Below are 72,089 nucleotides of genomic sequence, written 5' to 3'. Positions count from 1 at the left end.
TCGTGGACCACTGTGGGCTTTTAGTGGTAGCCCCCATTTACCCTTGCAATTATTAGTCACTGTAAAATAACTTATATACAAATACATTATCCCTCATATTATTTTAGCAAGTATTTTTAAATTACAAAATGAAAAAATTATGCATAACTTGATTTGCGGATATAAATGATTTTTTTTTCGAATGGTTGTGTATTTCTGTTGTTGTAAACAGAAAGAGAGAAGACTTATAGGTTCAATATCAAACAAATTTATGTAGTACAATCCTAAGCTAGGTAATTACAGCAGAAAATTTACAAGTGATAGAAATTCAATACAGATTAAATGTATAAGAAAATCCCTTTGAAGAAATTTTTATTTTAGATTTAGCTTACCACCATTAAATTTAGATTGAATTAAATAGAAAAAATCTATTTTATCATTAAGTAGTTTATTCTGCATAAATTGTTAATTTTATTACTTTCAAAAATGATCTATCAAACTACTGTTCAGAGTATGGATTTTTGAGAATCAATTTCTTAAATTAAGATCAGATTCCGTAAAACTTCTCATTTTTGCTCACAATTCTAATTGTTGTATTTTGCAAGCAAAAAGGAAAAGAAATTCTAGAGGCTTTAGATGCTAATTCTTCTAATTTTTAAAAATAATTTTATTATTATTTTATAGAAATATTTTTTTATATTCTAAATAATATTTAGAATATAAAGACATATTTCTAGGCTTGAATAAGTTCAAAATACAATGAGTATTAAAGTAAGTCATCTATTTTCTTTGTCATTCAAATAAAGATACTTCACAATCAAAAGTTCTTAATCGTGCACTTTTGTTGAATTTACTAAGACAATCTGGTACTAGTTTTACTATAAACACTATTTTTCATGAAAACAAAATCTCCTCAGGGCTACTACTGACTTCAGCAATTAAAATAATTGCTTCTAGTAGTCTATGATATAAAAGCCTTCAAAATAGTTGCCAGATGCAGAAATAAATAGATGCGGAAAATAATTTCTGAAAAAGTCATCAGATGTAGAAAATAATTTCGAAATAGAAAACAAATTTAAATGTTCAATAATCGATAAAGAAACAGTCTTTTTTAAATACATTGAAAGTTATAATTTGTGCACAGTACGAAATTAATTTAGACTGTCAAAGTAATTTTAATGTAAAGGAAAATATTCAGATGTTAAATTTAAAACTTGTTGTTTTTAATTCATAATTCTTGTGACCATATGCATCAGCCTTACAATTACAAACTCGTTTAAAATTGACAATAACCAGGTAAAAAAAATTAATATGAACTAGAAATGTATATATATATATATATATATATATATATATATATATATATATATATATATATATATATATATATATATATATATATGTCAATTCATTACTAATTAACATTAAATATAAAATATGCAGATTTGAAAAAAGGAAAATACTTGGCACTCTGCAACAAAGAGAGGGCAAATTTACTAAAAATCTCATTGTTGTAGGTTAAGCAGGTCTTTAAGAAAGTAACATTAAGGTAAAAACCTGTTTCTTATTTTAAACACTATACCCTTCTTAAAATTAAAAAAAAAAAAAAAAAAAAAAAAAAACTAGTGCTCTTTTTTATTAAAAATATTTTCCAAGTACCAAAACTGAACTTATATAATGATAACTCCAAAAGAGATAAAAATTCTTACAACAGAAATCTAAATAGAATTTAAGAGAAGAAAAATGTGCCTTTTAATCCTCCTTAATTTTGTTTATCTATCTGTGATATAATTTGGTTGTAACCAAAGAAACATTTGCAATTTCTTAACTTAATTATATTAAACAGACATATTTTTCATATAATTTAAAATACTGCATATTCTTTCAACCTAAATATGTTTTTTCTTTTAAAATTTAACTACATAGCAAACTTAGAAACAATTAAGTTCCCCTATGTTACTTTGTTGTCTCCTGTGTTACCAAGATCAAGGTAACACAGGGGACAAAATGGTATTAAAAATTCCCCTTGTATTAATGGAAACAATGCAAATGTTTTTTTTTTCCTTTAAACTCAACCTGAAAGTTTTAACATGGGTTAAACAATAAAATAATTAAACCTTTCTATAATTTAATAATAACACAGGGGACAAATAAAAAAGACACCTATGTCTAAAGTTCTTTTTTCCTCACCTGGAACTCTTAAAAATAGCACATGCGGAAAAAATGGCTACTTTACATTAATAACTTGTAGAAGTACATAGCTATCGTTGACAATATTTAAGTAACACATTCTTATTATAATAATTAAAGAAGTAAGGAGGCAGTATCACAGGAGACAAATATCAGGAGACAAAAGATTTTCTTCCATAAAATAAATTCGAAATTTTATTTTAAAAACGTGTTAGTATAATATGTTAATGAGTTGAAAAGAAAAAGAAACATATTTTAAAAAATTAATAACATGAAAAAAAGAAAAAAAAAGGTTTAAAAATAAATAAAGTGCTGTTGGGACATGGTTGTTTTATAGGACACAATTTCAATAACCCCATTCAAAAAGTAAAAAATGTACTTAATTTTAGTAATGTATCAATGAAAAATATGTCAGACCTATCATTTTTAATGTTTACATTTAACTTTGGAGTAAAATTTGGGAAAAGGTTATAGGGCAGTTCTCAAAAGGTGGGAGCAAGCACAGACCTCGACTTTGAAGCTTCAACACAAAATAACTTTCATTTTAATTGACTCAAAAATGTTTCGAGTTAAATAATAATACTGTTTAGAGGCAAGAATTATGGAAAAATAAAATTATGGAATATTAATGATAAATGGAAATAATTGTTAAGTATATTAAAAATTATGGAAAAAATGCTCCTCAAATACCCTTAAAAATTTATTTTCTTTGCTAAAAGGCACAATTTTGGACTTTCAAAACGTTAACTGGGCAAATGTACCATCAAAAAAAATTTTTTTTTAATTATTTCCAACCGTTTCAAAACAAAATTAAGGGTATGAATCTCAAACTGAATATTTTTTTTATAATATTTTCTACAAATTAAAAATTTAAGGACAGATTATTTATTGTGTAAAAATTTTTAAAAAAAGAAGGAAGTTGGAAGTTTCATGTATGTCTAAAAGTTACAATCTTGACAATGCTATTATTTGAGTAATAAATATATGATTTATATGTTTTAAAGGTATTTTTCGATCCTTAAAATCAATTGTTAATCATTTTAAAGTTTTTTCATATGTTTTTATGCAGTATCTTTGAAGCAAAATCACTTTTCTTAAACATATATGTGAGATATCCAAATTGCGTTACGATCTAGACGCCGATAATTCTGTCCATTTATTCAATATTATAATATGCTCTTCTATCTTGTAACCTTACTAACTAAAGGCTATTATAATGTTAATTTCTTTAATCCTTTGCTATTTTGCACAATTAATACGTTATGCATTAAACGTTACATAAATAACAGAAACTCAAGTTATGATGTAACGAATAGTTAACAAAGGCGGCAAAAATCGCCAAGCAAACCCCGATTGGCGACAACTCACAGCGTACGATATGCAAAGGGTTACCAGAGAGGAATTCAGGTTTTCGCCAACAGCGTCGGTTTTGGCGACTTGATCACCTGCGCTGGCAAAATGGATGTTTTTTTTTTTCTTTTCGGATTCTACAAAACCATAACAAAATTTTATTATTTTAAGACTAGTATATAAGGTCACTCATGTACTTCATAAATCCTCTATTTTTCATTGCAGAATTTAAAAATAGATAAAATTTTCACTGGAAAAGTTCAAAAATTGAAACTTTCATTATGATGATGTCCAAAATCTGTTACCTACCGGACAACTGTTTGTCCAAAATCTGTTACCTACAGACCTATCATTAAATTTGCTATTTATTAAATTGCATAAATACCTGCTGTCTTTTTATGTTTGTGTATGATGTTCTAGGTATACATGCTATGCAATAAAAGCAAAATTGATTTCAAATTCCAAAATTTTAAAAATGGCTCAAAAGCAACGTTTTTGTTCCCACCTTTTGAGAACTACTCTACAACTTAAAGTCTTGGACATTACATGTTGCATTAACTTTAGAATGACCCAAATCATGTATCAGGAAAGAAATTATCAATTTAGATGTGTTGTTTCAGCTTAATAATTTTTCTAAACATAGATAAATTTACTATGTTACATGGAAATGCTTTAACATTTCCAAAAACAGATAAATGTTTACTATTTTAAAAAATTAGAAAGCTGTTTTAATTTATTATTGCCAACCAAGAAGTAAATTTGCAAAAAAATGTCAGCACAGATTCTGCTATAAGTGAAATTGTATCCAAAAACCAAAAAAAAAGTAAAGACTACACATTTTTCTCAATATTAGACAAGAGTATTTTTTAACAATATGTGTACATTTTAGCCATTGCTCTAATTTTATGTTTTCACAATTGGAAAGTTTTTATCACTGGTCCGAAAGAAAATTTAAAAAATCACGGTAAAAAAACTTTTTAGGTATAATTGCCTTTATTATTGAGCAAACTTACCAAATCATAGATCAGTGAAGTGGACTAAAGAGTTGCGGGTTCAAAGCCAGACGGTCGAAGATGCTCTGTTGTGTGGACAAACAGGTATCATTCATCTCTAGAGCCTGAGAGAGGATTCCCTGCTGAAAAGATCAAGAGGTCATACAAGCGGCACAACTTGAACCTAAGGCAGGGAAAATTACATAGATATTAAAACAGGCAGTTTAATTAAACAAACCTAAATAATAAACATTACTATTATGTTTCAAGTATGCATTTTATTTTTTACCAAATTACAGTGCATTCTACCCTAGTTCCAAAAATAAATTTGAAAAATATCATATATAGATATACCTATATCAGCGAACCACGGCAACATACAACTGAAAGTCTTGTACAACTATTTAAACTTTTATTAAAGTTAAGTTCCTAACCTTGAACTATAATTCTTAAGACAAAATTAAAAATTATGTAATCGAAAAAGTCAATTTTTTTAACAGATGCAAACAAATCAAATTACTGAAAGATATTAATGAGAAGTTTAGATTAAACTCATATTTGCCATAATATCAAAATATTCTTTATAATTATAAATTATCTTTTTCACATTTAGATATAAAATAGAAAATATTAAAACATTTCAAATTTTGTTTTTGAAAATAAGAAAATATAACAACATACACTATAATATGCTATTATAGGGATTTCGTTAGTTGAAGAGATTTCTTTTTTTCCTCAAATCTATGTAGTTAGTTGAGCATTTTTCTATGCATCAAAATCTTGAAGGCATATATGCTTTTTATTTAAAATACTAACAAGCAATTACTACTCCAGCAAGTAGGATGATATAATAAGTAACCTTTCAGATTATGTAATCTTTTGTGGCTATGATAATTTTTACAGATACAATTTTAAGCAATTATTATATAATTAAGTATCTTTTCACTTCCAGCCATTATATTGCAATTATCTCAAATAACTTGGATAAGCACAAATCACAAATATATCTAATTGCAAATAAATATTTAATATTACATACAACTTTGAACAATTTCGTATACAACCGCTGGAATCGCAATACAGAGAAAATACACAGCACAACAGAGATAAAGACACTATTTATGCTTACTTTAATAACTCAGTACCTTTACTTTCTTAAACTGATGTCAAGTGCCAACTACTGTTAAGTGCACCAGGAAAAAAAAAAAAAACCAGCGTCAGAGAGCATAAACTTACTACAACCCTCTTTTGCTACGGTACCTATCCATTTCCTGAGTTTGGATTTTCCTGAAAAGTAATATGTTATATGCACTTGAATTCATGAAATTATTTTCATCAAAACATCACTGTTTAAAAAAAAAAAAAATTGTAAAGAATCAAAGTTTCCATCTTTTTTCCTCGAAGCCTCAAAATGTTCAGAAATTGTACATATCTGATTCAAAACTGAATTGTTCAATATATTATCTGGTTGTTGACATAAATTAAATATTTATATTCCCGCCTCACAAATAAGCGTTATACTTGACAGTAAATGACAATTATTCTAACTATATTCTAACTTATTTTTTCAAGAGCACGGGAAGAATTTTCAAGGGAAAAAAAAGAATATTTTATATGTTTTTATCTTGCTCGATGCCTGAAAACAGCTAAAATGCTATTTCCCTGTACTATATGAAATCTCTGCAAGATAAGAAAATATAAAACAAAGCAAAATAGCTGTAACATATAGAACTAAACAGTTCGGCGTCTTTTTTTTTTTTTTTTTTTTTTTTGTAAGTGTTAGCGATAACGTTAATATAGCTCGATTCTCCAAACGTGAAAAGGAACGATTTATAATAAAGGATAGCACATGCTAAAAAGTTTTAATTGAAATGCCTCCCCCCCCCACGCTATTGACATCATAAAACAATCACAAACACAGCACAAGCAAATTTGGAAGGTTTTCCGGGTATTCAGAACATTATGTGTATTGAACAAAGAGTGAATGCAAAAAGTATAACACATTTCAAATTCTAGTTTAAAAAAATTTGCAATTCTATTCAATATACAAAACGATTTCAAACTTACCCACAGAACAAGTTAATGAAGCTAATAACAACAGCAATGGCGTCCTTCGACGGAGCGGAGCGAGAGAACTCCCGGCTCTGCGCATGCGTCATCAGAGAGCGCTGGATGTACAGCACAATATCGAATGGAATTGGCTAATGTCGGCAAAAGCGAAACTCCATACATTTCTTTATCGGAGGACAATAGATTCCTAAATTATTTCAGAATAATTTTTCTCAATTTTATCCACTTATTAGAAGCAGCAAACATCCAATAGGAAAACTATTTTGTAGGTAATTCTCTAATTCAGAATACCAATACAGCACAGTATCGGATGCGATCGGCTAATGTCGGCAGAAGATAAAAACGCCGTACATTTCAGTATCGTGTAAAATTATTGTAAAATGACTTTTTTTTATCGTACCTACGTATTAAAATTCAAAATGTCTTGCAAAAAGTCTGTTTTAAAAGTAATTTTCTAATTCAGAATGTCAATACAGCATAGTATTGGATGCGATCGGCCAATGTCGACAGAAGTGGAACGCCGTACATTGTATCATGGATTATATAAGTCGATAAATTATTGTAAAATGACTTTTTTGATTGAACCTACACATTAAAATTCAGAATGCTTTTCAACAAATATGTTTTAAAAGAAATTTTCTAATTCAGACTGTCAATACAGCACAGTATCGGATGCGATCGGCTAATGTCGGCAGAAGATAAACGCTGTACATTTCGGTATCGTGTATTATAGATCGATAAATTATTGTAAAATGACTTTTTTTTCATTGTACCTACGTATAAAAATCTATAATGTCTTGAAAAAATTCTGTTTTAAAAGTAATTTTCTAATTCAGAATGCCAATACAGCGCAGCATCGGATGCGAACGGCCAATATGTCGGCAGAACCGAACCTCCATACGTTTCGTTTTTGCGGATAATAGATTCCTAAATTATTTCAGTCTAATTTTTCCCAGTATTATCAACACATTACAGAACAAAATATTCACTAAAAAACTATTTTAAAAGTAATATTTTAATTCAGAATGCCAATACTGCATAGAATCGGATAAGATCGGTAAATGTTGGATGAAGCGGAAAACTGTAGCTTACTTTATCGTGGATGATAGGTTCCGAAGTTATTGGAAAATAACTTCTCCCAATTGTACCCACGCATTAAATTTCAAAATGCTTTGCAAGAAAACTGTTTTGGATGCACTTTAATAATTGAGATGGCCAATGTTGCTGAGTATCGGACAGCATTGGACATTAGACAGGAAGCGTAAATTTCCAAGTATATTTTTGCAGTGCTAAATTTCGTCAAAAGGTCTGTTATTCATGTTATTCTTTTGGGAGGAAATTGCGAAATGTTCTGAAAAGTAACCGTTGATTAAGTTTTTCTGATTTGACCAGTATCAGTTGGCCAAGCCTATACAGTATTGGACTAGATCGGCCAATAGCGAGGTCTGTCAGTTTCTTTAATCAGGAGTTTCAAATACCAAATCTACTGGAAAAAGTCTTAGAACAGTTCTACCTTTATGTTAAACACAAAGTTTCTTTTTAAGAAACGTTTTATAAAGCCTTTTCACTTTTTCAGTATCGGGATGCCAATACTGCTCAGTATTGGCCAAAATCGGGTAAAATCGTCCGACATACGACGACGCATGCCAGGTTTGGCCAATACTCGACCGATATTGGCCAAAATTGTTGTGCTACTGGGGAAATAAAAAACAAGTTTAAATTGTGAAAGTATTTAAATTAATCAATTTTTTCTAAAAACTTCTCAGAAAATTTTTAAAAACCCCAAAAGTGGGCTAAATGATGGGTTTTTTTAAATGTTTTTTTTTTTTTTTTAAACCCATTGGGTCCAATCCAGCCAACCCTGGTCCACATTCAAAAATTTTCTTCTCTCAAAAACAGAAAGAAAGTTTTTATTTTTTTCCTTTTCTTCTCATTTTTCCATTTATTCTTTTATTCACTCATTCATTTGATAAAAAATACCTTAAATACAGTCGGACCTCCATATAAGGTCACCTCTCGGGACTTCACGAAACTGACCTTATGAGCGGGTTGACCTTATAACCGATTCATATATATTCATTGATAAATAAACATTCAATTCATTAAATCACTTCAAAATTTAATGCGTTCAAAACTATCAGTTAATAAGGTTATTATAGTTAAATCGATTTGAACCAATTTATATTTTTGGAATCAATAAGAAATTTTGAAATTATTTTTTAAAACTTTCATTTCCAGTAAAGCTGCATTCAAATATCCCCAAGCAAACAACTGATGTGCAACTTACCTTACTTAAAATTAATTAATTTAAACAAAATGGTTTCTAATTATTTTCTGAATTTCTTCAGCTTCTCATGACTGGTAAAAGAGTGCAATATGTACACGCTGAGTGCCCGCATTACTGCTTCATATTTGAGTATCACTGTCGTAATGCTCACTCGCTACTGCATTCTGTGCACTGCCTGCTACGTTAATAGGAAAAACGACTTTTCACTTTTTAAGGATCGTATATCGCGGTGAATTCTTGGAAGTGAATCTGTTAGGCACTGAAATCATTCAAAGAAATCTGAAAAAAGTGACCTTATAAACGATTAATGTATTATGACCTGACCATATATCCAATAATACATGTCATAGAATCAGGGTTGGCAAAAACCCGGGTTTTTTGAAAAAAAGCCCATGGACCCAGGGTTTTTTGGGTTTTTTAAATAAAACCCAAAAAAACCCAACTAAAGCTGGTTTTTTTTTAAAGAAATGTTTTTTTTTGTCTCTTTTTAGGGAAAATGTGGGGTACATGTAGCATATTGTAGTGTAAGCATATAGACAAAGGTCAAAAATTGTCTTTAGATAAAAAAAAAGCTGGAAAACTAGTTAAAATTCAGCGTTTTCTGAAGAAAAGTATAAAAGACGAAGAAACCCAAGAGTGGTGAAGATTCAGATTTTTTTGGTTTCCATGATTACCAACAGTTAGGCAAAGTTATTTCTTGAGTGATAAAATCTACTATTCGTTTATCATCATCATCATTATTATTATTTTTGCATTTTACTTTATTGTATTTCATTTTGTTATGCAAAACTACTGTAGAACCTCAAGTAGTTTAAATCCTTTTTTTTATTGAATTCCAGCTTAATCAAGACATTTCTTTGAATTTTATAATGCCTGTTTTTCTATTTCTGTGTACAGAGTAGCAAATGTTAAATTTTTTCGTAAGATAATGAAAATACTGTACATCCTATTCTGTTTTCTGTCAGACCGTTTGTAAACCTGTTAATTTCTAAAAAATATACCTTGTTTATTCGAGATTTGTGACGTGTTGGTTTGCAGAAAATAATTCACATGAAAGCCTTTTAGCTAGAGTAGTTTCCTCTGTACAATCTACAAATACTGCGAAAATCACACGTGACAGGACTTAGTCAAGATAATTTGAGTTATTTATTGACCAGGGAAAGAAAAAAGTTAAATATATTTATTCAAAATCTTTAAAGTATTTTTTAATGCCGTTGAAGTTCAAAATTCATTTTTTATGTCCATTGTCTGTGGTGAAGACCAAAAAAAAAAAAGAAGTATAAATTGTAAAAGTATTTAAATAATTTAATTTGTTTAAAAAAAATATCAGAAAATTTAAAAAAACCCAAAAGTGGGCAAAATAATGGGTTTTTTAAATGGTTTTTTTTCAAAAAAAAAACCCATTGGGTCCAACCCAATTGGGTCCAACCCAATTGGGTCCAATCCGGCCAACCCTGCATAGAATTCCTATTCAATGAGCCGGGACTTTAGAAAAGTGACCTTATATGCGGGGTGACCTTATAAGCGGGTGACCCTATATCGAGGTCTGATTGTAATCAAATAAAAAATATTTCATTTGAAAAAAAAATTATTTTTTACTTTGCCCCATGAAAAAAACCTTTCCATCTTTTTTTTTTTTTGGAAGTACAATGTTGCTGCCAAAAATAATGTTTCAGTGCAAGTTTTATTATAAAACTAGAAAATTGCCCATCAAGATATGACGGGTAAAATTGCTTCTTCGATGAATGAAGCCATTGCTGGTGATATTTTGATAATTGAAATGTTAACCCTAACTCCAGTGGATTAACCCTAAACTCCAGTAGGTAGCGTTCATTGTTGACCATTCTATCGTTTCTTCATTCCCCCTGAAATGACGTAGTCTTACCAGTAAAACAGTTAAGTGACCGGATCTAGTTCAGCCTCGTCTCGATAAAGCCTTTCCCGGCATGTCAAACATTACCAAAAATATACTGTCCAACCATCGATTACATAGAAAGGCTAATATCCGGTTTATAGGAGGAAATGGACGTATCTATTAGTTTATAGGGATGTTAGCTGGTTTGTTTCAGATGAGCACTTTTGCATCTCTATTATTTAGTCTTAGTTTTGTAAAAATGAAGATTTGCTCACAGCAACATTTTTTAAATCTCAAGTATATTCGATCTATATTTTCACGGCAAAAGTTGATTTATTTATTCACAACAAAGTTTTGAGCTTACCATTTTGCTTTTACATTCCTACAACGAAATGAAATTTCCATAGTAACTACTTTTGTTTTCCCTTATTTTATTTCTGAGAATGCAATAAATGAATAAGGCACTAGTGACATTATAAAACGCATGTATCAATGTCCCATCACTATTTTCCCATCTTCCCTACTAGATTCATTCAGATGGAATCGTCTTTACTTGGCAGATTGCCAGATTACATACAATCCATGGTCAAACAGTAATCATGTCCTGGCCCGAGTTTCATCGTTAAAACACGCGGGTTACTCGATCATCGGCTATTCTTTACATGAGGATAACGTATCTTATTCTTGACATTTAAATACTTTTCGTGACATTTTTTAACACACCAAGTAAAGTTTTATTTATTTACGAGTGGTACCCACACGGCTTTGCCCGTGGAAAAACGCCGATAGAGGGCGCTACTGTTGCTGGGGTGATATTTTGCTGCTCCTTAGATAAGTGATTTTTTACTGTAATTGCTTATTTTACTGCTTTAATTTCAGTATTTTTATTGTATTTTATCATATAATTAAGTATTTTTGTGCTTTTAAGTATTTTTGATTTACTTGCTTTCTTAAAGTGTTTTTCTATTCTTTGTAGCTAAGCCTAAAATGTGCTGATTTCATGTTGTTAAGCCTGAGTGCTCTGTTAAGTGTGTAACTTTTTTATTTTAATTTACTGCTTGTCTTAGGATTTTGTAGTTTTTGTACCTTTTTCTTCCAATGCTTTCTAATTCTAATAATTAGTTTTATTTCTTCAATTTTGCATTTTTATATTGACTTTTAAGTGTATCATTTTGAGCTAGAATGGGGGTTATATGCATAATGAAGGAGGTTAAAAGTGGTAAAGGGGACAAGTGGATTTCTTGTGACCTATGTCAGATGTTCTGCTTGTTTAAGGGGAAGGATGAGTCTGAGAAGGATTTCATTTGCACTAACTGTGTTGAACTCTCAGAAATCAGAGTTAGGATGCTTACTTTGGAGGGTGAATTAGCATTAGGCTGTAGGAGTGTAGATGGGGTAAACACTCCAGAGGGAAAGGGGGAAGTTAGCAAAAAGGAGGTGGGCATTAGCTGTGTGTTAGATAGTGGGAATATTCCAGAGGTAAAGGAGGAAGTTAGTAAAAAGGAGGTGGGCATTAGCTGTGTGTTAGATAGTGGGAAAATTCCAGAGGTAAAGGTTAAAGCTATTGCTGAGGTGACAGACTGGGAAACTAAGGGTATAATTTTGGGAGATTCAATGGTGCGTGAGGTGGGAAACTCAATAGGCAGAGTTAGACGTAAGGTGGCTAGATGTTGTTTGTCAGGGGCTCGGGTGAGAGATGTAAATAGGGTTGCTGAAAAGAAGGGGGTATTTAATAAAGAGGATGAAATTACTTTGTGGGTGGGAACTAACGATGTAGGCCATAGTAACAACGATGAGTTTACAAAGGAATGGGATTCCCTGTTGGACAAAGCAACCAACTGTTCGGCAAATGTCCAAGTGGTTGGTTTGCTTCCCAGGTATGGAGTGCATAAGAGTTGGTTAAACCAACAGGCTAGGTGTATGAACCTGATACTCAAGGATATTTGCGTTAAGCGTAGTATCAGGTTTATTGATGTGTGGAGTAAATGTAAACGCGATTGGATTGCTAGGAATGGCCTGCATCTGAGCTCTACAGGGGTCAAAATGGTTAGTGGTTTGGTTTTAGAGGCTTCAGAATCAAAAAACTAAGTTGGAATGGGGGGCATGGTTTTAGGAGCAGAATTCGAAAGGGTATTAACTATTTGGATTTTAGTAGAAACGGAAATAGGGTGGCTAATAAGAGAAAAGATTTTAACAGTTGGGATTCAAATAATCGTGCAGCATTAAATAAAAGTAAGATGGGCTTACTTAAGGTTTTTTATACAAATGCTCGTAGTATTAGGAACAAGATGGAAGAATTGAAAAGCATAATTATAGATGAGAGGTTGGATATTATTGGAGTTACTGAGACATGGGCTACCAAAAGTGATGATGATTTATTATCTATTGCTGGGTATAATTTGTTTAGACAAGATAGAGTAGGTAAAAGAGGTGGTGGGGTTTTATTTTATGTCAGAGACACTTTAACTTGCAATGAATTGGTAATTAATGATAAACCTAATGAGATTGATATGATTTGGCTGGAGTTGATGAGCAATAAGGGAAATAAACTACGTTTAGGGAACATTTATAGGCCACCCAACTTAAGCCAGGGTCAAGATGAACAGATGTTTAGTATTATTAGTGACATTTCAAGCAAGGGGTCAGTCATTATAATGAGAGATTTTAATTTTCCAGGAATTGATTGGAATAATTTTTACCATAGTAATAGCAGAGAAGAGGAATTTTTGAAAGTAATTGGTGACTGTTTTTTAGATCAAATTGTAACTCAGGGTACTCGACAGGACGTGATTTTGGATCTAGTTTTCTGTGATATGGAAGGTTCTGTTCAGGGGTTATGTGTAGGGGAACACATTGGAGACAGTGACCACAACAGTATTAGGTTTGGGATTAAATTCGATACGCACAAAGTAGAGAATTTTAGGTTTGTGCCCAATTTCAGAAATACTGATTTTGTGGCACTTAGACAGAGTTTGAAAGCAGTTTTTTCTTCTGGATTGGACAATAGCGATGTGATGGCAGTCACATCGCTATTGTCCAATCCAGATCTTCAGTGGGCAGAGTTTAAGGAAAAGCTAGCGAAAACGGTTGGGGATCATGTTCCTTTTAGGAGAAAGGGTGTCAACACTAAAATTTGGCCAATGTGGTTCTCCAGGGAAACTAAAGACGCTCTAAATTACAAGCAAGCTGCTTTTCATAGGTTTAGAGAAACTGGTCACAGTGCAGATAGGCTCCAATATTGTAAGGCAAGGCGTAAATTTAAGTATTTGGTACGGATTCAGAAAAGAGAGTCGGAGCAAAGACTGGCAGATAACATAAACAGGAATCCCAAGAGGTTTTTTGCATACGCTAATTCGGGGAAAGTTCGAAATAGTCATATTGGGCCACTGGTTGATGAGCACGGAATTTTAATTCAGGACGATAGTGATATTGCTAATGTTCTTAATAACTTTTTTTCGAGTGTTTTTAACGATAACTGTATCTCAACAGTTGACACCAACAAGACACAAGCTATAGTACAGCTTGAGGACTTTGTATTTTCCAGGGATGACGTTTTACTTCATTTGAAAAAAATTAAAAGAGACTAAGGCTCCGGGACCTGATAATATTTATCCAAAAATTTTAGTTGAATGTGCGGAGGAATTAGCAGATGTAATCGTAAATATTTTCAATGCTTCTTACAACTCGGGGACAGTGCCAGAGGACTGGAAGCTGGCTAACGTTACACCGCTCTTCAAGAAAGGGTCTAAAGGGAGTGTGGGAAATTATAGACCTGTGAGTCTAACTTCGGTGGTATGCAAAATTTTTGAAACATTGATAAAAATTAAGATAGTAAATTTTCTAGAGACTAATAATCTATTGACTAGTTTTCAGTACGGTTTCAGGAAAGGTAAATCATGTGCAACTAATTTATTACATTTCTATGACAAAGTTACCATGGCTTTGGACAATAAGAAGCCTGTAGATGTTGCTTACATTGATTTTCAATAAGCTTTCGATAAGGTACCGCATGTTGCTCTACTTAGCAAATTAGCTGATATAGGAATAGGAGGGAAAACTTTCATTTGGGTAAAAAACTGGCTGACCGGAAGGAAACAAAGGGTAGTTGTAAGGGGAAATTACTCTAATTGGAGTGAGGTGTTAAGCGGGGTTCCTCAAGGATCAGTGTTAGGGCCTGTTTTGTTCATTGTTTTTATGAACGATATTCACAAAAATATTTCTGGGAACATGAATTGTTTTGCTGATGATGTCAAAGTTATGGGGACTGTAGATAATGAAGAACAAGCAAAACAGCTGCAAGAGGATCTAGATCATATTACGGAGTGGGCTGATAAATGGGGTATGGCTGTTAATGTTGGGAAATGTCAAGTGCTACATTTAGGGCATGGAAATGAGTGTACAAGTTATTATTTGTAAGGTTCAGTCATTAGTCAGGCAGACAAAGTTACTGATCTGGGGGTCTTAATAAGTCAGGATTTAAAGTTTAGCCAACAGTGCAGCATTGCTAGTAACAAGGCCAATAAGATGCTTGGGTTTATCAATAGATCTATTTCAAACAAATCTAAAGAAGTTCTTCTGCCCTTATATAGAAGTTTGGTAAGACCTCATTTGGAGTATGCTGTTCAGTTTTGGTCTCCTTATCTTAAGAAAGACATTAATGTATTGGAAAGGGTTCAAAGGCGAGCTACAAGGCTAATAAATGGACTTTCTCACTTAGACTATGATTCCAGGCTTAGAAGGTTAAAAATGTACAGTCTTGAGCAAAGAAGAGACCGAGGGGACATGATTCAGTTGTTTAAATTTATTAAAATGAAAGATGTTACGGGGCTGAAGTTAAGCACTGAAAACAGGACAAGGGGTCATTGTTTTAAGCTATTTAAATCTCAGGCTAACATGGATATTAGGAAAAATTATTATTTTAGCAGGGTAGTGGAACCTTGGAACAGCTTACCGGAAGAGGTGGTAATGAGCAAGGGAGTAGACAGTTTTAAGAGGGCCATTGATCTTCACTAGGGATTGTAAATTGACTAGGACCAGTCTAGCTGGGACCAGAGCCTGTTGCTGGTCGTCGCTTTTGTATTTGTATTTGTAATAGAAAAATTAAAAGGTCTTTTGGTTCGCCTGTATACTTACGAATAATGGTGAATTTTCTCGCCAATTGGCTTGTACCCATGTTACGTTTCCGCGTTATGATAATTTCGTATCTCGCCAATGGGCTTGTGCCCAGGTTACGGTTCCACGTTATGATAATTTCGTAATTTACTCGTCCATCTTATGATAATTTTGTTATTAAAATTGGAATAGAAAAAGAACCACGTCGAATTAAAGTCGGTTCGAGGTGCACACCCCAATGCTACAAACTAACTCTGTGCCAAATTTCATAAAAATCGGCCAAACGGTCTAGGCGTTATACGCGTCACAGAGATCCAGACATCCTCCGGACAGACTTTCAGCTTTATTATTAGTAAAGATTTTTAAATTCATTTATTATTATGGTAATATTTTATAAAAAAGGAATTGAAAAAACCTACTCGTTCTTAAATTTGTTTTTCGAAAGTATTTATTACTGAACGATTACACTTTTTTTCCGAAAAAGAACGTCACTGGTCCGCGATTTTTTAAAAACGGTGTTTCGGCACCAGTGATGTTCTCATCAATCTTTCTGAGTGTATACTCCCAGTAACCAACTATGCATAATATATGTATGCAATTGTATACATATACATATATATTGTATGCATATATATTGTATACAGTAGAAGACCGTTATAACGCCGACCTATGTAACGCAATTCTCTATAAAACGCACAACTTTTCAGAAGTAAACAATAGGTTTTGAAGCTTAAAAAATCCCTCTGTTTTGCCTTGCAAGCACTAAAATTGTAAGGAAAATCAAATTTTGAAATAGTTTCTCATATTTCTATCTTAATTCAAAGCTTTTAAGGGAAAATTAGTACTTACAGTAAATAGGAAATACCAGATGGCTCTTGAAAATGCAGCTGTTATGCAAACCATAAAGCTAGCAGAAGTGCAGGATAATGCACTTTCTTTCGATTGTGAAACATATTTAATTGTTAACAACTAATTGTAATAGATGCTTTAATACTCATTGCAGATAAAACTCATTCTGAAGTGCTAATATATAGATATTTTTTGAATATTAGTTTCAAAATTTGTGAAATGATCTGTATAACGCAAAAACCTGTATAACGCAAAAGCTCTAGTCCCAAGGTGTGCGTTATAACGGTCTTCTACTGTATGTCATTATGAAAATCTTTTGGAGCTTGAGGGCTATACGCTATACATCTAAAAAAAACTTTGAGAGTATACAGAGTATAACAAATTACTGCTGGTCCACTGGTCCCAGACTAGTGAAACTTGCCTCGGACCATCATAAAAATATAATCAGTGGTCCGTGGGACCACCAACCCCTAGCTGTTTCTGATCACAATTAATTTTAGTTGTCAATTTTAAGGGTTGCCTTATGAAATTGGTTTTCAAACTGTACACTTCACTATTCAGTAAATTACCACCCATTAGCCAGGGCTAAAGCAGAAATACGTGAAATACACTACCAGCTCAGTCATTTCCAGCCAAGCTGTAATAAGCACGAAACTGCAGTTCTCGGCTGGAAATGACTGAGCTGGCGGTGTATTTCACGTATTTCTTCTTTAGCCCTGGCTAATGGGCGGTAATTTACTGAATATACCTTGCCTCGCGTTCAATCTTCGAGTTGAACCGAACCATTGCTTTGGTCGCTCGTCTGGTCTGCTAGTTCTATATTAGCTACCAGTTTGTTCCGCACTCTTGGCTTCCTTAAGAGGTTTTCCATCTCCAGCTCAGTCACTTTCCTATGCCGGGCTGCTGAGTGCTAATAAGCACGAAACTGCAGTCCTCGGCTGGAAATGACTGAGCTGGCGGTGTATTTCATGTACACTTCACTGTTTAAAACACCAGATTTAAATGTTTTACTGCCAAACTTTGCCAAACAAAAAATTTTAAATTTTGAAACATTAAGTATTTTTAAAAAATCCTCATCAGTAGAAGAATGTTTAACTCTTATTTATTTTGCATTGTTAGTTTATCATTTTGAGCTTCATTTGCAATACAGTAATTTTGCACTTTCAAGATTCATACTTATGTCCGTACTAATAGTCACAATTTAGTGCTTTGTTTAATGTTCAATAAATTATTTGAAAATGAGCAATTATATTTAAATTAATAAATCTTTATACATAAAGGGCTAATCTCTGTCCGGATGTCCGGGGTAAACTTCAAAACTACTTGTGGGATTTTAACCATTTTTTCACCATAGATAGCTACATAATCGGGGAACAACTTAGGCTATAATTTATTGCTAAAAAACTTAGTTTAAGAACGTCGTGATCGAAAACAGTAAATGTCATGTAATTTCCACATCAAATGATTAAAGATTAAACCCATTGTTTCGAAAATTCGTTGCCTAACAACAGCAACATTAAAAGTAATCATAATGTAAATTTTGAATCAAGGCTTCTCCGGAGCAAACATGAGTCTAAAGTCATTTAAACATTTGGAAACTCACTTTTTGCACACTTAGGTAAACATAGCAGAGAGCATTTTTTCTTTTCTTTTTTTTTTTTTGTGTGTGTGTGTACTATTTAAGTAAATAAAGCGCACAGTTTTTTTTAGTGATCTTTGTTTTTGTTAGATATATTTTGGAAATTCTTCAAATTTTTATATGCTTCACTTTGTGCTTTCGTTTCTAAATGAATACTCTTTCGTTCTTTATACTTATTGCTTTTTTACTTTTATGGGTAAGGATGAAGCTCAATTTTTAATGACGTCAAAGCGGTGTGTTTTGAGTTCTTTCAGTTAAAATAGAAAACAAAAGAAAGTAGCGATTGTTTCTCACAATTATTACTGACCCAGGCAACGCCGGGTATTTTTGCTAGTGTAATCATAAAGTGCAAATTAGTTTAGGAGCAAGCATATTACTTTTAAATTTAAAATGGGCCCGTGATGTTGTCTGCGGACCAGTATACATTTCTTTTGACTGATCCAAAGGACCAGTAGGAATTTTTCTTGATTTCTAACGCTGTGAGGATAAAGGGTTTTTTTTTATCTCTTCAATGTACACTAATTCTTTGATTTATTTTCAGCAATACCCAAGACTGGATGCCGCTGGAGAATAAGAAATATTACGTCCTAACTTAAGCTCTGCATTAGTATTCACCACCATATGCTTATTCATTGAAGGAATTTCATTTAAGAAGCTAGCCCCAAGTGATTTTCTCTTAACTGCCAATCATGTTGTCAAACATTGCCGGGTGAACAAGCCCACACTTGTGCTTAAAGACATTCGTTTAAATGTTGTTAAAACACAGTTGATCAGTGCGCTCTTTCGTGAAATATTTATGAGCAGCGTCAACTGAAGAAAATACAGCAAATCTGCATTTTCGTAAAGAACCAACGGAATTCTTTTTTCTCGTCAATTATATCTTTCAATATGATTGAGATTGAATATTTTTTTTAGACAAAAGGTATAATATCAGAAGTTATCAACTGTTCCAAATCTTAAAATTCTGTTATGTGCTTACGTAAAATCAGGTTTATGTGAACATGCATACCACTGCTAATCAAGAGATCTTTGTGCATTTCATAACTGATCACTGCTAATCAAGAGATCTTTATGCATTTCATGACTGATCACTGCTAATCAAAAGATCTTTATGCATTTCATGACTGATCACTGCTAATCAAGAGATCTTTATGCATTTCATGACTGATCACTGCTAATCAGTTAGAATCAAAATTTCTGCACTTGAAAAGTAAACTTTTCATTGGTTATCCAATCATCAGTTTTAAACTCTTGTGTTAAAAGTTTCTTATTACTTTTTCCTGTTTGAAATCCTGTAGCAACGTTAAACCGACTGAACATTTTCTTAAGTTAATTTGAACGTACGGCAAATATTTGCTTATTTCACAGATGGGAGCATTAATAGTCAAGTTTGAAGTCTCCATGTGGACTGGATATACCAAGGAAATCGCTGTTGAACATTTACTTTTTAAACCACGATTCTGAAGAAAGCATTTTTTTGTGTGTCAGTTTGTTTTGGTTATTGGAGTGAGGTGTTGCAACTGCTTGCAAACAAATAGTCTTTCTATATCTTTCTTCTAATATCTCTCTTCTCGCAGTTTGGTAAAGTCATGAGTGAATAATTGTTTCTGTTGATGATTCAAGGTCTGTTTTATAAATAATTGCTAGCTGAGAGAATATTGGACAGTTCAATTTTGCGAAGATTTATAGCTTTGGGAATTTTTTGCTACCAAGTTTTTATTGTTCAACAATGGCATGTGATTTAAAAAACCAATGTAGGGACTGTTGTTCAAAGCCTTTTTCTGGTGATTCACAGTTAAAGCAACACGTAAGAGACCACATTGACGAAAAGCCATTTTTACGTGAATGTTGTTCAGACACATTTTCTGATGATTCGCAGTTACAGCATCACAAAAGTGTCCACACTGCGGAAAAGACGTATCCATGCGAGATCTGTTCGGAAGGATTTTCTGATGACTCACAGCTGAAGCATCGCATTCAAAGCCACACTGATGAAAAGACGTATCCATGCGAGATCTGTTCTGAAGGATTTTCTGATGAATCACAGCTGAAGCATCACATTCAAAGCCATACTGGTGAAAAGCTCCATCCATGCGAGATCTCTTCGGAGGGATTTTCTGATGACTCACAGCTGAAGCATCACATGCAAAGCCACACTGGGGAAAAGACGTATCCATGTGAGTTCTGTTCGGAGGGATTTTCTGATGACTCACAGCTGAAGCATCACATGCAAAGCCACACTGGTGAAAAGTCGTATGCATGCGAGCTCTGTGTGGAGGGATTTTCTGATGCTTCACAGCTAAAACATCACATTCAAAGCCACACCGTTAAAAAGCTGTATCCACGTGGATGTCGTTCGGAGGGATTTTCTGATGCTTCACAGTTGAAGCATCACAAAAAAGCTCATACTGGCAAAAAGAATTACGTATGTAAATTTTGCTCACACCCGTTTACTCACGCTTCGAATTTATCGGCGCACATAAGGTCCCATACGGGCGAAAGGCCATATTTGTGTAAATACTGCTCAAAAACATTCGCCCAGCGCACCAATTTAATGTGCCACATCAGGAGGCTCCACACAAGAAAGACGTCGCATTCGTGCGAGTTTTGCTCTAAGACTTTCGCCACCGTTTCGAACCTCGCGGCCCACAGGAGATACCACACGGGAGAGAAACCGTACGCGTGCGAATACTGCTCGAAGGCCTTTTCCCAAATTTCGAATCTAAAGTCTCACATAAGGACCCACACCGGCGAGAAGTGTTATTCCTGTGAGTACTGTTCAAAGGCGTTCTCCACGTCCACCCTCCTCAAGCGGCATGTGAGGACCCACTCTACGGAGAAAGTGTACTCCTGCGAGTACTGTGCGAAGGCGTTTTCGAACCCCGCGAAGTTCCACAGGCACATGAGGGTCCATTCCGGCGAGAAGCGGTTCCCGTGCGAGTACTGCCCCAAGGCGTTTACCAGGGCTTGTTATTTGAGGAGGCATGTAAGGATCCACGTCGTCGACAAGCCCCATGCCTGCGGGTACTGCCCGATGACGTTCGCGCTGCCTGCGAACCTGAAGGCACACGAGAGGGTACACACGAGCGAGAAGCTGTTCAGCTGCGGGTACTGCTCGAAGGCGTTCCGCACGGCCGGGAGCCTGAAGACCCACTTGCGGGTGCACACGGGGGAGAAGCCCTACGCTTGCGAGCACTGCCCCAAGGCCTTCTCGCACGCCGCGTCCTTGAAGACGCACGTGAGGGTGCACACGGGGGAGAAGCCATTCACGTGCGTGCATTGCCTGAAAGCCTTCTCCGACCATTCGTACTGGTTGAGGCACATGAGGAGCCATCCCGAAGACAAAGCAGTGGCTCAAGGTTAGCCATTTCGGATCGGATTTTTCATTGTTGCGCTGCTAGGGTTACCACAGCAAAGTTTTGAGTTTCACCAAATTTGCCGAACGTAATATTTTACTCAATAAACAATTCACGTGCCGCTAATAATCGCTCGCAGTGAACAATCACCAAACGCGATAACTCGCCAGGAAAGACAACCACTCTATCACGCGCTCCGATCCAAAATGGCTGATCTTAAGCCGATGCGTCGGCTCGTATATATGGGGGCCTTAGTTCTCGGTATCTGTTTTCTGATGTTTGATTCTAGTCATATTTATTAAGAAATGCAATCCTGGCAGAAAATTGTGATATTTTGAATTTTGTAAAGTAGCATCTTCCCTGTGGTTTACATTCACCAAAATTTTTATGACTAATTTGTTCATTTATCTTCTCTACTAATTGGGAAGAAGAAAGTTTTTATGTATGTATGTCTGTGACTTTTCTACAGCCAAGAACGTTTGATCGATTTTCATGCAATTTCGGTTAATATTGCTTTGGAACATGGGCTGTGCACTTTGATTTTTTTTAAATGTGGTTTTGTTCTTTTTTTTTTTCTTAAATCCAATTTTAAACCGAAAAGTGGCGCAAAATTGCTTTTCTGTTCCGAGTATTTACTGCGTCATTTTTTAAATTGCTATCATTAGAAAGCTCTTAAAAAAACTACCCCGAAAGAATTTCGCTCTGTGTCAAAAATTGGCACACGAGAAGCTGTTCAGCTGCGGTTACTGCTCGAAGGCGTTCCGCACGGCCGGGAGCCTGAAGACCCACTTGAGTGGGTCTTCAGGCACACGGGGGAGAAACCCTACGCTTGCGAGCACTGCCCCAAGGCCTTCTCGCACGCCGCGTTCTTGAAGACGCACGTGAGGGTGCACACGGGGGAGAAGCCGTTTACGTGCGTGCGTTGCCTGAAAGCCTTCTCCGACCATTCGTACTGGTTGAGGCACATGAAGAGTCATCCTGAAGACAAAGCGGCAGCAGCAGGGTTGCCACGCCACAGGGAAAACACAGGGAATTCAAAAATCAACAAAAAAACAGAGAAAATCCAGGGAATTTCGAAAATTTCCTCAAAAACCTGGAAAATGCAGGGAATTTTTTTTCCTTCTTAAATTAAAGTTACAAAAATCAATTCCCAAATATATAAACTACCAAAAATTAAGTAAATAGTAATAATTATAATGAGAATATTAATAAAGTTCAGAAATAAAGTAAAATAAAAAATGGTAATTTTGCTTGGAAGTTTTTTTTAAAAGTAAATATTAAAATATTTATCATAAAAATAGAATCTTGAATTTCATGATAATTTAGAGTGTATGAAATGAGTCGTCAATAATCATTGTTCTGGGTCACTTATACACTTTTAGGTCCATGGCTAAGAGAAGTTTTTTTTTTTTTTTTTTTTTTTTTTTTTTGAATAAAAAGTTGAATATATGCAACCACCATGCTATTATTTCATTTATTATGAATTCGTATTTATTTTCCCTTATTTATTTAGAAATTTGTGTTTCGTTTTTTTACCCTGTGGTGAAATTATCAAGATATTAATGTTCTTTTCCAAATAATCAGTGCTCGCTCGTTTGTAATGTTTTATTTTCATACAGGGAAAGCACAGGGAATTTTTTTCCCAAAATTGAGTGGCAACCCTGCAGTGGCTCAAGGTTAGCCATTTCGGATCGGATTTTTCATTGTTGCGCTGCTAAGGTTACCACAGCAAAGTTTTGAGTTTCACCAAATTTGCCGAACGTAATACAGTAGAACCTCTGCTAAGGGACACCTCTATTTAAGGGACATTTATTCTGGTCCCAGTCCCTTTGTATAGGGAATTTCATGTATTTACCTCTAATTAAGGGACACTCTGTTTAAGGGACAGTCACAAAGCAAAAAATGGAAAAAATAACGTATAAACGCATAAGAAAAAGGGAATTTACTGGAATTCAAGTTTCACTTTTTCTCTAAAAATTAATTGAGGTAAGTTTGACATAAACATGTGAAGGAAACAAGAAATGTGTAGTAAAAAAACTTGCTGAAAATAACATGCATGATTTGACCTCTCAAAAATTTATTCCAGCAGGTTCAGGGTCGACGGAGAGAGCTCAACAACTAATAAGCTTTGTATATAAAACTAAAAACTTGAACATTAATTGTAATTCACATAGTATTACATTGTAAATTACAAAACATAAAGCATGTATTGGATTGCTTCAAAATTATTTGTGTATGCTACAACGCTTTACCATTACAAAAAAAAAATACGTAATTTTAAGTAATAAAATAATATTAACTTAGAAATGTAAAAAATTATGAATTTTATTTAACATCATGAAACATTTTCAGCGCTTAATCTTAAGTGTTAATAGTTAATGCTTAGTGTGATATTATACTACTAAGTATACGGCATGCATCCATTCATCCACCTCCGAATAAGGGACACCTCTATTTAAGGGACAAAATGTCTGGTCCCCTCAGTGTCCCTTATTGAGAGGTTCTACTGTATTCTACTTAATAAACAATTCACGCGCCGCTAATAGTCGCTCGCAGTGAACAATCATGTTAGGCGTAAATGCCTGTTAATAACAACAGTAAATAATCCTATCCCATCACCTCACAACACCAATAGTAAAAGAATGTTTTTCCTAAGGGCCGTGGTAGCCTGATCGGTAAGGCATTGGACTCGGGGCCGGAGGGCCTCGGGTTCGATCCTTGCTGGTCGAAGACCCACCGTCGTCATTAAAGGGGACTGGGCGACGTTAAATATGCTCGTGGTCTCAATGTCCTCCAAGTGAAACGATACCTCTGGGGGTGCTAGTACCAGGTAGCTATTAGCTCTTGGACTAGTTCTAAATTCTCATTAACTGTTCGATCCGGTGATGGTGCTGCCATCTATCGGTATATAAAATAATGGAGGTAAGGCACTCAGTATGCAGACCTCGACATAAATGCAGTTGAAGTCAGTTGTAACTCTGAATCGAATCGAATCGAATGCTTTTCCTTACTTATAATGTATTGCCAATCATTCTGCATGACTGGGGTAAAAGACTATTATCAGCACTCATTCACGTCGGTCGAATCGACCGAATGTTTGGTTTCACTTTCGTCCACATTTGTCGGGAACTCCGAAGTGGATGACGTCACATGAAAGTTTCTAGAAGGAATCTGATGGCACGTGTGCTCGACGATAGCAGTGACGAGTGTCCGCTCACGTGACTCGGATATGCTAATGACCCGGGGGGATATTTAAACTGCTCGCAACATATGTTCTCGTTTTTTTTTTTTGATCATCTCTCGTCGTTGTAGGCGGTCGCTCGATCGGCATTCGAACTTGCTTGTTCGTGCCGCTCGCTCTTTATTAGAAATGATGAGCTGGAATTGGCTTATTTCCCAATATGTTTACTTCATCGAAGTTTTTAGTCAATAGTCATGCAGTTTGCATTGCAGTATTAGTTATCTCATGCAAAAGTAGCATGTGGAGAGATTATGATCTTAGTATTTATTTTTATCATTTACAGCGTGTTTTAACTATTTACAATATTGTTTAAATAAACTTCATGAAAGTTAGAAATAGCTTGTTAGTCTTATTTCCGAACTCACTCTGCTAGTATCAAAGAAACATTGGGGAGATATTATTAGATTAGAAATTCTCCCCCAACAAATCATCAAACGCGATTACTCGCCAGAAAAGACAACCACTCAATCACGCGTTCCGATCCAAAATGGCTGATCTTAAGCCGATGCGTCGGCTCGTATATACGGGGGCCTTAGTTCTCGATATCTGTTTTCTGATGTTTGATTCTAGTCATATTTATTAAGAAATGCAATCCTGGCAGAAAATTGTAATGTTTTGAATTTTGTTAAGTAGCGTCTTCCCTGTGGTTTACATTCACCAAAATTTTATGACTATAATTTGTTCATTTATCTTCTCTACCTATTTGGGAAGAATAAAGTTTTTATGTATGTATGTCTGTGACTTTTCTACAGCCAAGAACGTTTGATCGATTTTCATGCAATTTCGGTTAATATTGCTTTGGAACATGGGCTGTGCCCTTTGATTTTTTTTAATGTTTTTTTTTTCTTTTAAATTCCAATTTTAATCAAAAAGTGGAACAAAATTGCTTTTTCTATTCGGAGTATTGACTGCGTCATTTTTAAATTTGCTATCATTAGAAAGCTCTTAAAAAAACTACGGTGAAAGAATTTCGCTCTGTGTCGAAAATTGAAGAACCTAAATGAATTAGAGCATCAACTTTTTCTTACTTTAGTAGTACTGAATTTAAAATTAAGAGTCCGATTTTTTTTAAATGTTATTTCTATTTCTTGAATCATCATTTGCGAGAAATACAAGAATACAATCAGCGTGATAAGGTAGGTAACCAAAAAAAAAAAAAATCAATTGAAATATTTTCCCATTTAAATGTCTGTTTTTTCCGTCCCTGCATTTTAGTGTAGTTGTATTTTCGGTAAATAATAATAAAAAAAAATGATGTAACTTTTATAGGTGTTTGCACGGCGTAGTTCAAAATGTTAGAATTTAGGAAAAATTTCAGCAACTTTTATTTTTGTTTACTTTATGCCTAATGCCATTTTACCTTTTAAGATAAGAAAGATATCCCCCCTCCCCCTGTCGCTTTCAAAATTTTCAATACTGCCAGATCCCGATTAAGATATCAGGGAGCGCCGCTTTTTTGGAGCCAATCAAACTTTACAATTTTAACCATTGGCTAAAACTGTTTTAGCCATTTAGGCGCACCAAGAAACGAATGCTGTAGGCCACAGTCTAGTTGGCCTATTAAGTGATGAGACCCTTAAAGATAATGCTGGTTTCTGCCAGCAAAAAAAAATCGGTTTTTTTTTTGAGCAATCACGATTGTTTATTGCTTTTATTTGACTGTTTTGATGTGCTATCATTTTATTTTCCCACCAGCACCCTCTGCAGCACCACCGTCGACTGGCCGCCTCACGATGCTGCTCCTATTGCGAAGGCCGTCTGCAGGTTGCATCCATGTCCTACACACACGCATACATACACACACCTACACACACACACAAATACATACATACACAAACACATACACACACATACAGACACCTACACGCAACTACCCACACACTCATGCCTGCACACAGACACAAACACGCATACCCCCCCCCCCCCCACACACACACTCGTGATTGCGAAAAACAATTTGAATTCAAGATGTCAAAATTCAAATTAATTTTAATTTTTTTTCTTATTTTTGCATTAAATGATCATTGAATGGAAACTAAAATTTCCAATTTACTAATTGTTATTTTCATGCACATTCTTAGTCTTGTATATTTCTTCTAATTGTACATCATCTTATATAGTTAAAAACTGAGCGTACCTTTGTATGTATCTGTCTGTATCTATGGCGATTACTTCCATCTATCCGGAAAGTGTTCCACTCTCGGAATTGAAGCTGTCACGTGACGCATGACGTCATCTTTCCGAAGTTGGTTACTTTGATGTGTCCGGAATATTTCAACTTCGGTAATTCGCTTCGGAGAAGGGTTAAAAATTACCGACAGCAAAATACGTCTCTGTATTTCAGTTCCCATGCCGGATAGATTAGTTTTACACGTCTGCTATCGTGACGAGAGCCACATTTTCGATTTAAATAACTTATAAATTGTTCGGTACTTTATTTCTGCAACTTTTTGCATAAATTGAATGATGATTGTACATTTGGAGGGTTGATGTTTCAAAGCTGATCAGAGATAATAAATTTGGAAATTCTTGGAAGAGTTTCCAACCGAAAAAGTTTTGGTGAAAAAAGTTTGTGATATAATTTTCCAAAAGAAAAAAAAATGAAACGACTTATAGCTTTACAGTGTTGTTCGCTATATGACCAACCCCCGATTGAGGTTTCAACCTCTTTTTAGTTAATATCAGCGCATGTTACAGACTCATCTCCATGATCATTCATTTCAAAAAAATAATAATAATAATAATTTGAATTTTGTCATCTTGAATCGAACTATGTTTTTCGCAATCACGAGTGTGTGTATGAAGGCTTGTGTGGGGGTGTATGTGTTTTTGTTTGTAGGGGGTATGTGTATGTGTGTAGGCATGTGTGTTTGTGTCTGTGTGCTGGCATAAGTGTGCGGGTAGTTTTGTGTATGAATGTGTGTTGGGGGGGGGGTATGTGTATGTGTGTAGGTGTCTGTATGTGTGCGTGTGTGTATCTAATTGTGTATGTGTGTAGGTGTATGCGTATGTGTACATGTGTGTTTGTGTGTGCGTGCGAGTGTGTGTAGTGTATGTATGCGCGTGTGTGTAGGACATGGATGCAACCTGGAGACGGTTTTCGCTAGAGGAGCAGCATCGTGAGGAGCCGGTCAACCGTGATGCTGCAGAGGGTAGCGGGGGAAAATAAAATGATAGCACATCAAAACAGTCAAATGAAAGCAATAAGCAATCGTGATTGCTCAATAAATGAAAGAAAGAATGAAGGAAAAAGTTAAGCTAAACAATTATAAAACGGTGGGAAACAACAATGTCTTTTTTTATTTTTGAAAAGTATTTTGACTTCTGTAAAGCATTAGCGAATTTATTTCTAAAAAACTTGCATAAAAGTTTGCATTTTTGTTTCCATTTTCTAATTAAAATATGTAAAATCAGTTTCCTCTGTGTGAAATCCAGAACAATGAACATATTACTTACTAACAATATTGGTAATAAAGGAGAGCTCCGAAAACTCGGTACTCGATAATAAGGCTGAATCCAGAAAACTCGGTCACCATAGGGCGTAAAATTCCCCACCAAAAACACCTGTTGCTTGTGCATTCTCGTCAACCCAGCGTTTTCCTAAACTTGGCCACTTTTCGGTTTCTATTAGGCCGAGTTTTCGGGTCTTTATTGCTCCAAAAGTGAATAAATAAGTCATGTGTGTGCGATATTACGAGGAACTACTTCTTTTTCTCGTAAACATATTGGATTTTAATGAAAAGACTAATTGTTACTTGAGCAATATTAACGTTGTAACTTAATGTGCAGAAGTAAACATTTTATTTGTCCATTATTTTCTAATTCTGCGTTTTAGATTTTGTAAAAACTGAAAACTACTTCACATTATCATGAACAAATCTTAAATCAAAAATTTTGAAAATAAATAAATAAATCGCACTTTATCAATACGATGTGAACCGTTTCGCACCTGTCCGTGCGTTTGTCTGTATCTCCTCCGGACTATCAGTGCTTACGTTCGACGAGCACGACCGGTAGCGTCCGGTTGGTTAATCACGTGACAGAAATGACGTCAGCGGTTGCTAACCGGTTCACGAACCAATGCTTCATCGAGCGCTTTCGGTTGATCACCGGTTAAGCCCTGGTTTCCTAGAAGCGAAATCACCGAGCTTCGACGTCGCTGCTTGGCGTGACGCTGAAATCAAAGTCAAGTGATTCCAGCGTGCCACTCACGACGTCGGTTTTGGTCGGACGCGCATGCGCAGAAGAATCAAGTTTTCCTCTCGGCGAGAAGCGACGCCGAAGGTCGGCGAATCCCTCCTAGGAAACCAATGCTTTACTTGCGCAGACACTACGCAGGTGAAAAATACATATACAGTGATCTCTCGCTTATACGCGTTTTTCACTTATGCGCGTTTTTCTCACGGGCCCTGCCAGCGATATAGGAAAACAATGTTCAAACAACTCTTGTTCATTTATACGCGAAACCTAAAATGCACCTTTCACTTATGCGCGATAAAATTTTTTCAAGTTTTAGTTAAATCGCCTGTTTACGCTTTGCTTATCGGAAGATTTGTACCCTTCTTGATGTCTCTTGGAATGCTTTCATACACCTTTATTCCAATGTTCAAAATGTTTCCAAGAACGCGTTTTTTTCGCGCAAGTGTGCGATTGGGGGTGCAGTTAGTCTCGTGATTGACATCGAGAGGGGAGAACGGGTTACATGCGAAAAAGGTTGACCTTCCTAAAAGTCGTGGTGAAGCGGAAAGCATTGACATAGCCTATCGAGGATCGTTTGTATCCTTACAAACTATGACACTGATCACGCGACAACTTTTAGGTTTTGTGGAATTTGCTTACATACTATACAGTGTATAAAAAATGACAAAACGTGCAACTTCAAATTTTACATTTTTATTAAATTACAATGCATAAATGGAAATGATGTGCGTATTTATTCATAAGTATCAGTAGTGTACTATTACTATTACTATAACTGTCGATAACTTACTGTATTAAGGCTTATTTTTGGGGTTTTTCACTTATGCGCGAATCTCACTTGTGCGCGAAAATTTCGTTGTCCCCTTTGGTCGCGTATAAGTGAGAGGTCACTGTAATTGGTCAAAATGTCACGTGGTTCCATCAACCAATCAACCAGCTAGAGTTGCGGTCGACCGGCAGATCAACCGGCGAGGCTCATAAAACGACATCGGAAGCGACCAGTTAACCGGCAGCCCTCAAGAACGCTGCGGTTAGCAACCGGTTACTCATCGGTCGACCGGTGAGGTTCGTCGAACGCGAACCATGTCTACCTGTTCAGTACTGGTACATTGGGGGGGGGGGGAGATTGCAGGAGATCCAGAGGAAGCCATTCCGCCCCGTCTCACCTATCTAAACCGATAGGGACGGATCTATGAATTGATAAAAATAGAATTAAAGCCATCAATCCCCCCCCCCCCCCCCCCCCGCAGGCGATGAAAGGGATTGGCGAGCAAGGTGAATTTAAGTTTTAAGGAACATTACAGTTTGAATTCGAAGTGCCGATTCGTTTGCGGGACTTCTGTATGTCATTATATACTCAATGCTGGTTTTTATTTATTTATATATATTTTTTTTATGTAATATGAAGTGGCGCTCGAAATGTTTTATGCATAAAGTTAAGATTATGAAGCCCTTCCCAAAAACATTGTTAAGGGTTCCGGTGCTGCTTCAATTTTCTGGAAAGGACGACACAGTTCTTGAGAAAAACATAGGTGATTTATTTACACTATGTACAGAAAAGATCGTTAACAACTGCTAAATTAATCATCAGCAGTTAAGCAAATATCAATCAACACCGTAAACTCAACGGTTACACACGTATTTACTTCCAAATACGCAAAAATACAGCTCGAAAGGCTTCACAAGACAGAGCAATACATGCCCTCCAGCGTACCGCTACAACGATTCACAAGCAAAAACTAACTCGAGACTGACTTTTTATCATACGGAACGCTTTTTATAGACATCGGAAGAGAACTCTCGAATATTCCACAAGATTCCCGAAAATCGTAGACCGTTATTTTATTTCTTTCCATTCACAAATTTTATCATTCAGAAATGAGGGGACGGGGGCTGTATATCCATTACAAGAAACTATTTACAGGTCACGTCACTACAATAATTTTAGATGAAAGATAATTTAATAAACGCCAAATTTAGACAAATTAACCACAAAAATAATTACTACTTCAGAATTTGTAACAATATTTAACGTTCAGGTTGCATGAAAAAAAATACAATTTATTTGCTCTAGGGCAATTCCATGAAATTGTTTACCTGAGCACCAAAATTTCAATATCAACAAAACTATGAGGTTGTATATCATTTTAAAGCTTGAAATATATATTTTTAAAGTGTACGAAGTTTAATTTTAATTTATAATTTTTCGTACTGAAAATAAGCCGAAACAGATATCTATGTCCTTTCCAGATTTATGGGGGAAAATTTGGTCTGTAGCAATCAACTTTTTTCCTAGAAAATCTAATGCAAAAAAGAAGGTCTTGTTGGTTAAAACGGAACACCCTGTATAATCTATGTACACACAAACCTGTTTTTGTGCGGTCTTTCTTTTTGTAGAATTTTTTTGTGTGATTTTTTTCCCGCGATATATGAAAATTTCAATCAGATTGGGACTCAATTGACGAAATTATTTATGAAACAGACAAAATGTTTTTTAAAATGAACGAAGTTATCTTTAAAACGAACAATTTGTTTTTATGAGGTTCTTATCCACCGCACAAAAACAGGTTTGGGAGTATTAAATCAAGTGGTATAATTTTGTAACTGATTTAAATATCATTTTATGTTCCTTAGCATTAGTTTACCAACCATTGTTTTCATCATTTTATCTGTGTAAACATATAAGGGTCATTCTCCAGAAAACGTAACTTTTGAACGCAAACATTTTTCAATTTCGAAACCTTTTGTTTTCTTTTTTTTTCATTCTTACAAGAAAGTGTTACCTTCTAGAAATAACCATAAACAATGGCCCAGCTAAGTTCCAATTATTTTACTCATAAAAAAAAATAAATAAAAATCGTAAATTTTCATATTATGACATACTATGTATATGTTCACGTTACAAAAATTGTGCTTAGTAGATTACTGGGAGTATACCCTCAGGAAAATTGATGGGAACATCACTGCTTTTAATTAAACAAGTTATTAAGCAACAAAAACAGTCACACAAGGTGTATGACACGCCACGAAGGTTGTGAACCAAAAATTTTCTAAAAAAAAAATTAAAAAATTGTTGTCAGGTTTAAATAGATATATTTTTGATGACATTGAAAATCATCGTTAAATTAATTGTTCCCTAAAGTTTTTACTGTAAAAGCCGTGTGACAGAAAAGTTACACTTTTTGAAGAATGACCCATAAACATAACTGCGGGCCCACCCACTAATTTAAGGCACGAGCTTCCACTGATTGTATTTGTCACTTCAACTTATCTAGTATTAAAATAAATGCTCTTCAATGCCAAGAAATTTGTGGAGCAGTGCCTAATTCTACAAAAATTAGATCACACGCAGCATTACGATTGAAAAACATGGAAGCGAAAGAGATGCTTTGACAGCCGAGTAAACCAGCACGTTTAGTTGTCAGCAGCACTTGGAGTTTGTTTGTCCACCAGTATGACGTCACTTACTACCGCCCCATCTTTGCCGACTACCATGTGTCGTAATTATTGAAGAGGAAAAGCACTCTGTGCAAATGTCCTCTCTCTTCTCTTTGACTGCCCCGCCTAATGTAATATAATGTAGTTAGTTTGCTTGTGCGGGCAACCATTTTGTTCTGTTTGGAAGTGTCTTGTTTCTCGAACGGAATTGACTACGAATTCAGAGCTCCAAAGTAAGTGTTTCAATCGATTCTTTTTTCAAAGAAGTGGAAAATTTATTTTCTGATTCGTTCGTATCCCATGAAGTTAGAATTGTTTCCACTGTTCACAAATTTTGACTTCTAATATTTCCGCCCTGTTCACTTGGGAGAATCGAAACAAGCGGCGCTCTTTTCATTGTTAACTTTCTCTTTTTTATTACTGGTAAATGTGTGACTTTAAGGTTGTATCATTAGTTTTTTTTTTGTGCTGTGGATCGGAAAAGGATATAAATAGCTCGACTGTATAGACTACGAATCACTCAAACAACATTAAACGCCCGAAGCGGTTATTGATTTTCTTATTAAATGAGTACAAAAACAAAAAGCCGAGAACATTCTTTCAACCTCTGCAGAACCAGATGTAAGAATTTGCGATGCAACAAATATTCGGCGCTGTCAGAATACCTAGAGTGCAAAAAATACATTCATTTTCATGCATTGAAACGTTTATCACGCTTAATGGGTCTTTTAGTACATTGACCTTTTTAAGGGTTTTCTTTAATTATTGGCTACAAAAAATGTTTACTGCAAATTTTGACCATTCATTGACTCACACAATAAATTTATACAAAATTTCCGTATGATTTTGGAAAAAAAAAAAACAAATTTCTTTGTACATATTTGGAAGGTCAAGACTTATATTATTTTTGAAGCTTATTTTTAATACGAAAACAAAAGGAATCATAAGTAGATAAAATACAAGCATAAATCATACATGGGGCAAAGGTTTTTTTTTCTTCTCTCAGCACAAAATTAGTATAAAAATTGAACAGTATGACAAAAATGGGGTGTGGGGATGGGGAGTTACCAATCTTTTCATTTTCTTGTTAAATATGACAACTTAGAATCGAAAAAAAATTATTAAAATAGTATGATTTCGTATATAGTTTTCAACAATATGTAAGGTTTACAGTTTGTGAAGATCGTGCTGCAAATTTTTAGTTATGTACAAACACCGATGATGATGCAGAAAAGAAAAAAAATATTCAGAGTTTTTAGCAGATAGGTCTTTTTTTTTTCATCACGTAAAGTCTCCAGATAAGTCATCAGTACATTTAGTACACAATTAGAGAGCTCCAGGTTCTGAAAGACACTTTCTGGTCAATCGAGATAGCATATGACATTTTGTTCTCGTCAATCAAAAGATGACTGGAGGCGGGCGGAAGCAAAGGGGTGTAAATGACGAAATAACAAATGGGGGGGGGGGGATCCTCTCCTCTGTCTTTGGGCAAGAGAGAGTACTAATAGCCCCGTAGGTGCTGCCGTACAGTATAATTTGGAAATTTCTTTTGATGGAAGCCCACCGAGGACCTAAACTCTAAACAGTCCACTCGCATCCCTCTGCTGCCTTACGTTGCTCTGTGAAGTGCGTAACGCTTTTTAGCCGAGGTTTCTGCGGAGGCTTCACTTTGTGAGATAAATAATTACCTTGGTGCTGAAAAGTAAAGTAAGAAATAACAACGTCAAAAAGCACAAACTGCAGGTTGCTGCAGACATGCAGGGGTGCTCACAGGGGGGGGGGGGGTGCAAGTTGCGCCATCTAAAAATTTGGGGGGTTGGGGATTTTTTAAAATTGTTTTATTTATTTAAATTGATTTATTGATTTATTTTTTGTTTAAATTGATTTATTGATTTATTTTCAATTTAAATTCCTTTTATTTTATTTCAGTTCATTTTGTTTGTATTTTATTTTACTTTAGTTTATTCTGTTTGTATTTAATTTTCTTTGTTTATTTTGTGTGTGTGTGTGTCATTGGCGTAGCACAGAACTTTTCGAATAAAATATGAATGATAACAATAATTTAAAATAAATAAATAATATTTAAAAAGAAAAAATATTTTTTAAAAAATAAAAAAAATATTTAAAAAAAAAAAGAGAGCTAAAAATAAAAGAGGGGGGAAGATTTTTAAGGGGGTTTTGTGCCATTGAACTCAGGGGGGATGGGCACCTTTGCAGACACCTGTTTTGGTGTTATGAGGACTGCCTTTTTCAGTGCAAGAAGTGGATGTCTTTTCATCCATAAACTCATTACTTTTTGCGTTGAAAGAGGCGTCCCTCGTAACGCCGAAACACTTAGCTGCAGTAATTTGCAATTTGACGTTGTTATTTCTTATTTTGCTTCACTTTGTGTTTGACTTGCGACTTTGAATATATTTCTACGGAGAATTTTACGTTTGAAACAACGTACCAATCATGCTAAAAATAATGTATTCAGACTTTTCTGCCAGATTGGTGTCAATATTTTTAACGGGGTCATTAATTTTTATTTTAGTTCTGTGTTGACAAAGACTCGAACGAAAGTCAAAAAAGGTAAAACTGAAGTCGAAATGAACTCGGTAAGTGAGACTGTGTGTGTTTTATTATTACTCTCCCGAAATGAAACTAAATTCCATGAATGTTTTGCGACAGCGTTGTGTACTCAAAGCTTTGCAAACGGACTTCTTGTAACAGAACGAATAAGGTGATGAATTTCTAAATGCACTTTTGTTTTCACTGCCGAAGTTTGTCGTGTGCGTCGAAATGACTCGCACTCAAAACTGAATTTCAATTTGTCGTACTTTCTTTAACGACATCGTTCCTCACAGTTTGGGTTTGAATGCAAACACTTCGGATTCCCATTCCTTTCCCACTTCACGTCCCAAATTTGTTTTTGTATTCGATTCGTTCCTCGAAGCGCTATACTTCGACGATCCGCGCCGTAAAATCTTCGACCGAAATGTTTCTGGGAAATAAGTTCCTACGTTGCAAATGGGTGGTGCCAGATCCTCGTGACACAGTGTTTCGTTCGCTGTCACGAATCAAGAGGCACGTCGAGTGTCACGAACCTGGGGCCGACCGTTCATGAAATGGCGACTGAAAAGCATGCAGTCATAAAATAAGCTTAGAGCAATGATAACAACTACTGTCGGTCCATCGACGCGCGCTACAAGTACTACTGTAGCGCGCTACTGTAGTAGCTACATTTTTTAGTAGTTTGTAGTGTAGTGCACTACTTTTTAAAAAAAGTAGTGTAGCGCACTACTTTTTAAAAAAAAAGTAGTGTAGCGAGTAGTTCGATACAAAAAAAAAGTAGTTTGTAACGATTTATGGAAACTACTTTTAAATAAACTTTTTTTAAAAAAAATCAATATTGAAGCGAATTTGACTGGAGCGAATTTTACACTTAAGTACATCAACGGGTGCAAAGAGAAATGGGACTCATAAAAACACGAGCTCACCTCAAGCATATCATTTTTACGTTCTATATGTTGGACACCATTAGTTTGTTTGCCATCTTACTTTTCCTATTTCGCCAATATTTGTATTGAATAGAGCATGACCGAAAAGGAAGAGTAATGAATTTACGATAACCCCCAATTTAGTAACTCCTTTGTTTTTTCTGGCTGCCGTGAATTTCCGTGGATAAACGTTTAAGATTTCAAAGAAATTGTTGTTCCAATACTGTAAAAGTTTTTGCACAATTGTTTTGACATAAAAGGAAAAATATATTAGAGGGTATGGGACTTGAAAAATGGATTTACGTTTTTTGTGGGGCACCCTAATGTGTATGTATGCTCTTTATCTCTTATTTTTTGAAAAGTAGCAAAGTAGCGACTACGTTTCAAAAGTAGTTTGTAGTTGCTACATTTTGAAAAAAGTAGTTGTAGTTAACTACATTTGTAACAAAGTAGTTGTCGTTCGCTACAAAAAAAATGCAGTTTTTTCAACCACTGCTTGTACACATTTATTCAGATGCTTTTAGTTGCTGAAATTGTCTTAAACTGGACACCTGCAAAAAGAATCATTCTGGTTCATTCTGTAAACAACGAATGGTGTTTTCTTTTGAGCATATCTGAGGACATTTTCTCATTTGTCGGGAGTATAGATACACTGGCGATGGACCCTGACATTTTTTTGTACTGTAGCTCTATCGGAGGGAAGCATAGTGTGCCCAACTTGTGAGAATGTGCGGACAATTTCCTTAAATGTAGCTAGCAAGCGAAGCCACACTGATACCAGAGACCCATTTTTGTTTTGGCCAGCTGTCTGGAATGGCTGAACTTCGTAGCTTTGACATTGTGTTCTGAAAAAGTCTCCGAGAGACAGCTTCCTATTTCATCAGCCCCCCCTTCGGCTGCCGATTCGTCCCCCACAGGTAAAGATATCCTAGTGCAGGTTTCGAGGGGATGGATGCTGAAATAGTAACAAAATATCTTTTTTTTTGTAGAACCTCGGTCCAGTTGAAAGTTTCGGTGTTGGCGAAGCCTCTTGAAGTTATATATTCTTTGTTTCATTCATATGGATTAGTGTGATAACTTTTCAGCCGTACTCTAAGTGCACGTAAAAGACGGTATCTGAATGCACATAACACTGCTGCATAGAAATATTAAAATACCTAAAATAATAATCATTCCTACCTTAATGTTAGATCCATCATCACTGGGGACGTACTCCGAGTCCCGTTATGCGTTTTTCAAAGGGCGCGGCGCCCTGCCCCTTTTCTTTAAAGAGCTGATGCGCCCTGCCCTCTTTAGGCCTGAAGAAACGCGCCCTGCCCCTGCAGTAGAATTTTAATCATGCGCCCTGCCTTTTTACTGGTGTACAAACATATTGACGATATTCGAAGGGGAGAAAGGTGGAAACGATGTCCGAAAGGAAGATTCAAAATCATGACGTCAGCGCTTTCGCTCCCCATCGAATGTCAATGGAAGGAGGGAGGGGGAGGGGCGGGAACTGACCGACCCAGCACCTCACATCTTGCACCCTTTTTTTTTTTAAATTCCATGCGGTGAACTGGACAAAGCACGTGCGAATTCGCGGTCCGATCTCAGCCTACGTTTTTCTGAGAACGCTATTCTGATTTTTTTCCGTCATGCCTTCTATGAATCGCAAACGGGAAGATGCAAGAACAAAGGAAGGAGCATTCTGTAAGAAAATAGTAGATATGGTCAAAGTAAGTGCAAGAATTTTATTTTTACATTTATTTTTAATACTATCTTAGGATCGACATCGCTTCAATTAGTGTCGAAAATCGGAGCAGCCACGTGCTGTTATAAAGTAGAAATTGAATTACAATATTTCCTCTTTAACATACCTGAAATTATCATTCTACAAAATAAAATAAAGAAAGGGAAAAAAAAATTTTTCATAAATGAGCTTACGATTTAAAAAGTAAAATAGAAAAAGGAACTAGTTTGCGCAAGAAGTGCGAACCTTGGTCATGCGAAAGTATTTTATTGCAATTTGTTGTGATCATCATTTTTTAAAATTTTAATTGTGTCCCAAACAAAACAAATAGTATGAGTAATTTCTTTCTATTTTTTTCTTTTCATTATAATCGTGAATGAAAGTTGATTTTTGCTTTCTCGTTTGTTGAGCACATTTGCTGCAACAATCTTTCAACATCTGCTTTTGGACAATTTTCCATATTCCAAATTAGTGAACAAAATTAAAGGTATTTATCGAGAATTCAGAGTTAAATTTAATTTTTAAAGGATGAGTTTCATTTACAAGATACTTAGTGCGCAGCAATCTTTGAACACGTGCTTTTGATTGCATGTGGTAAAAACGCGTGCAGTATTTTAGCACTCTGTATTCAGTTGCTTTTCCTTAGGCGTTGACCAATGGCGTAGCCGGGGTTTAATTTAGGAGGAGCTACAAGCGGTTCGCACATCGGGACAACTCAATCTCACTTCTCAAAACTCCTTGCCCCTCCACTTTTTTAATTTCAAAACTACAGATCGATCGAAAAATAATACTGTTGAGGAATTCATATGTTTAACAAAAGTAAAATTGACTTAATAAGTTTGTATTTTATATTTCTCATTAAAAGGGTACATCGTGCGATTTTTTTAAAATTTATTGCTTTATAATATTGCACTGTTTCTTTCCCCACAGTCGTTTTCAGGAAAATATTTATTAAATGAAATATTTGCAACCATTCGCATTTATATCGTAATATCATTCATGTCGTGAATAAAGGGCGTGAATCAGTGATGGGAGATCGCCAAGATCTCCCCAAAAGGTCCTTATTCATCAAATCTAAATCGTAACATTTGATTTCTCTTTTCCTTTTTTGGATGATTTTCTTCTAATTAAGTATAATGTAAGTATGGTATAAGTGCATCGTTCAAGAAATTTCATTCGGTTAAATTAGAATCCCCACCCTCTCCTGAAAATGTAAGTTTCAGCCCCCCTTCTATAACCATTTGATTTATTTATTTACGCTGCTTTATTTCACTTTCATTTTTAATTACACATGCATAATTCTAGCACAGCGCTGTAAGCCACGGGGAAGCTCTTTATACTATCGCTATTTTTAAAAATTAGTCTTTTTATGTCTCTATTTGAAAATTTCGTGTATTTTCGATCTTTTCCCTATTTCTTAATCCATAGCCGTGTCCAAGGGGAGGGTTTTAGGGGTTAAACCCCTCTCATTGAAAAAAAAAAATCAATGAATCATTAAACGATTTTCCAAAACGTATTTTGTTTTAATTAATTTTAGAGTTAAACTCTGATACAGTATTCACCCTCTTTAATATTGCCCCATCTTTAACAATTAACATTTTCCTCAATTCCCAAGCACCTTCGCTTCTAAGTGCTTGAAAAAATTAACGATGGATAAATGGTTGAAGAGTCTGACAATGCTGTAAGCATGCAGGGGAAAATTATCTAAAAGAATATTAAACAATGAAGTAGCCAGGGGCGGATCTAGAGGGGGGCCATGCCCCCCCCCCCAAAGCCTTGTGATTGTAGGAATTTTTTTAAGGAAAAAAAAGGAAAAAATATGAGAAGATAACAAAATTTAACACATGTATTTTACTGAAAAAGAAATATAGGCCTTAATTGGGAGATAAATTATATCCCTATCCTCAAAACAAAACTTTTTTTTTTCCAAAATTTTTCTCCATCTTTTACGTCATGTCTTGATTTCAACTGCAGACACTTGGACGATCTATAAATGTTGCGGTTCTCAGAGTATACCTATTGTTCACAAGACCAAAGAGAGCCTAAATTTTCGTTTTTATGGCTTTAATTTCGAAACTAGTGGGAGAACCCCCTTTTCCCATGATCTTTCACAAATGCCTTGATATGTAGCAAAAAATTGCATTTTACGTCTTTTATTTAGAAAAAATGTCAAAGGAAACAAGCTTATCCAGCCCTTATCACTTAACTTGCTTAAAAGCAACTTAAATGAATTTTTTTGGGACTTCAATTACAAACGAGTTTTGATAGGACCCCCTCCCTCCCTAGTTTATATCGTGATGATAGCTGTAAAAGGAGGTTTTTTGGAGGAGCTCACGAATCTTCCATCCCTTTCTAAAATATGTATAAACATAATTAAAAATCGAATTTTAAGTGCCTCAAAGGCAAAATATTTCCAGGAAGGAAGGATTCTAAGCACCTTTACACTTCCTTTAATGTAAGCAAACATTACCTAAATGTGCATTTTTAGGCTGGACAGCTGAAGAGCTAGAAGAGCACCCCTCCTCTTCTAACTTCTCAATGTATAATGACAGAATATTTTGGTTTCTAAGCTTTATTTTCAAAAAGTATTTTTGGGGCATTGCCCAAAACCTGACTTTTCTCCGTACATCATCAAAAATAGACAAAATGTGTTTTTAGTTTCCGAATTTTCAAAAATTACTCGGAAATTTAAATTTTGAAACATTTTCGAGGGAGATTCCTAAATCCAACCTCTCACCTAATGTCCCGATACCCCGAAAATTGAGTTTTTAAGACTTCATTTTAATAAAATTTCTGGGGAGTTATCAGGGCCCAATTTTCCAATAGGCAGAGTAGGCAGCTGCCTAGGGTGGCAAACTTTTCAGGGGGCTGCAAATTTGCTATTATAATACACATTTTTTAAATTAAATTGTTATTCTTGTTCTTGAAAGTAAAATATTAGCATTCTTTCATTTTCCACAGAGACAATTTTTTCTTGTCATTCAATAATGATTACTTTCCCACATCTTATGAAAGTCAAATGTTTTTCAATCATGGTATTTGCCGAATCGTCAGCAAAATTTGCCGAACGAAAAATTTTATGGGAGATCACTGTGATCATTTATTTCAACGGGGCGCCTCAGAATGTGAAACGCCATCATTTCCTCATAAGTTTGACAGTTTGAATCTGGGGAACACTTTTTTACGTTTTTTTGAGTCAAGGATATTTTGCTTCTTTGGGGGGGGGGGGGGCAGATTTCGAATTTGCCTAGGGGCGGCATGGAGCTAAATTCAGCCCTGGCGAGTTTGTTCAAAAACTTCGGATGGCCCCTCCCAAAACAATCGGCTGGATCCGCCACTGGATGTAGCCCCCCCTCCCCATCAAAAAAAATTAGGGGCGGGGAAAATGGATACTTTGCTTACTATTAGGTTTTTTTATGGTACGCCTTTAGTGTTGGATGAATTAGCCGTTTCACACATTAGAAAAATGTTTCTATGCGAAACAGCATTTTTTTTTCATAAAATTTGTATTTTCATTAAATTTCTGTTCAATGTTATTTGCTGGAAATACAAAAAAAAAAAAAAAAAAAAAACTAGCATTAAGTGGCATAAAAGGAATATGTGTGTCTTTTTTTCCCCTTTTACAAAATGTTCAACTGTACAAATAAGATTTCATTAAAAAGAAACACACACAACCAAAACGTATAAAAAAAAAATCCTAGTTATCAAACTAAAATGAAATGAACTATTCAACACGCGTAGTTAGTTTTCCTTTGACACCGTAAGTTACAAAGTGAAAAGGTTTCAACCCCTCCCTTTATGAAATCCTGGACACGGGTCTGTCTTAATCACATGTGACTATCTTTTTTTTTTCTCTCTCTCTCCTTTTTATTCTTCTGCAATCTTTACGCGCACGCCGAAGTTCATCGGCAACGGAGTGTACGCATGACGTCATCTTCGTGGAATCTGGTGATGGGGTTTTCCCTTATCCAAGCTGAAGTCCTAATAAAACGCTATTTTTCGGCTACGGAGGCAGTCTCCCGAACAATAATCGAAATGCTAATTGCGACGATCTTTGATGAGCGTAGGAGAAGGTGTTAAGTCCAACCGTTCCCGTTTTTTTTTTTTAATAAAGCTGAATACAGCCTTTTTTTTCTGATACAATAGGGAAGTATCAACCTATCAAATATTCCAATTTTAACTATTGCACAATGTTGACAGGCTTACAAATCACAAAAATTCATTATGGCCGGATTTTTAAAACCAACGATTGATTTTTTATGAATTTTTTAAAGAGCGATGCGCAAAAAAAGGTGTGGCCTAAAACGTCAGCAGCTGACGTCATTTCCCTGTTCCGATCAGAGCTTCATTTCCATGCCGTGTTGCGCCTACCAGGAGGTGAATAGCACTGTCTTTTTCAGCCTTTTTAAAGCCTTTAACCAGCATTTTTTCCATCATGGGGCTAGGATTCACGAAAGGTCAATCCAATAACCTTCCTCAAGTAAAGTCATTCATGGTGTTTGACTTTTTTCGAAAGGACGAGAGATTTAATGTCCTAGAAGTACGGGGAGTGAGACAACAAAGTTTCACCATTGTTATTCTTTAAAAGTGTACGTACATATCCGTCTATGTTTGCAGTTCATATTATTCGCGTTAGTTTCCCTTATCAAGATTGATCATTTCCATTTGTGTGTCGATGGTTTTTTTATCTGAATATATAAATTACAATGTAAGAGCGCTATTCCAGTTCTTACTTGGCGGCTTTTAATGAGGCGCGCATTTTGTAACAACCCTACTGCAAGTGATTCCAGTACTAAGTTTTAGAGCAGTTTTTGCATGAAAAGTTTTCGCTTTGTTGGCAATAAAAGTTGATCTGCTTTTTTTTTTGTGGAAAATTGTTTTAAATCCACTAATACATGTTAATTATCTCTGAGTTTTTGTGCAACTTAGCAAAAAAAGGAAAAATAATTTTTTTGCTCTTTTGATAAAAATAATAAATTTGAAAATGGTGTTCATTTCATAAAATAAGTACCTTTTTGCAGGTGAGAAAGGTCTTGTATATATAGAAACACTTCTGGTGATAAACTGAAAATGTATTTTTAAATTATCAATTTGAAATAGTTAAAATTTGAAGATAGTTTGAATGTTAAAAAGAAAGTATTAATAGTTTTTGCATTGTTATTAAAATGGAAATAGTAATGCATCTATTACTTTCTATTTAAGTTTATTGTGCAGGGTTTAAATTCCTTTGTTTACTTGCATTTTTTAAAAAATATCTCATATGCTTATTAAACATTTATTTATGAACAGTTGTGAACATATGTTTCAAACTATATTTCTCACTTGACATAGTTTTTAATTAAAATGCAGTACAAATTTTCATTTTCAAATTTTAATTAATAAACACACTTGAAAACACTTCTTTCGAAGATCCTGCTGGGACGGAACAATAACAAATCGCGAGTTTTTTTAGATGTAGATACGCATCCAGGAACGAAGCAATACTTGTAATTGATTCTACTAGCCATGACAAAGAAAATCAAATTAAAAACAATCGCAGAATGCATTAAACCCTACAGACAGCAAAGGATTTTCACTAGCCTTTTATGCGCGCCCGCGCCTTCCCCCAAAGATCGCCAAGCACTTCTTTGTCCTAGCCAACCCCGCTGCCTCGCAGCGCGGCAGTGACGTCAGTCAAAGGACTTACAAGCAAATGACGTCACTCGCGCGTGAACTTAAAAAAATTATTTAAAAAAAAAGTATTAGTCGTATCGTAAAAATTTTTTCGCAGATGATGTTCATGTATGTTACTCTATCATATAAAAATAAAATTAGAAAATAGAATACTTCCCTATTGTGCGAGTTAGTTTTCCTGAAAGGTTATTAGCACAAAGTGGAAGAATTTGGGGGATTGTTAGTATCGAAAATGGGGCGGGGGGGATTTTTGGAATACAAATATGCAGGGAGGAGTGGATGCGATTTTGTGATACAATTATGAGAATTAGTTTTTCTAGATAGTATTGGCCCAAAGAGAAAGAATTCGGAAGTTGCCAGTCTCAAAAGTGATCCAGGGGGGAGTGGGGGAATTTTTTGTAATACAATAATGGGAGAGGGGGGATATTTGTTGTACAATTATGGGAGTTATTTTTTTCTGAAAGATATTGGCCCAAGAAAGAATTTGGATGTTACCAGTCTTAAAAATGGTGCAGGAGGGCATGGGAGGGGGGGGGGGGTTGAGATGCAATTATGCAGGGACAGTGGGGGCGATTTTTGTGATGCAATTATGGGAGTTAAGTTTTTCTGAAAGTCATTGATTGGCCCAAAGAGAAAGAATTGGATGTCTCCAGTCTAAAAAATGGTGTTGGGGAAGGGGAGGGGGTTGCGATACAGAGGCGGGAGGCAATTTTCGTGATACATTTATGGAAGCTAGTTTTTCTGAAAGGTATTGACCCAAAGAGTTGTTGAACTATGCACGATTTTTGCAGACAGATTATGTAGTTGTCGATGAAAGCTTTTCGCAGACAGCTACAAAACTTTCTGCCACTGGGGCTGTTGGAGATACTCCCAAAATGTTTTTGAAACAGCTGTCTTAAAAAATCTCTTAGAAAAAGCATTCACTGTGAACAAAATTTATATTTCAGTTTGCAATGATATCATGATGTAAACCAAAGCATGGAGACCTCAATTATTTTCATTCATTTGTTCAAAACCGTTAACATTTAGCAATAACTTTCTGAAAACACGGTAATAGTGCATAATTCCTTAATGCTGCATGTGTCGCATGTCATGCTTAACATTACCATGTTAGTGTAATCGTATAGCCATCTTTTAATCTCCGCTTTGGGTTTACGAACCTTTTTATTTTCGCACTTTAGTGTACAACACTATGCATATTGAACTAAAATACAAAAATATTTTTCGCATATTTATATTTGTTTCTTTTATTGATTGGCTATTTGTATAAAGCACAGTAATAAAAGGTGAACTTCAGCAGGGTGCCCCCTATTGGGGGGGGGGGGGTTCATAGCGCAGATTGAGCCACGCCATTGAAATTTTTTAAGTGGGGTTGTTTGAGGGCATTTTTCTTTTTTTTTTTGGGGGGGGGGGACTGTTTATTTTGGAGTGGAAGGTTTTTGCGATAATTAGGGAGGGGTGAGCCCTTGCTGGGGAGGGGGACGATTTGGAAAACGGGGGATGTAGTAAGTATCTTGTAAATAAATTTGTTTATTTTGGAACAGTTTATGTTTGGTAAATAGATTTAAAACTGAGAAATTTTTCTTAATTTTTTACGTCCGACACCATAGAATTGCCCAGAACGTCCTTTTAAAGAAAATGTAACAATCTCTGCTTACATCTTGAGAGTTACTTAGTGTCATAAAAATGAATTATTGATGGTTGTATCACATCTATAAAACAACTTTCATAAAACTTAAGTGATGTTCTTATTGATGTGATGCATAAGGGAATCAGCTATCAATATTTTCCAAGACAATTTGATTAGACCAGATCACTAGATATATAATTTTAATCTAAATTTGAGAATTATGAGTATATTCCTGTGAGTTTCTTCCTTTTAATTTCATGACTGTAATACACATAGTTAGTACATGGTTTAATATGTCACAAAAGTGTCTTCAGGATCACTCCAAACCCGATTGTTTAGGAAGAAGAAATTAACAATTACTCAACTTAAATTTGACCCAATTATTAAATACGACCATGCACTCATACCTAGATCTAATAGGGGGTCATTAAGTGTTATTTAAAAAGAAAAAAAAAGTATGTTGCATTATTGTCAACAAATTTGCTGAATCGGAAATTTTTTGAAGCTCACGTTCTTCTTTTTTGGCCGAGGGGTGGGGGTCTTCCTGATTTTGGAGGGGTATGCATCCTTGCTCTTGAGGGGGGGGGCACCCCTTGTGTTGACTTCCTACTGGGTCATCCCCGAGTGCCTTTTTACTTCCCAAACAGTGCCCCTTTTTAAATCGAAAATGCCCTCTCTGAGAAATTTACCCTGCCCCTTTTTGAAAAAAATGTGAACACTACTCCGAGTCTTCATCGGAGTCATCAGAATCGCTTCCACCATACTTAGCTGAGATTTCACGCCCATTATTACCACCAGAAGTGCCGGTCAAGTGTTCGCTATCCTCCATTTTTACCGCTTACCACCATTTACATGGACGTGATGCCACATAGCAGAAATTACTTTGTGTCGCCATTTGTGAGGGAAACATCAAAACTGTATAAGATTTCAATTTATACGACCACATGTAATAGTTTTCACCAGTCTTGCATAATATAGACTGTTAGGCATAAATGCCTGTTAATAACAACAGTAAATAATCCTATCTCATCACCTCACAACACCAATAGTAAAAGAATGTTTTTCCTTACTTATAATGTATTACCAATCATTCTGCATGACTGGGGTAAAAGAATCTTATCAGCACTCATTCACATTGGTCGAATCGACCGAATGTTTGTTCCACTTTCGTTCACCCTTGGCGGGAACTCCGTTGTGGATGACGTCATAGAAAGCTTCTAGAAGAAATCTGATGGCACGTGTGCTTAACGATAGCAGTGATGTGTCCGTTCACGTGACTCGGATATGCTAATGACCCGGGGGATATTTAAACTGCTCGCGGCTTTAGTTTGCCCTCTCTCTTTGATCATCTCTCGTCGTGGTAGGCGGTCGCTTGTTCGGCATTCGAACTTGCTTGTTCGTGACGTTCGCCCTTTATTAGAAATGATTAGCTGGACTTAGCTTATTTCCCAATGGGTCTATTTCATCAAAGTTTTTAGTCAATAGTCATGCAGTTTGCGTTGCACTGTTAGTTATCTCATGACTCATGCAGAAGTAGCATGTGGAGAGATTATGTTGTTAGTATTTATTTTTATCATTTACAGCGTGTTTTTATCTATTTACATTATCGTTTAAATAAACTTCATGAAAGTTAGAAATAGTTTGTCAAGTTCTTATTTCCGAACTCACTCTGCTAGTATCAAAGAAACATTGGGGAGATATTATTAGATTAGAAATTCTCCCCAACATAGACGAACGCGCGAACGGCGTTCGCAGAAAATTTTTGGCTCTGCAGAATTTTTTTTTTTTCAAACTGCTAATGTTGATTTAAAAAAAAAATTAAAAGGGAATTTTTAAGAAAATCCCAGTTTAATTCTGTTAAAGCCTTTTAAAGCACATGTGTAAAGAAAATAATGGTTTTGGCAGTTTTCTTCAGTTGATGAAAAATAAGCAAACTATGTTATTGTAAAAAAAAAAAAAAAATAATAAATAAATGATTTAAAACACTTTTTTTTCCTCTTTTATATCTGAATATAAACTTAATTTTTTATTCAAGGGTGAGTTTGGCAAAATAAATATTTGCAGAAAATTTTCCAGTTAATATTTGTGTTCGTAGAAAGCTTTTCATTTTATCTAAATCTGGTTTTCATCAAATCACTCGATTTTTACAATTTTCTCAGATACCACTTTTTACGCCCGAGCCCTTCCGTTAGGACTTTTATTATATCTTAAGAACTGTATCACGACATTTTTAAAATCTGTCACTGCTGTTTTTCCTAAATCACTTAAACCAGCTTCAAAAATTTGGTCCCTCATAGGCTTTCTTATCTGTGGTTCAATGGAAAGACCCTCCTTCATTTTAAGGCAAATATAAATTGCAAGCTTAAAGGTGGATTTGTTTAAGAAAAACTTTGTTGGAAAAAGCTCTTGATAAAGAAAATTTTTTACAGCAGATTTTGTAAGGGCATTTTTTTTTTTTTTTTTTTTTTTACAGTTTTAGCATTAACGACAACGCGAAAAATTATTTTTGGGCACCAAAATTTTTAAACATTGTGAAGATTCAGAATGCATTCTCGGATTATTGGTAACAAGAAATAGAAATAAAAAAGTTATTAATAAACATCGAAATCCCATATGTCACAGACTGAACTTTGACGAAAGTCAGCGATAAATATGACTGAATCAAGGACTTGCTCACACCCTATCCCCTTGTTTGTGCACTAACTATCAAGCAAATGTTCAATGCTGATGTTTGAATAATTTAATCCAGTAGTGCATACCTTTTTTTACCCGCGGGCCGTAACTCACACTAATGGGAATCTTGCGAGACAGAAAAAATTTAAAATTTATTTATAAGATTTAAATTTTTCTAGATAGCATGGGAAAACAAGAGAAAGGAAGGACAATTTCTAACCAAAATTTTAGAAATTAATTTATGACTACTTGGCTTCAAAATTCATAGCACTGAAAGAAGATGATTCGTAGTTTTGTAAGGTTTTGGAATATATTTTTCGTTTTGTAGCACTGAACACAACGACGGGCCACGTGGGTCAGCTTCAAGGACCACATTTGGCCCGCGGGCTGTAGGTTGAGCGCCACTCCAGTCAATGCTCCCACTTCATCGGAGCATTGAGCGGATTATAAATGCGGGCAGTATTGAAATGCAGTGGAGAACTAATGTACAAAAACAAAACTAATCTCCTGTGCATGCCAGAAAACTTGGTGTTCTTCGAAGAGATGTACATGCAAGGTGTAAAATTGTTCACGTACACAATCCTGCTCCAGTGACAGTAGGAGTGTAAACTCTCAAGAAGAAAATATATCTTTATACATGAAAACCGGATCGATGGATTCAGTGATTCTGACAATGACACTTTAGAATAACATGTTTGCTTCTTTAAAATAAAAGTTTTTTAATGCACATGCACAATATTTTGAACGTACATGAGTATTTTTAATGTACATCAATAATATGTTTGATGTATTTAAAATTTGTCCACCTCTTGCCATTTTCACTCCTTTTCATGTATCTCTAACGGTCTGTAAAAATGTTTTGAGGCGGTACTTTTTTGGGAACATTGGTTTTTTTCTTTCATTTATAGACAGTCACAGGACTCAGAAAAATATCACTTTTTGTAGTCCCCAAAATTAGCAAACGAAACCATTTTTCTAAGCACCTTTTATGCCTTAGTCCCACAGCCCATATGTTTATATGTAGTCGCTAATTTTGGCCCCTTTTGACGCTTAGTGCATATAAATGCATAAAAACGGTTTTGCCTTTTTTTAAAAAATGCATATTACTGCGTTTTTAATAAGATCTTAGTTTCTCTTCACGTAAGTGAAAAAAAAGAAAGAGAGCAAATATTTTTTTCGTTTGTAGCGCATATGTTTTTAGCTTTTATTGAATACATGCATTTTAAGTGTTTTTAGTGCACATAATCCGGGCTCTAATCATTTTCCTTGTCTTTATTTCCTTTGAAACTTGAAGAGAGTTATTTTTCTTTATTTTATTACATGTTATTGTCAGTTTTAGGAATTGTAAGACAATCTAATGAAACAAATTTCGACTTCAGAAGAAGCAATTCGACGAATATTTGTTTCCGTAAATGTGTTCCATTTAAAATAATTTTTATTGCATGGTATTCATGCTTCGTTGCGTGTTTTATAAATTTAAAAGTTTCTCATGCATTTACAGTGTGACGGAGGACCGTCAATACAGGGGTCTGTCCAGGATTTTTCACAGGGTCCGTTTTTTGTGAAAAATAAAATAATTTTGTGAAAAATGAATTAATTTTGTGAAAAATCAAAAAATTTAGCAAAAAAAAAAAAAAAATTTTTTTTTTGTTAAAACGAAATTTTCGAATTTAGAGATGGCACAAACTGCATCAATTAAACTTAAAGTTGAGCGTTTTCCTCTTCTGCGTCGAGAAAATCATTCTGAATTTTTTTTCTGATATTTGGCAAGGGGGGGGGGCATCGCTCTTTCAAGTATCAATATTTATCTACCCTTCTACATTATGTTGAATTATACTAGATATATTTCTGTACAGTATTTAAAATAATTGTAACAAAAATATAAATAAATAAAATAAAATTCAGAATAGGGTTCAGCGTTCAACTTTTTGACCCAAGACACTCTTAAAAGGCAGAGAATTTCGTTTAAAACTTATAAATTCCGTGATTTTAACAAAACTAAAAAGATATTTCAATTGTTTACCTCTTAACAAAGCGCAATAATCATCAAAAATTCGAAAAATCTGATTCCCATAGCGGATGCAAAGAGATCGCAATTCTGTGATCAAGTGAAGACATCAAAAGTATAAAAACGGCTTGTAAAAGAAATATTTTTGATAAAATTATTTTAAAATTGCATTTCAGAGTCCTATGATAAACATATCATTAATATCTGTGGACACAGTTGACCCAAAAAATAAAATAAACCATCTATTCAGCATTTTAATTTTTGACTCATAACAGAAAATGGAATTTTGCTTTAAAAACTTGGAGTTCTAACAGAAATGGGAGTTCTAACAGAAATAAAGAGACTTACGCCTTTTCAGAAAAGTTTACAACAACACCGCTGCTAATTAGCTGTGATAAAACAAACAACCATTATATTTATTTGGTAGTAGCAATTATTTATCGCTTGCAGGAGTATCCCAAGAGTGCCGATTTTTTTTTTTTTTTTCAAAATTAGCCAATTTTGTTTAAGCTGATCCCTCTAATTTGACTTAAAAAAAGGTTCCAAAAATTATCGGTTTATACACAGAAATATGCGTTATTTTTCTTTCAGATCTGCTCTTGCAATAAACAATTTGTGACAGATCCGATCTTGTTTATCAGAATTTTGTGAAGGGTCCGTTTTGTTTGATCGGGATTTTGTGAAAGGTCCGTTTTGGTTGATCGGATTTTTGTGAAGGGTCCGTTAACGGACCCAAATATCCTCTGGCCAGACCCCTGCAATATGAAACTTGATTACACTGTTTTTCTTGTTTATGGTGATTTTGTGTATGTTTGAATGATTAAAAAATGTTTTCATTGATTTTTTTTTGCATTTGCCAATAATATTTTTTTTTTCATAATATTGCAGTACTGTCAGTCTTTTGATCTGTTACATTTTTATGGGAGCCCTGTAATGAACCAGGAGTTTTTTAAAGCTCATATCGTCCCGCCCGTGGACGCATACAGAGATTTATTTGAGGAGGGGCGGACAATCCAAACATGAAGGTTACTTCGCAAATTGAAATCATAAAATGATTCAGAGTTGGTAGTTTTGAATTTATTTCTGAGGAGGGGGGAGGGGGAATGTCCCACTCTTTAAATACGACCTTGCCCCCTCTGAACTCTTAAAGTGCCCTGCCTCCTTAAATACATCCTTGCCCCCCCCCCAAACGTTCAAAGTGCTCCCCCCCCCTAGAGCAAACAGTCTGAAAAAAACACTGACTTGGAAGTACTAGCAGAACAATTTTGGTCAAATGATTTTACATTGCAGAACATTACCAAGTATTCTGCTTTGGAGTCCAAAACGAAATTGTCAATTTAGGTCTGATAAAAGGGAGGGAAAATTTCTAGACTTATGCCACTAGTCACTTGTTATTGCTAATAGCCTTTACCAAAACGTTGTCAGAAATTCGAAATTCTAACAGTTAGTGTTTGTGCGTAAAAAGTTTTTTTTGTTTTTTTTTTTTTTGTTCCTTTTGCCAAAAAAATATATAACAGAATATAATCCGTTTTGAAAGTAACTAAAATTAAAAAAAAAAAGAAGCCCCGACTGAGTTGCAACTGTAAAACCAAGAGGGAAAATTGAAAATCCTTTCAAAAGCCTTATATTATTAAAAGTCAATGTCAAGTATTTTATTTGCTATTAAGTAGAAACTGGCAACAAATAATTTTAAATCATTGCTTTTAATTTCCTTGTCAGCCAACAATGAATTCGGTTATCAACTGCGTGAATAAACGCTTAGCCGTTATTAAAATCTGCTTTAAAAAAACGTAAAAATTTGTATTCTATGAACCACGGAAGTTCCAAACACATTCTATCAGACTTCTTTTATCTATTCTCTTTATTTTAGTATTACATTTTGAAATTTTTAACTACGTTTTCACTGCAAAAATCGTGAAAAACCCTTTAGAAGTTCTTAATTAATATCTTCGTTAATGAATGTCATCCAAAGATGCAACCTGACTAAGAACACTCTCGATCAACTCTCCTTTCTAACAAAAAAAATTTTTTTTTCAAAATCGGTCCATCCGTTTAGGCACTAGAGTGCCACAGACAGATACACAGACAAGTCAAATTTGTAACCCCCTTCATTTGTGTGTCGGGGGTTAAAAAGGACAGCTCCATGCCTTCGACTTTTTTTTTTTGTAAAATCGTCATAGGAAAAGGAATTGTCCCTTTTAGACTGTCTTCTGGACTGTTGTTTTCTCTGTCAGCGAGTAGCGATTCCGCTGTCCATTCTAAGAATCCTGTGTTTGCTCTGTTCCAGGGGAGTGACCGAGGAGCAGATGGGGAGCTGCCATCGACGTCCAAGCGTCAATCCCAAGATGGCGAAGGACAACCTCCCAAGTAAGTTGTCCTTGGATGAAGTGACATTGTGCCGTCATTCATTCAGAACGGGAAGGGAAGTCTTCCCTATTGTGTCACATTTGGAGATGTAAAAATTATGAAAATTTTAAAGTGGTGGGTAAGGAAAAAAAATTTGGGGGAAAATAGAAAAATTGAATTTTTTGTTAATTAATGTGTCACATTCTAATGGATTAATTAGTTTAATCATCAGATGGTTTAGAAATTTCGAAGACTTTCTTCAATCCAAATTGTTATTTAGTGTTTCATCTCCACTCCCTGTCGAGGCCAGTCTTGCGTCAATTTCATTTTTGCTTTCCATTTGAATATTTGAGGGTTTTCTTATAAGTCAAATCATAAACTGACATTTTTGCACCCCACGGTGAATAACCAGGCTTTTAATCTGTTCCCTGTTCAAAACAAATAGTCGCTGAAGTGCTACGTTTTTTAAAGTGAAACACGAAAACATCATTTTGTAAAATATGAAAAAATTTGTTTATTAGCCACTGCATCATTATCTGCTAGGGTTAATCCACTGGAGTTTGGGTTAAAACTTAAAAGTACCAAAATATCCCCAAACAGGCAACCGCTGCTTTCAAATGTACATGGAAGCAAATCTTCACCCCTCATACCATGACGGGCGACTTTCTAGTGAGGTTAAATAATAGAGTCGGGGGATTATTTTATGCTTCGGAGCAACTGTTGACATAGTTTAAAGTTATGGAGCATTAGTTTAAGCTTTAAATTATTTGCACGGGTATCGCCGTGAAGCTACAGCTAGTATGTATATGAAGTGAAAAATTAAGTGCCCGCCGAATCCCCCCCCCCCAATTAAAAAAAACCATCGGCTAGCCAAGTCACTGGTCAGTAGTGTAACTTCAAATTTTTTGCCCCGCAGAAAATCTGATTTTGGACCTTCTACTAAAAATCATATTACTATATATATGAAGTACAATTTTTCGATTTTGTTGGCTTTGTTTATAAATTTTGCGAAATTGAAGTTTTAAAAATGCGATTCTAAGCCATTCTTAAATTGCCTTTTTGCAACTTCGATTTCTGAGGAAAAGTTCCGAACCCCCTCATCCCTTCCCCTAACTTCATCCAAAGTGGTCCACAAATTCGTTTATAGGATTTTATGTAAGATGTAAGGGGAAGTTGTTCAAAGATGAGACTTCCGGAAAACGGTTTTGATATTGAAGTTCCCGAAACGCAATTTTAGATGATCTTCGGTAATTCAAAAAGGATTGGGGGTTCGGAGGCTCGCCCCCGGAAATTTTCCGAATTTTAACTCCTGAACCTCAATTGTAGGCCACCTTTGATGACCTGACAATAAGAGATAAGGTTGCGGGACTGTCCCAGCTTTTTTTTTTTTTTTCGAAAATCAAAGTTTAAGAATCACAAATTTTGGGGAAGGTTTCGGAACTTTGCCCCGGAATTTTTCAAAATCGAAGTTCCCAAAAAGTAATTTTAAGCAATTTTTGAATATTGGGAAGAAAGAGGTTTTTTGGACTCTCTTCATGAATGTTTCCAAAATATAAGTTTAAAAACACAATAGGCTGTTTTTGGTGAATTAAAGGCAAGTATTTAGGGAATCTCTTCCTTCTCACTTTCTTGGTAAAGTCCCTATCTTTTATTTGTTTTGAAGAAAAAAAAAATGGGAAAACTTAGTAGGTAATATATTAACAATTGCCTGCAAAAAAAAAAAGTAATCCTAGAACAAAGTAGCTATTCCATTTATTTTCTTTAGGTTGGGAGCTCAAGAGTTGATTCGATTTCCCCACCTAATGTCAGGGACACTCTTTACTGAATAGGCCAGCCAGGCCATGACCTGGAACCCCGGCCATTTGGGGGGGGGGGCAAATGGCGAAAACTGTTTTAGCAAGTGGCAAAAATTGCAACGTATGGCTATAAGAGAGCCCGGAGAAAGTGTTTGGCCAACGACCTCTGATATCTTACTCGGGGGGGGGGGGGGGGCTAGACCAATAGGCTCAGGGGCCCAGAATCAATATAAGCATTTAAAACTAAGTTTAATTTTTAGAAAAAGTTAATAAAATTGAATGAAAAAAAAGCTCAAATTTTCAGACCTCTTCCGATTTGCCCCCCCTTCCACCCCTTAAAGATAGATTTTACACAAAAACTTCTTTTAACTGGCTTTGGTACTGTCAGGACTGTTTCTTTCCTTTCCTCTTCATTCAGGAATTTTCCCTTCTTTCCGTGGCAGGTGATGGTCTAGGGAGGGCATGTGGTACTCTTTGTACCGAGCCAAGGTTTGGTTTTCGCTCAAGGAAGTTGGATCGTGGGTTCCCCTTCTCTCTACTCGGGGCCTATTTAATGAATAGGCGGACTAAACAGTGACCTTGAGCCCCTGCTATTTAGGATCCCGAAATGGCAAAAAATTGTAATATTTTGCTACATGAGGGCCCCGAAAATGCGTTTGGCCAAGGGCCCCCGATATCTTAATCGGAGGCCCTAAATCAATAGGTTCTGGGATTCTAGGTGCCTCACTGTGTCCCTAAGGTTCATAAATTTAATGAATTCCTTAACTTTTTTTAACGCTCTTATGTTTATGCTTTTCAAACCAAGTTTGATTCACGGAAAAATTTAATAAAATGGAATGAAAACAAAGCTCAAACACATTTTTGGGCCCCTTGCGAATCTGGGGCCCCCGCATTCTGGGGCCTTGCGGTATGTACTCACGCCACTGCCACTCGTTCACGTGACGTATTTTCCAACCCCAATAACGTTCTCCCACCTTTTAGTTCTCATAAGCCGTGAAGGACGAATGCAAACTTAAAGGGGGTCTTTAAGTAAATTAATATTAAGGGGATCTTTGTATATTAATAGGCAAGCCGTTTTCTTTCGGTACCGATTACTCCTCTGTTTGTGAACCGATTTCCTTCATTCTTTCTTTGTTCGGTAGCTATTGCCGAGTTTTAGTGTCATCAATAACAAATTTTGAAATCGAACGCTAATTAACTGAGGTATTAATAAGCAATGCATTTTCGTCCTAAATGGCTCTTTCTACGCGAATGGATGGTCCAATTTTTTCGAATTTTAATGGTTGGAAAGGTCTTTAAAAAATACTCCTAACGAAAAAATTGTCCGGGCGCCCAAGGTCCAACAACCGAAATCCATTAGAAGAAAGTTATAACCGTTTTTTAGTTATCGAAACTCAAAAATTTTAATTTTATCTCTTTTCCATTGTTGAAATTCATTGTTGGAAGCGTGAAACATTAAGTTTTAATTCATATTTTACACCACTTTTTCTACACGAAAAATGCATTTTAGTGCTTTAAGCTTGGTATGGTTAAAAAGCTCGTGAAAACTACTTCTAAAAACGTTTATCCCCCGTTTACGGCAAAAAACGAAAACCCGCCAAGATGACTAGAAAATAAACTAGAAGCAATTAAAAGTTAGTGAACATTCATTTTTATTTGATTTTTCACGCGACTTAGCGTGAAGAAATTGCTAGATAATATTATGTGCTGCCATTTCTCGCTTGACCATAAAAAAATGCAATTCTTGCATTTTTTAAAAAATTTTTTGAGGCTTTTTGTGTAACTATGGGCATTAAAAATATTTTCATTTTGATTATGTTTTCGGGATTTAAATATTTAAATAAATCATTTTACAGAGTGAGGGAGGGAGGACTTTCAGTTTCGACGAAATTATCTTCTCAAAATAATAACTGCATTTGCTGTCGCCAGCAACAAATCTCAAGGTGAAACTTTTGATAAAATTGGCGTATTATTACGACGTCCAATGCTTTCGCATGGACAATTCTGTTGCCTTGAGTAGAATTCGTTCATTTGACTGTTGAAAATTTTGTATTTCTGCCTCTATTTACAAAGAATATTGCTTATACAGAAGTTTTACGTATAAAAGGAGTTTTACGGTTTCATTTCATTCAGGAAAACTTCCATAATCGTGAAATGGGCGAACTTTATTCATTAGTGTAAAATTTTTGGCACCAAAATGCCAGCTCGAGAAATATTTCTCTTTTTCATACGTAAAAAAAGAGTAGAGAAATGTCTATTTGCAAGAAACTGACTACAAACAAAGTCCCTGTTTAAGGTGGGATTCATTAAATTAACCATTCGTGACAAGGGGGAGGAAATAAATGACAAGAGGGACATACAATGGAGAAAATGTGACATCAAGCTTTTTTTTTTGATGAGAAAGTTTATTAAAAACAGTATGACATGTGGCAAAGGGAACAGGGAGCATGGTGAAGTGTGAAACTTTGTGACGAAGGAGAGAGGGGTCAAAAATTTTGAAAAGTGCATTAGTCAGTTATTTCCTAAACCGTAAACATATCACAAAAACGATTTTTTTTTAATAAAATTGCACTATTATTATCATGTCCAGTTTGTGACAAGGGAGAGGACAGAAATGACAGGAAGGACATACAATGGGGAGAACGTGACAACAAGCCATTTTTTTAATAGGAACGTTAATGAAAAACAGCGTGACATGTGACAAAAGGAAGAGGGGGTATGGTGAACTGCGAAACTTTGACAAAGAGGGCGATAGGGTCGAAAATGTTGAAAAGTGTGACATCAGTTATGCACCGCCCTCAACCATAAACAAATCTCAAAGACGACCTTTTTTAAAAATTGTACTGTTATTGCGACTTCCAGTGTTTTCGATTGGACAGTTGCCACGAGTAGAGTTCGCTCATTTGTTACTTGGAAATTTATATTTCTAACGACAAAGAAGCAACTTACTCAATAATAGTAGACGTTTTATAAGTAATATTGTTCACACAGAAGTTTTTCGTATAAACTGAGTTTTGATGCTTCATTTCATACGGGAATATTTCCAAAATTGTATTACTGACGATTTTTACCCATTGGCGTCCATTTTTTTGTTTCCAATGCCAGCGAAAATTTTTTTTTCTTTGCATACGTAAACAAAGAGTGAGGAAGAATCTATTTGCATAGGGTTAGCACAAAGCAACATGGTATCCAAAATAAAATGAATCAAGCCAGAAATTGGACGACCACTTCTCAATGGGGCTGTTTTCTTCAGGCAAAAGTACTACTTTTAGTCACTGAAATTGATAGAATAAGTAAAAGAAATAACATGGGGCCAGAAAAAAACTTTTGTTTTCTCGACGGTTATTTTTTATTCATATTTCAAATGTTCGATTTTGGAAATAAAGCGTGATCTTTATGACGTTACAAGTGATGTACTTTGGCGCGCTACTCCATTACCGTACTAAATGTTTACGCTCTGCTGTCGACCGCCTTTTCACGCTGTGACCATTTGCGCCGTGCGCTAATGGCATCAGTGAATGGCATTTCATCGCCTTTGATGCCATGTGCAGAAACGTAAAAACTGAATTTCAATCTGCGCACCGACTAAAATAATTGTTAAAAAATATTAAATTTTTTAAAATTATTTAAAAAATGGTTAAAATCCATGTTTCTAAACTTGCTTTTTCAGAAAAAACACTTTAAAATTTCGGAAACGACCCCATTGCCGAAATATCCCCTCTCATCGATATATTTTGAGATTGACGGACAAAAAGCAAAATTGGGGAAAAAAACCTTTCGTTATTGTGTGTACGTATAAATGTTGTCTGTTTCCGGATATGCAGTAAACGAGAGTAAAAGTAGAAATAAAAATGTTGGGAATAGTTGAATTCCATACAAGGTTTCTCAAATATTCATTTGTGAATAGGGTCGAATTTCGATCACTGGGCGAACATTTGTGGGTAGAAAGAGGTGAAGATCTAATACATTAAAGTGTTCCTATAATATTTGGAAAACTGTTCATCGATGCAGTTTTCTTAGCATCGATACCAGGGATGCGCCGGATAGGGATGATTCCGGACATCCCGCGCTTTGTCTGCCGGATTCGGATATCCGGCTCTACAGTTGTTTTTAGTAAAGCATTGCATCTTTATTCATTTTTACGAAATGCTGTTTCAGAATAAGGAATCGAGCTCTTTCACAAATCATTTCCTCAAAAACAAATTAAATGCATTTAAAAATAATTTTTAAAACCTTTTTATTTTCATGTAGAGTGTACGAGCACTGCCGTCTCGAGTCAAGGCCGCACGGCTGGTCTGTGACGTCATCGCCAAGGGGCGAACGTTAGTAAACTCGCGAGAAGTATTGAGCGCTAGATGTAACTTTTCTACATAACTTCACTGTTTTGTTTTCTTTTTTAAATTACATAAAACTATTCTTAAATTAATTTTGGAAATATTTCAATGTTAAATGTTTTCAAAAAAAAAAAATCTATTGTTTTAGAAGTAAAAATAATTCAAACATTTTGATGCTTATTAGTTGTACAAGTATTTCCCTTTAACTCTTTAAATAATGTTATAAAATATTTTAAATGATACAACATCAAACTTCTGTTTTCATGAATCTTTCTTAATAATTAGAAGATAGTGGAATGAAAGATTCAAAGCTTCTTGATTTAAAGTGCAAAATCATTATGATTTTTCTTCGTGTGAATATGCTAGATACTTTTTGTAGGTTAAAATAAAAACAAAAATTCAAGACTACATTTTTATTTCGTACAAAACATCAGTAATACATAACCATTTGTGAAAAAAAAAGAATTATTTGACACATTGTTTTTAAAAATATTTAAAAATTTTAACTCCAGATATGTTTGATTTGTTATTGTTCTTCCCTTGAACAAAAAATTACTCTTTTCAATTAAAACATTTTAAAACAACATAATAAAAATTTCAAATGTCCATGGGCATAGATGTCCCCAGCAGAACAGTTTTGAAGTACTAGAATGATATTTAAGAATAAAAAGGTGTCAGTTTGTATTTAAATGAAATCAGAGGTTATTTACCACAAAAGCTTATTTTTAAAAATAAATTATCTTTAGCAAAGGAACTGAAGTTTGTCCCCTAGATTTAATTTTGAAAGCAATTTCATGCTTTAACAGCTGATTATTATTCCTAAATTTATTTTACAAACAATAACAAAAAGTACATCAATTCTATGTCATTATAATGGATTATAATTTTCATGATAAATTTGTAATTAAAATTTTTAAGTCTACTGATTTGCATATAACTATGGTATCTTTAAATGCCGTAGAAAAGAATTTTGTGTTGCATTATTTGTATGGTTTATAATTTCATTTAAGCTCATATTCGTCACCAGCATGGAATTTTCCTATGTAATAAACATGAATAGCAATTTTCATTATAATTTTGTAATTAAAATTTTTTACTTTATTGATTTGCATGTAACTTTGGTATGTTCAAATACCGTTAAAAGAAATTTTCTGTGCAAATACTTTGTGGTCTTTAATTTCATTTAGGTTCCAATTTAATTAGCATGGATTTTCCTGTCCATGCCAATGATAAATGACTCATAAAAAAACTAATGTCTTTGTTTTGTTTTTTTTTGAGTGAAAATTCAATATTTAGCTCTGCTTACAACAAATAAAATTTTAATACACTTTATTAGCAGATCCTTTTTTCCTAACTTTTACTAAAAATAATATTTTAAGATTTTTTTTAAAAAAAAGTCTTATTTTCAAAATCACTCGTATATTACACATAGTATGTGCAACAAAATTTACTTGCTCGAGAGTTTTTAGTTGGCGTAAAATTCTCCCTTGATATTTTATTAATCCAAATTGATTTTTGCGTTTCATCAACTGGAAATTTGAAGACTGTAAACTTTTGTATTTGCGTCATAATTTCCTCGACAGAGTGGAACACTGCATTTGCTAGGTATATCCTAATTGAGAAGAACAACCACTACAATTAGAGAAGTTATGTCATAAAGAAATCAATACTATTTTAAATTTAAAGGGAAAAAAAGAAATTTATTTGTATAAGCATGCAATATATTTTAAGGGACAGTAAAGTGTAGAATTTCCTCTCAAAAATATGCAATACCCTTTAAAGGCGACAAAATCTCAAACTAATTTAAACTGGATTAAAGTTAAATAAATCGAAGTACAAGAATGTAAGGAAATTTCGTGGTAAGAAATATTTTTCACGCTATAAAGCAAAACATTTGCAAAGTCATACAAACTATTTTTACACAATGCAAAGATAATGATAGAATATATTCCTGAAATTTTACTAGCAGTAACTAAACAAAATGTATTCTCAAAGAAGTATAGTACTTTAAAAACATATAGCGTTGCTACCGTTTAAATACATACAGACGTTACGATTCGCGTTAGGGTTAGCTGTTACGGCATTTGGCTCGGGAAAACATGCCTATAAATCAAATTCAGAACATTCCCTTCACATTTTTTTTACTATCTTTTAAATTTGCAATAAGAATACAGAAAGATATGTTGATTCTTACCTATTGAGTTCCTTTACTATCACAGCATCGAGTTGGTTCACACTGCCGGTCCAACAGCCATTCCTTTAGAAAACAACGTGCACTGGAAGATATTTGCTTCGCGTCGTGAACCGCGAATGGAAAAAACTCGCCCCCTCCTGATGACGTAGTCGCCCCTTCCGTTTTCAGAAGCGTGGCCTTGAGTCGAGACGGCGGTGGTACGAGTCGTTCTGCACATTCAATGAAACACTAAAAGAGCAGAGCCCCAGATCGTATCGTAGGGCACAAACTTTAAACGAAAAATATATCTGCGTATAAACAACCCTAGTTTCAACTTATAAATCATTGTTGTTGTTGAAACTGAAAATAGATAATTTAAATAGAATATTTTCCATGTTTTTGTGTTCATGTTTAGTGACCAACGTCGTTAAATCATTAATGTTTATGCAAATGAACCTAGTTTCCATTTTTTTACCACCTTTGCTTTTGGTGTGGCCACAGAGTGTTGTCCAATGTGTAAAGCTGCCGGTGTTGTGGCGGTCAGGGACTTTTGCTTCACTTTCCCACACGAGCACGTGCAAACTCTAACGATGTTTTCAATATACTCATCTTTACTAATAATAAAGCTGAAAGTCTCTCTGTCCGGAGGATGTCTGGATGTGTGTAGGATGTCTGTGACGCGCATGGCGCCTAGACCGTTCGGCCGATTTTCATGAAATTTGGCACCAAATTAGTTTGTAGCATGGGGGTGTGCACCTCGAAGCGATTTTTCGAAAATTCGACGCGGTTCTTTTCCTATTCCAATTTTAAGAACAAAATTATCAGAAGATGGACGAGTCAATGACGAAATTATCATAACGTGGAACCGTCACATGGGCACAAGCAAATTGGCGAAATGCGAGATGATCATAACGTGGAACCGTAACACGGGCACGAGCCAATTGGCGAGAAAATTCACCATACATTATTTGTAAATATACAGGCGAACCAAAGGACCTTTCAATTTTTCTCTTACGTGCAAAGCCGTGCGGGTACCACTAGTAATAAATATAGTTTGGTGGAAATCGTGTGCTGTTTCTCAAACTCCAATCCATTAAAATTCATGATGAAGTAAGAACTTAGGACATTGAATCAAAATGTCCCGTACCTGCATCAAGCTAAATATGTTTAGATTTAAGTTATCTTTTAGTTTAGAGGTTTTCTAGTCCAGATTTCATTCAAATAAGATTGCATGTGAACGGGAGCGGGAAAGTGATCGAAATCCCTCCCGCTTTCAGTTTGAACGGAACGTGAATCTCTCTCTTCCAGGAGACGCCGGCCGGAGGACGGAGGTGCGTCGGAGACGGATGAGTACGGGCGGACCGCGTTGCATCGTGCAGCAAGGAGCGGAGACACGGAGGAGATCAGGGAGCTGCTGGACGGAGGATGGAACACGAGGGCGAGGGATGATGATGGAATGACGCCCCTCCACCTGGCCCTGTTGTGTGGGAAGGAGGCCGCGGCAGAGCTGCTGGCGGACGCCGACTGCCTCACGGATGTCGTGGATTACGACGGGAGCACCCCTCTGCATGTCGCTGCACGGAGTGAGTTCGTGAATGTCGTCCGTATCCTGCTTGCGGGGGGAGCAGACGCAAGTGCGAAAGACGGAGATGGATGGACGCCCCTCCATTGGGCCGTGATCAGGGGGAAGGAGGCCGTGGCGGAGGTGCTGCTGGAGGCCGCCCCCGAATGCGACGTGCCGAACATTATTGGCCGCACCCCCCTGCACTACGCTGCGAGAGAAGGTCTCGCAAATGTAGCGAGAGCCTTGGTGTCGAGGGGTGCGCGTCTGCAGGCCGAAGATATAGGTGGACGCTGTCCCCTGTACTATGCCCTGTGGTGGGGAAAAGACGATGTGGCGAGGGTGCTCCTGGCGACGTACGCCAGGAGGTTCATCGAGATACATTGGGAGGAGATGGAACTCCCGAAGGAGGACGAGGAGCGCGGCGTCCTTCTGCTCTCCGAGTGCGAGGCCGAGATGAGGGAGGCCCGGGTGGAGGGTCCCGCCTCTTCCTCCGCGACCTCGCCCGCCGACCCCCCTCCCGCCTGGCCCGGCGGCTCTCGGACCGGGACCTCCTGGCGCGGGACTTCCCGCTCTTCGGCGACCTCCTGCTGGGGGAGGTCCGGGAGAGGAGGGCCCTGGAGGACCGCTTCCTGCAGAGCGTTCCCCTCCTCTGCCCCCCACCTGCTCCGACGTCCTCCTCGCGTGCCTGGCGGACGACGACCTGAGGCACTTCGACCGGGCCGCGGAGCTCTAGTTCCCGAGATTCCGTTCGGGTGCCTCGCGATGGGGAAAAGGAAATAATGATCACAGGACTTGAACATTCCTCCAGTTGACTGAACTTTATCTGCTTTTGTTTTTGTGAATGATTCTTAGACACCTTTCAAATAGCTTTGTACTTCATGTGCGAAATGCTCTGTGTGTATCAACCAAAAGTAATAAAAGGAATATTCTAGCCATTGATGAAATCTCTTATTATACCATATTGGCACGAAAGAAATAGTGAGCCGAAAATATTAACCCTGCTAAAAAATGAGAATGTCTTTCACATACCTCGATGCGTCATCGGGGGATGTTTCGTTGACTGGGAATCTGTCCCGGTCGTGTTATTTTTGGGGGTTAATATTTTTATTTTGGTAAAATACCTCTCTCGCTGGCACTAGAGCCAAAAATTGACCCCAGTGAATAAAGATCGCCAGATTCCCAATGATCGAAATCTTCCCCGGAAGCAAATCTTTAAGCAAAAAATGGCGCTTTTGGAGTTTAATTTAACACATTTTTCTACTAATTCTCAATGTAAGTTTTTTTAATTAAACAGCAAATTCTTTATCTTTTAATATTCTTCATAATATTTAAAGTTATGTAAAAAGGAATAGGTAATTTAAACTCTTGAATGAAATAATTGAAAAGCAATGTTTCATAATGTAAAATTATATGTATGTTATTTCAAGTCAAACTTTCACAAATGGCACCGTTTGTTACCTTAAATTCATTTATTATTGATTTAAAAAAATTATCACACACAGTTGATGAGGCAATTCAAGAGAATTTCATGCAGTTTCATTTACTGTTTAAATTAAATACATTTGGGGGGGAAAAAGTTTCACAAAATTCTAAAACTTGAAAACTCAACCATTTTTGAGACAGTTTTGAAATCAATATATGACTTTTAATGTATTGTAATAAAAAATACAGCGAAATTTTTTAGACTGGCCTATGAAGAGAACTGCAGCTGTTAAGTAATTTCAGCAAAATTAGCAAAAAAGTTTTCCTTACTTTTTTGCTGTACTGCTGATAAGACCTTCGTGGTCTTATGAATAGTTCTGAAACAATTTGAATGTAATCACTCAAATACATTAAATATCATACATTCATTGAAATTTTTTTAAATTATTTAAAAAAAATTGAATATAATGAAGGTGGAAGCCTTTCTTTTTTAAATACAGACATCTCAATTATTTTTGCATTTTATGAAGAGTACACATCGGCTATTTATAATTTAATTCAGGATTATGAATTTAACCAGTGAAGACACGCATAAAGTAATCCAACCAATTACGATATGATATTTTGTTCAGCTGGCTTGATCCAATAGTAGTGATCTTTGAAGTAAAGGATTAGTTTTTTTTTTTTTTTTTTTTTGTAAAGAAGGAAATTCATCCAAAACAAAAAGGAACTTTTTCCAGATGCACTCACTACTCAATTAAAGGTCTTATTTTTGAATGCTAACTCATATTCAATAGAAATTAGCTAGAAATAAATTGGCACATGAGAAAATTATGTTAGAAGTTATTATGTATTAAATTATTCAGTCGAAATATTTATTATTAAATTAAACGGTAATCATTTCTTTAAGAATTGCTGTTTAAATTGCATTAAATATCATTAAGAATATGAAAAATTGCAGAATTCGCTCTTTTCCTTCTACAAAATAATTTACCATGAGAATTATTTTTAAAATAACTTCAATTTAAATCAAAACAATATCGTAAAACATGCATAATTTGGCCAAAGATGGCGCCAACTATTTTTAATTCATAGCATAGTAGCTCAAAGGCAGCTTTCATTTGTTTTGCAAAGAATGAAATTGATTGGAAATAATAATGCTGTTTTTGACAGCAACATTCAATTAAAGATATCATTTGCAAATGCTTATTCGTATTTAGCAGATTACAAACAAGAAACACAGTGCGAAAGCCGACTAGCAACATTACAATGGCGTCTTTGAAGCTTTGATTGACACTCGAATAAGCCAATGAGAGGGCCTTAAATTTTCCTATGACCGAACAGGAGTAAAGGTAGCTTATATGCTCTCCGGAATATGCTTCAACGTACAATTCCCCCCAAAAAAATTGAAAATCGCATTTTTTGGACTTAGTCGGTCTTGCTCTGAGGTACAGATTTAAAAATAAAATTTTTTTATTTTGGATTTGTACTTGCAGCTTTTGCAACTGAAGTCTGTTTATTATTGCGCAACGCCTAAAATGACAAAAAATGAGGTTATAACTCAGTGCATAGCCGAAAAGAAAACTGTTTCGGAGCTGCGAAGAATCCCTTTCAATGCAAAAAATGTGGGTAAATGGCTGCAGAGACTTGACAGCACAGAAGAGAGCGTTTGTCGGGTGTCTCTTCGTCCATAGGCTCGCATTTTTATGCATGGAAAACAGTTTCCTTTCACCTCCATGCATGCAAAAATGTACTTACAGTCACATGTCTGCAATCATTTACATTTTCAGCCATTGCTAATGTTTATACTTAGATTAAGAAATAAAAAACGTTTGAGCTATGTCAATTTGAAGATTTACTGTGACAAAAAACAGGACAGTTCATGTAAAACCTGTGTAAGTTTTTTTAAGTCTCCTGTAGAAAAAAGAAAAATGTTTCTTTGAGTCATATACTTTTCCTCTTAGCTTTGTACTAAAAAATCGGACGGTGCATATAAAAAAGAGCTCTTTTACTGTGAAACACAAAAATGCTAAATAGAAGAGGTTATTTTTTTTACTGAAAATTAAAACACTTTTTTAACTTTGTAGCTTTTACTTTTATTTTACAATCAGAAATAAAAATAAAATAGAAAAAGTAAGGTCTTAAATTTATTCTGAACAGTGCTATACCCTATGAATTAAGATGAATCTTTGAAGGCATCATTCAGTCATCTATGAACTCATTTAGGAATCGGCAAGTCGTTTTATCTGGGGTTCTGGGAAAAAATCATACTTTACAATCTTTTCAAAATTTTGCTCACAAATTGATATTAAAAGCAGTGGTGTTCCATAATGCTAATTCTTGATGCTGTAACTATATAGTAAAACCAAAATGTAAGATTAAGTAAAAATTAAAACCTAAATAAAAAAAATAACATATCATTGTCCAAGATTTTTAGGAGGTAAAAGCAGAAAAAGAACTTAATAATAAAATACAATAAAAAAACTTACTATTTGCTACTGCAGAAAAAAAGCTTCAGATTTTATAGTTCATGTTACATAAATAGTTCATATTTCATACAAAAAATAGGAATTAAAAAAAATTCAGGTATGAGATTCTTGGCTATAGATGCATTGTGATAAAAACTTTAAAAAAAATTTCCAGATTAAGATAAGAATGGTTGAAATCAACAGATTGAGTGACTTATTTAATTATTTTTTTGGGCGAAAAAAACAGCTTATCTTTTTAACTTTAGCAGATGGGCCAGTTTTTTGTCCTCAGAAGAATAAGACCTTTTTTGAGAGTAAGAGATTCAAAAGTAAAGATTTGTTTCATCTATGAAAATCATTTTGAACATGGAAAAAGAAATACGATGGCCGAAATTTTTGAAAATACGGAATTCCGTCCCTTGGACGGAAGTGTGGCAACCATGCTCTTAAGTGTCTAGCATTAATCAGCAAGAATTGATTCACTTTGAAAAAGCTCAACAAAGATGCGAGTTTTAGCTTTACTTTTAATAGAACGTAGAAATTCTAGTTTTAAGTATTCAAATTAAGGACCACTCTTTTTACTTTCTTCTGTATCTAATATATAGAAGAAAGTATTGGGTTCGTGCAAATTTTCGAATTTTGACGGATTCGAACGTTTTGAGGTGTGCTGAGTCCATTTCGACTATTTTTGGAAAATGACTGTCTGTGTATGTGTGTGTTTCACGTCTGTGTGTGACCAGTTTTTTGTGGTCGCTCTTCAGCAAAAACAACCGCAAGAAATTGAACGAAATTTGGTAAACATGTGTGCACCTATGTGAATTTGTGCCCATTGGTTTTTGGCGCGAATTCCTCCAAGGCGTGTTGAACAATGGGACGTTTTTTGAGTTACGCGTGCTTTCTATTCCTCAGGAAGTAACTGTCGGAATCAAACAAAATTTGGTCCATACGTTGCCATTAACAGGAACAGGTGCTGATTCAATTTTTGTGTCAATAACTCAAATGGGGGCTGAGCTATAGAACGTTTTTTGTCGTCAATTGTGACTGCTGTATCTCAAGAAATAATGAGCGAAATGAAAGAAAAATTTATCGGCAAGTAGCCCTTAGTGGGTATAAGAGCTGATTTTATTTTGGTGTCAACAGCTAAAAAGGGGGTAGCGCAATCGCCCGTTCTTTTTTTCCATTGTGAGTGCCCTATCTCAAGAAGTAATGCTACGTTCTGGTTGAAATTTGGAATATATGTGAATCCATACGTAAACAGGCTTTGGTTCAATTTTGACTCCAATCGCTCCAAGAGGTGTTGATTTTTTTTTTTTTTTTTTTTTTTTTTTGAGCAATCACGATTGCTTATTGTTCCCACTTGACAGTCCTTGATGTTCCGGTTCCTTTTTCAGCTTGGACCAGGGCTGCAGCACCACCGTCCACCGGCGGCGGCGCGGCTGGTCCTGAGCACTATCCCCCGGAATCCACTTTTGCTGGGCGGTGGCGTCCATGTCCCACACACACACACACACACGAACGCATACACACAAACACACACGAACGCCTACACACACACGCACGTGCACAACACTCACTCACACGCATACATACACTTACGCACCCACATACATGCGCCTACACAAACACACACGCTCGTGATTGCGAAAAACATAATTTGAATTCAAGATGCCAAAAATTCAAATTATTTATTTATTTTTTTTTTTTGCGAATAAAAATAGCTATTAATGCAACAATAAGAAAGATAAATCGTAATAGATTGTCGTCTACGTATTTCTCGTGATTTTAATTGTATGGAAATGATCGGAAATATTATCTCAATGATTTAAAATTTTTAACTATTGCCATCTTATCTTTGTTAACGAATAAAATATTTGTAATTAATTCAAGCAAGGCTTTTAACATAACTTTCAATTTTCGCTCTTTGCTTTGCTTTTGCAATAATTCAGACTAATATTGCAGACTAGGAATATTGCTTCCTCGTCAAGCATGGGGAGGGATCAGAAAAGGAAAAATATAGAAGAAAGTTTCGTGATGGCCACAACATACTACTTTATTATTATTATTCTTGTCATTACTATCCCATTCGCATAGAGGAAAACATTAATAAAATTTAGCAGTTAATAAAATTTGTTTAATTTAATTTTAGGCAAGAAATAATTGTCTCATGATATGTGTTGTTCTAAATTTTATCTAAAAAAGTCTTACAAATCTCCATATGTTTTATTCATATCGATTGAAAATGCTAGTGATACCCAAGGCAACGTGTTTTAATCATGCAATAGTGTAGCTTTTACACTACTTTCGAAAGAGTTAATACCAAGCCCCATCATCTGTTTGATATTAAAATATATCCATTACAGAGTCGATACTATTTCAGTATACTAAATCATTATCTAGGAAGATTGGGCGCCGCGCACATTGTGCTTAATGCTCTGAGCACCCAAAATGCTCGGCGCCCAAACTTCCTAGCTCCCAAAATACTCGGCGCCCAATCTTCCCATTTCGGGGTTTAAGAGGTGTGGCTTTGCTCCCCCTGGTTTTGGAGGAGGGGGAAGGATTTTACTTTAATAAATTTTTGTTTGAAATTTTTCAATACATTCAAAATAAATTTAAAATGATGTTTTATTCCTACTAGCAAAATATCTTGCATCAACCTTGACAGATATTGATATTATACTGACAGCGTCAATATTGACGCGTTTTATACTGCATAAAGGTTGCATAAAGATTAAAAAGCAATATTGTAATAACAACACGTAACCAACATTGCATTCATCTTAAACTACCAATATTGATATTACCTTACAATATCAGCATTCCATATTCCATACATGTTGACGCCGTCAAGGATGGTATTGATTTCATGCTGTCGCCGTCAAGGTAATTAGTACACAATAGAGCAGGTGGACCTTCGTTGATACTTGCGCATGCGCGTAGTTCTTTATAGCCAGCGTCCCTTGCATTGCTGGCATGTTATCTTCCTCCTTCGACCTTCGATAGAGCTCCACGCTGCACGCGGCGTTGCATTCTTTAGGTTTCACTAAGTTGGTTGCTTAGTTATTAGTGTGGAATAGTATTGTTTTAGGAATTACTTATGAATGACTGATAACTGCATTTGTTTATTAATATAGTACTAGACAAGCCATATCGCAGACGCTCGGCGATTCCAATGAAAAAAAGTGGGCGTTGCCCGGATGCTCAATGTCGGACCGAAACCTGTAACTAACCTTGGCCATAATCACATTTTTCTTAGCAAGCTTTGTTGATTTTCCCATTTGTTGCGAGCTGTAGTCTATTTCGCATTTCTTTTTACGTAATAATCTCTTATTTGTGCAGTATTTTAATAAATTTCAGTGTTAAAGGGGTATTGTGTTTAGCGTCCAGTGTTGTAGTATAATATCTGTACAGCTGTCATTAATGTCAAGTACATTCGGATCCCGCTACAACGCGATCCGACTTACGCGAACTGGCTATAACGCGAGTTTTTCAGAAGTAACGAATTTTAAAGCTAAAGCGATTTTCTCGCTTTCAACACGCTAATATTTGTAAAGGTATCGTGATGCTAAGTTTCGGCTTTGTTATTGACTACTAAACATTGACTTCGTGAATGGACTTTCATCCTTTCAGCATCACTGACTGGGCAAGTTCCCACACACCGCACTATAAACATAGCTGTATTAGTGTATTACCACTGCTCATATATATTTTTAATTTATTTATTCTAAATATGAAAGGTGGTGAAATATAGTGGCATCTAGACACGCTGTTTCATCTAAAGTTTGAAGATGGAAACAAAAAGCGAAAGTTTGTGACAATTTAAGAAAATGTAAAGATTCTTGATACGCTTGAACAACAAGAAAGTGGGTAGAAGGTACGACAATTAGGTATGAGTGAATTTTTCATGCGTATAAATTAAAAGTCAAAGAGAAGGCAATCCGTACAAGTCCAGACCTTAAGTTTTAGTATGAAGCTCGCAGAGTAGTGTTTAAGCGAAATACAAACAATATGAAATTGGAATCTGCTCTTGTATTGTAGATTATTAAGACCCTGAAAGCGGGGTGTTACCATAGATGTAATTGTTATAAAAGTAAATGCGAAGCTACTGTGTTAAAAAATATATTAGAATAACGATCAGATTACGCAGCATAAATAATCATCTTCAATTTTTAAGTTATAAATGAAACTTATTGTACCTACTGCATAGTACTCTTACAGTGCAGTGCTTTATTATACTGCACACCGTACTGTTTTATTTTTACGTCTCTCATTGATCATTGATTTTGTGCATCGTAACAGTATTTTATGTTGAATAATGCAGCTTTTTTTCAATACGGTGAAAATTCAGCTCTTTATGTAAGAAGCATTAATATATTGTTGCAAAATGGTCTAAAATGGTTTTAAAAGTGCTTAAAAATGTCTAAGATGATTGGGGTGCTAATTAAAAAATCATATACACAAGACTGTTCCACAACGCGAAATTTCGACTTACGCGAGGAGTCTTGGAACGCATCCCTCGCGTAAGTCGGGATCCGACTGTTGTACTAACACAGCTTCGTTGTTGTGTTTGCGTCATCGGTATGAATGCATAATTGCTACCGATGTAGCGATTGACTCCGCATTGCATGTTTCGAGTGTTTTTCATCTCTTAATTGCAAAATGATAATTGTACACCATGTGCTTTTGTTATTTTAAACATGTTCAATCATGTTCTGGCAGAAGAGATTCGTTACAGCGGAGTGTTTTGAAAATCAAATGATACTGCAATACGCTATTATTCATTTTTACTTCTTTCAAGTTAATTTCTCTTTGTTTTCATGCACTTTCTTTAAAATCTTTATCAGAAGTACACCTTGCGAAAGTGGCTTGCGTTTAAACTCATTGAGTGGTATTTGTTTTGTAATGTAAAACTTCGTCTTGTTCAGTCGAACATGTTCTGTAGTTATTTAAGAGCAGAAACTTGCTCTTTTGTTCACAATCTTCAGGAAACCTCTGAAATTTGTTCACTTATTACTTTAAATTCGAATATCTAACAGTCTCCGACTAATTCTAGTATTTGATAATGAACAAGTGAAGACAAAAATTATGGAAATATTACACATGAGAGATAAATTTTATGTCCCCTTATACAGTAAAACCTGTCTACAACGATACTGTTGGGACCTAAAAAAATATTGTTATAGACAGGTTATCGTTATAGACAGCATCGTTATACACAGGTTTCACTGTATATTGAACGTTAAAAATTATCCAATGTCCAAATATCTTATGGGAAATATTAATGTTTTAAAATTTTCAATTTATAAAATATAAACCAATTTACATGGAAAGAATAAGAGTAATACATAGCTGTTTCATGTACACATACATAGCTTTTTCATACATATATAGCTTTTTCTTTTCTTATGGGAGACATGCTTGTTTTTTTTTTTGCTCAAGGACTGCAAATACGATTTATATATGATTTCTGCATTGCGGTGTCCAGTTTAGCTCGCATCGCGAATACTCTTGTTGCTTCATTAGCGTCGGCCATTGAATCAGTTAATTTGATAAATTGCAGCAGCTGACGCCGATTGGTTTCAGCAAGTCGCAGTCTCAGTAAACGTTTCTGGATAATTTCGCCTAATCGTACCTCTCGACTCAAAAACTTCAGCAGCCTGAACGAGTCATCACGTGTTTCCGTCGCCTCCTTCAGAGTCGTGCCGAATGTTGCAGATCCCTCGTCTATTTCATCCAGCATCATTTTCGAAGTACCACCTGCATTCATAGTCAGAGCTGCCAACTTTTGGAGTTCCAAACTCGTAGCAGAATTTTGCAGTTTGAGGGGGGAGGGGCATGGCCACTGCCGCAGATTTTAAGTGGTGAATTGTCAACAGAAAAAAAAAAACAGATACTTTACGAATTTCAAATATGTTACAGAAAGTATTAAAACGGAATATAAAAAAAAAATTCTTAACACAATTTTTGGCAGTTTTTCCGCTTTTTTGCCGAAGATTCAGTGACTGGATCAGCGTTGCGATCTAGAAACCGATCCATCTTTACACCATGCTACTTTCGAAGCGCGATGCTTGTTGCGCAGAGACCGTCCGCGCACGTGTAGAAGTTTGATTTTCTGAACTTACCGGTTTATTTTTCATGCTTTTTTTTTTCTTTGCTTTTTTTGGGATTTTAATTAAAAAACCAGAAAATCGTAATTTTTGGACCCGCTTCCGTAGCGTCGTAGTTTAAAGCGCGATTTT

General features: G+C 35.4%; 1 protein-coding gene and 1 long non-coding RNA gene across 2 annotated transcripts in view; one reads left to right on the top strand and one right to left on the bottom strand.

The window, feature by feature from the left end:
- Nucleotides 1–6,626, bottom strand: part of LOC129232403 (uncharacterized) — an 8,314-nt gene extending 1,688 nt beyond the window's left edge. The window contains exons 1-2 of the long non-coding RNA XR_008581353.1: nucleotides 6,579–6,626; nucleotides 4,533–4,695 (exon numbers count right to left, since the gene is read on the bottom strand). This is a non-coding gene — a long non-coding RNA (uncharacterized LOC129232403). The remainder of the gene's footprint in view (nucleotides 1–4,532; nucleotides 4,696–6,578) is intronic.
- A 13,426-nt stretch (nucleotides 6,627–20,052) lies between these two features.
- On the top strand, nucleotides 20,053–62,964 carry LOC129232429 (protein phosphatase 1 regulatory subunit 12C-like). Its single transcript, XM_054866574.1, has 4 exons — nucleotides 20,053–20,748; nucleotides 32,783–32,791; nucleotides 52,038–52,117; nucleotides 61,708–62,964. Exons 1-4 carry the CDS (start codon nucleotides 20,053–20,055, stop codon nucleotides 62,741–62,743), a joined length of 1,821 nt encoding a protein of 606 aa, XP_054722549.1. The 3' UTR covers nucleotides 62,744–62,964.
- Nucleotides 62,965–72,089: the final 9,125 nt, after the last annotated feature.

This window comes from Uloborus diversus, unplaced genomic scaffold (assembly GCF_026930045.1).
Source record: "Uloborus diversus isolate 005 unplaced genomic scaffold, Udiv.v.3.1 scaffold_12, whole genome shotgun sequence".
Taxonomy (NCBI): Eukaryota; Metazoa; Arthropoda; class Arachnida; order Araneae; family Uloboridae; genus Uloborus; species Uloborus diversus.
This window is presented reverse-complemented; position numbering and strand designations above follow the sequence as displayed.

What these genes read in the sequence shown, in the direction of transcription:
- LOC129232429 (XM_054866574.1), top strand. Translation starts at nt 20,053, where the DNA reads ATGGCATGTGATTTAAAAAACCAATGTAGGGACTGTTGTTCAAAGCCT. An exon ending in GGCGAAGGACAACCTCCCAA is followed by an intron (nt 52,118 to 61,707) that starts GTAAGTTGTCCT and finishes TCTCTCTTCCAG; the next exon opens with GAGACGCCGGCCGGAGGACG.